Raw genomic sequence first — 71568 nt, forward strand, 5'->3', positions numbered from 1 at the left:
TCTAACAAGCCCCAAGATGCCAGTGCCGAGGTCAGGGGCCAGGCTTGGCGGTCATCTGGCTAAGAGTGGCGTGGCCGTGGTGAGAGGCGTTATCATGATGCAGAGGAGGGTCTACAGCCCTGGGCGCCCCCCGTCACTCTCACACTTCAAGACAGTGTTGCCTAACTCCAGACAATATCTTCTGGGTGTTTGTTAAAAATAATACAAAGCAGAGGCTTGGGCACCAACCGTCTTACCGAGTTAGAAGTTCCAGGGAGAGGCCTGGTCGTCTGTATTGGAGCAGCCTCCAGACCGGGCCTACCGTCAGAGATGCTGGGGAACATTGCAGTGTAACCACTAGTTCCAGATCGCAAAAATTTTAGGCGAAATTGAACGGTCCATGTCTCCTCCAAGGGGGGACGCGGATAACAAGTGGCATCATCTTTTCTGTGTCCTGCAGCCTGGTCCTGAGGACCTCGTGTGGCCCGAGAGCCAGCCCTGGGGGGTCTGGTGGCATCAGGCCATCGTCCGAGAAGAAAGGAGCCCGTGGCGGGCCTCCGTGTGTGCTCCCACCAGCGGCAGGAGGAGGCTTCCGAGGCAGCGTGCGCCTCCACTCTTACCTGGACCACGTCCCCCTCCGGCCCCGAAGGTCCCCTGCCCCCAGGAAACACGAGCACCGCTGGAGGCAGCGGTTCCCAAGCACCTGCACATCAGATTTACCCGGGAAGCTTATAGCCTCCCCTGTGTCTGGCTCAGCGTCTCCTCGGACGAATTAAACCAGACACGACCCGTAGGGGATGGGACCCAGCATTGCCGGGTGTAATGCTCCACGTGGCCACAGGGCACAGCTGGCCTGTGTTAAAGGGAAGGGCATAGCTGGCAACCCTTCGCCATCCGCATGCCTGTCCACAACTGTAGCTACAGGCCTCTGGCACGTTCCATACGAAGACTCTCATTTAAAATGAAACCTCACTGAGTGATGTTTGGATGCCTTTTTAAAATTTTTAAACTCTGCTCAACAGCATTAATCATTAGGGAAATATATGCATAATCCATGGACACAGACTATAGTGTGGTGAAGGCCTGGGGAGGGGGGAGGTCAATGGCGGGGGAAGGGACATCTGTAATACTTTCAACAAAAAGGTAATTTTTTAAAAAGGGAAATATAAATCACAACTGCATAAGAGACTACCTCACATCCATTAAAATGGCCACTATTTTTTTAAAAAGAAAAGAACAAGTTGTGACGGGGATGTGGGGGAATTGGAACCTTCAGTTGGTGCAGGCAATATGGAAACAGTGGGGCACTTCCTCCAAAGTTAAACTGGAACCGCCACGTGACCCAGCAATTCCACTCCTGCCTCAGACCCACAAGGCTGAACGCGGGGTCTGAACAGACGTCTGTACAACCATGTTCACAGCAGTACTACGCACAGAGCCAAAGGCGGAAGCAACCCCAGTGCCCACTGCTAAATGAACGGCTACCTGAAGTGGAACAGTATTCAGCCTCAAAAAGGAAAGAAATTCTGGCACATGGCACAACATGGATGAACCTGGAGGATGTTATGTTCAGTGCCATAAGCCAGTCATAAAAGGACAAATACTGTGGTTCCACTGGTCACATTCATGGAGGTAGAAAGCAGAATGCTGGTGGCCAGGGGCGGAGGGAGGCGGGTGGGGAGTTATGCTTAATGTGCACAGTTTCAGTTTGGAAGATGAAAAGGTCTAAGATGATGGTGGAGATGGTTGCTGACAACATGAATGTACTTAATGCCATGGAATTGTACACTTAAAAACGGTTAAAATGGCACATCTTATGCAATATGTACTTGCCCGCAAATTTTAAAAATTACAATGTTGATAAAGGCTGATATTTGGTGGGAACGCACAGAGTCCCTCCCTGACAAAGCAGATTTTATCGGAACCAACGTAGGAGCCGGTTCGTGCTGAGAGAAGCATGGCCTGCAGGTGTCTGTTTTCAAAACACCTCCCGCGGCGGCGCCAGGGAGCCCAGGGCCGTTCCATGCTCTTTCAAAACCCAGAAATGATGTGCTGGGGGGTGGTAACTGAAGAGAGCTGGTCACGGAAGTTCCTGTGCCCACGCCGGGCACACATTCACGACTGCGTTTCACCCACGACCCCTTCGGGTTCTCACTCACTCCTCTCCTCTCGCTGTACGAGCAGCTGCCAGGCCTGGGGCACGGGCTCCACCTGCTGAGCTCAGGCCCAGCGGGTCCTTCACGGGAGGAGCAGCCGGTGGGCAACGAAGGAAGAGGCCTGGCCGAGAGCCAGAGGGAGGAAGCCGGCTCTCCCCGGTGTTGGGAGCCGTGGAGCGGGCAGGAGGAGAAAGCTCCCTGCGGGGTCGGGTCTGGGCAGGTGCCTCAGGGAGGCTGTGTGTGCCCTGCGCAGCCCCCGCCCTGGCACAGCAGGGACCCAGCAAGTCTGGGCTTGTGACCCGTCAGAGCAGCGCCAATTTTCCGAGACGTACAGACGAACCACCACCTGGGCCTGGGGGTGAGTTCACACAGCAGAGCAAGCTGCCCGCGCCTTTTGCCCGGGGACCCAGGGAGTCGTGGCCCTGACCACGCTGGCTTCTGGGAGACCTGGCTCCTCAGGGCGGGCATTTGCGGGCACAGGCCTCTGCGAGCCCATCTCCTTTCTAAGCCAGCGATGGATTGTTTTCATTTCATTCGGATTGAACAGCGACACTAAACTGGGTCCAATTTTTGATCAGTGTCATTTCTCAGGCTTGCTCAGGGAAGACAGAACCCATTAAACTCCCCCCACTCCCGTGAGGGACACTGAGCTCCCCATGGCATCGAGATGGGGGCTCTTGAGGGTAAAGACTCATTTTATGTGGATCAGTGACTGGCTTATTGTAGGTGCTTAATAAATATTCAATCATAACAGTCTTAATTACTGGATTACATCATGTCTGTCTTGGGCTAGGATATAAATAAATAATGCCATCGTAATAACGAGGCTCTAATGGAGAGCTGCTCGGCTTGAGTCCCCACTGTGCCGGCGGTTTTAATAAATTTGGGTGGATTTCATATTTCACGAAGACATATCTGCTCACAGCAGGTAATGTTTCTATAGATAAGCCTGGTGCCGTATTAATGCCAGCAGAGTGCCTCCTGGTTGATGCCCCTCCAAGGCTCGGCTCAGCTCAACATGGCACCCACTTCTCCAAGTGTCTGAGGGTATCCAATGGCACGGAGGGTGGCGGGGCCCCGGGTTCAGGGTGCAGCCCCCCAACTGGCTAGAGGGAGACATTGAGATGGGTCAGCTTTGTTGTGACCAGCTATGCCTCTTTAGCAGCCTCACCGCCCCGCTTAGAATGAACTGCAAGTCCGAAGTCCGAAGTCCTGGCGCTTACGCACAGAGTGAAATGAGCTGGCGGCAGCAAAGGGTGTGTCCTGTCTGAAGCCACAGCCTCAGCCCTGCTCCTGTCCCCAAGCAGGATGCCACCCCGTGGTACCCCACCTTCTACTAGCGGAGCCAGAAATGCTGCTATTACCACAAAATCTCTTGGTTTTTACGCTGCTACCCAATCCAGATTATTTTAGAACAGGCGTCCTCAAACTACGGCCCGCGGGCCACATGCGGGTGTTTCTGCCGTTTTGTTTTTTTACTTCAAAATAAGGTATGTGCAGTGTGCATAGGAATTTGTTCATAGTTTTTTTTAAACTATAGTCCGGCCCTCCAACGGTCTGAGGGACAGTGAACTGGCCCCCTGTTCAAAAAGTTTGAGGACCCCTGTTTTAGAATAATACCCTCCTGCAGCTTTTTGGCCCCCTCTGGTGTGGGCTGCACTGGGCAAATCCGAGGTCCAGAGCGGAGAGCCAGGGATGTGTAAGCAGAGGCATGTGCTGGTCCCTGCAGGGAGGCCGGGAACCAGCCAGAAAGCCCTGCTCTCATGTTGGGCACCTGGGTGAGGCTGGCACTGGCTCTCTTATGGGCTGTGACTCCGTGAGTCCCCAGGCCCTGCTCCCTCTGCTGGGAAGTGGAGGGCGGCGAGGCTCCGCGCCCTCCTCAGGCTCCATGGAAGGAGTGCCCCCAAGGTGATGATGAGCCCTCTGCCAACCAGACAGCACCCTTCCTGCCGCTGGCACGCGGCTCTCGGGTGCCCAGGGGGCATGTGACCGTCTCGGCTCCCTGAAGTCTGGCCTCCAGAAGCAGAGCTAATCTCGGGGCGTTGGGACTTGGACGTCAGAGAGCAAACCTGGAGAGAAGGTGACTTGCAAGCTGCTCATCGGAGAAGGCGCTGGGTCTGTTCCAGCCTCGGCAGGCACCTGAGCCGGTCGCAGTCCAACCCGCTGGGCGGTCTGTCCCACTCCGAGCCCGGACTCTGGACAAGGAGTGAGACGGGGCCTCCTCTAGGGGCGCCGATGTGCAGGGAGGTGTCTGGAGATCCCGCTTCCCCACGGGAGGCCAGAGCTCTGAGGGGACTGTGGAGGCAGTTAGACAGATGTGAGCAGAGCAAGGACCACGGCAGGTGCAGTCACCAGGGCAGAAAGCCCCGGGCGCCTAGCAACAGGCAAACCTGGGAAACAAGGACCTCGCCCCAGCGTGACCGCTCCGCCCCTAGGATACCGCTGCTCCTGCAGTTCGGACCCCTGACCTTTCATATCACTGGTCATGCCATTCGGACCCCAGCCCCCAAACCTGTCCTCCCTAGAGCTCACTTCTAGGCCTCAGTTGTCTTCAGCTCGAGGCCCATAGAAGCAGCAAAACCAACAAGCAATGCCTGGCTGCGCTCAGGGCCCGCTGCGCTGACTAATCCGACCCCTCAGTGACCGGCACCCTGAAGGGCACCCTGGACGCTGATGAATCTTCCATTGAGGTGCACCCCTGGGACCTCCCTAAACTCCCCACTCTTAAAGGCCCTAGGACTTAGGAGGACCCAGCAAGCTCTCCCTCCCAGGAGCTCCCCTTCCCTCCCCCGCCACCCCCCCTCCCCCCCGCTCCTTCTTCCCCCCACAGATGCGTTTTCCTGGCCTCGCTCGCTCTCCTAAGCGCCCGGCCTCCTTGGGCCTCTGTAGCGTGTTTCCATTTCTGCAGCTGCTCACTTCCATCGCTGTGGCTTTCTAGATCAACTTCTCTCGTAGCTTGAGTCTTGGCTCGGAATTCTTTCCCAGCCAGAACTCAAGTACCGAGGCTGCGGACCCGGGTCTAACTCCTGGTGGGGGTCTCCCCACCGCCCGTAGCATGAAAGGGACGTGCTTGGGCAGCCCATCCATCGCGGTGCGCACCGCCTTCCCTGGGGCCCCGGGGGGCTGGCGCTCCCCGCAGAGACAGTGCCCCTCCAGGGGCCTCGGGGGTGCGGGTTTCCAAGGAGCACTCTGCCCCTGACACAGTCCCCGTGTTGCAGCGCTGGCCACGGGGGCGTGACCCCGGCCCTTGGGAGAAAGTGGACACCTCTCGGTTTTCTGGAGAAGCTCCAGTCCAGCGTGTATTTTTAGCCGACCCCCCCACAGCCATGCCAAGGTGTTAGCGTCACAGCTAAGCCAGCCGCGCACCTGCGCCCAGCCCGGCGGGAGGCAGGGGGAGCACCGCGCTGCTCGGCTCAGGTTTCTGTGCGAGTTGGTCCAACTGTACCCTCCTGAGGGAGAGGAGGGCTCCCTTCACCTGCTACCGGGCACCTCGGTGGGAACGCTTTACCGTTTTCCCCAAAATGGCAAAACCAACACACACGCACACACACGCACACGCACACACGCGCGCACACACTGCTTACAAAACAGTATCTTGGGTTTAGGTGTGTCTTTACCTAATGTTTGGCGATATGTTTAAGGCCTTGTTTTCCCCCACAAAACTGCATTTTACTTTTTTGTCTTTCCGTGAATATATAAACTCCATTTTCACGTGGTTCCTCTGCTGTAGATGTTTTCTTCTGTTCTCATGTTTGTTAAGCATAGCCTCAGTCAACCAACCTCTGAAATCAGACGTTGTTTCTGATGTTTTGTGTTCCTGCCAATATTCATAGGGATGCTGGCCTCCTTGAAACCACTTTATATCAAATAACCCCAAGTGAGGTCACCAGACAGACTGGAGTCTCGGGGACAGGCGGACAGGCCAGATCCCGCCGCTCCCTCACAGCCCCCCCTTCCCCCCTCCCCCCTCCCTCCCCACTGTCCCTCTCCTTCCCTGGGACTCCCAGCCCTCAGTCACTCTCACCCGCTTTTTCTCTCCATCGTGCCCCAAGGAATTTTCTGTTTGTTACAATTATGGAACATTTCTAATCTATGCAAAAGTTCAGAAGATAGTGTAACAAATGCCCAATTTCAGAAATCTTGTTTCGTATACTTCAACCCTTTTCCCCACACACTGCATTCATTACCTAGAAGTAAGTCCCACATATCATGTTATTTCATTCCTAACGAGTGGTGTAGGTCTTTCTAAACAGCCAGCTCCCTTTGTCAGCACACGACTAGCACACCTAAGACCTAAGATCAGGCGTCCTCAAACTACGGCCCGCGGGCCACATGCGGGTATTTTTGCCGTTTTGTTTTTTTTACTTTAAAATAAGGTATATGCAGTGTGCATAGGAATTTGTTCATAGGTTTTTTTTAAACTATAGTCTGGCCCTCCAACGGTCTGAAGGACAGTGAACTGACCCCCTGTTTAAAAAGTTTGAGGACCCCTGCCTACGACCTAAGCAGTGATTCCTAACTATCTCCGCAGGCCCGGGCGGTGTTCACATGCCCCGAGTCATCTTATCACTGTTGGCCAGCGGTGGCTGTTGGCATCAGAATGCAGAGAGTGTATAGTGGCTTGGAGTTGAGGTGCCGCTATAGTGTCTTTGGATGAGGCAGCTCCTCGGCCTCCATTTCAGCGGCTTGTTGGTTAAAGACATTGGTTGCTGGTGCTGCTGAGTTGCCGAGCCTCCCCATGGAGTCATTCCCAGTCCCGTCTTCCCTGCTGCTCCTGAGATCTGGGAGGGAGACCCCAGGCTAGAAGCACATTCTGATTTAGGTTTGCCTTTTGGCAAGAATGTTTCATGGGCAGTGCGTATTTCCACAGGAGGCCCTTCGGCGATCTTCGTCTTGATCTACTATTTTGTCAGACATTTGAAGAAAGATAATATTCTAGTTTTACCCTTTATCCGAGAAACCCTGCCTCCTCCCTCTCTCGGTTCCTGGCACCGTGCGCTACGCAACCTGCGCCTCTTTCCCAGGGAGCTCCTCGTCCTCCGAGCGGGCACGAGGGCTGTCAGCGGTGTGAGTTCCTCCAGCAGCATTATGGGCTCCTGGCGTCACCCTCCAGGGTTTCGTTCCTGCTCATGGACACGCTGCTCCATCGCTCTCTGGCGGGAAACTTCAAGTTGGCTCCTTAGTCCTTTGGTTTCGACGCGGTTCTTCTTAGTCGGCCTCCCTTTGGGTGTGACAAGGGCTTCTCAACTCTCCTCACACAGTTCCTGCTCCAGGTCAGGAAGAGAAATCGTATTTAGAGACAAAATCTAGGGGCGAAGGAGGTTCGTTGCTATTATGTTGGTTGTTGTTGCAAGAACTTCCAGTAGGAAATACTTTTCTTTTTCTAAGATAAAGTATATCTTATACTTGTTTTTTATATTTGATCCTTTTTTATTTGATTTTCTAGAATACCTTTACCTTACATTGATATTAAATATAAGTACATTGTGAAGTTCAGAGAAGTCAAGTCATATAGAACAGGTTTTACTTACCATTTGTATGTTCTATTTGCATCTCTCTAACACTTTCTAGTGAGATCCTCATACTTACCAATTTGCTGTATTTGTATCTATCTATTTCTGAGAGCAGCTTGACCGTTTCCTTTACAGTTAATTGTGTGTTAGGGTAGATGCCCTTATAGATGTTGAGTCAAAATAGTAAGTTTTAAAGTCATTTGAAATAGTCCCCTCTGTGAAATCATGCCACCTACATATTAAGTTCATTTGTTTCATTTTGCTCTTAATTTTCAGGGACCTCTTTTTAAATTGTTTTATTTATTCCGTAGGGCACTTACATGGCTCCACATCAAACTACCACACCAGGACAATGCAGAGAAGCTGGGTTCCCCACTCCTGTGTTCTCCTGTCCCCAGGGGTAACTGCTTCTGGCTTTCGGTTTATTCTTCTACTAGAGGCCCGGTGCACAAAATCAGTGCACGCGTAGGATCCCTAGGCCTGGTCAGTGATCAGGGCCGATCTGTGGGGCAACCGGTGGGTTGATGGGGAGGGGGGGGCTCCCCCCCAGCTGGCACCCGCCTTGGCTGGCCTGGGGCCTCTGGGCTCGGGGCAGCTCCTGCATTCAGCATCTGCCCCCTGGTGGTCAGTGGGCATCATAGCAACTGGTCATTCCACTGGTCCTTCTGCCGTTCAGTCAATTTGCATATTAGGCTTTTATTATATAGGATTATTTCCCTTTAATTTAAGCAAATACACCTAAGTGCACACACGACCCACTGCGAGGATGGAGAAGATCCCTTTCTCAGCTTCAGGCATGCCACCACGAGGAGCAGCCCGGCTTCCGGTCCTCTGCTCGCTGCCTCACCCCACACCCTGGGGTTTCCGTCACTGCCGACCTGCTTTGCCTCCTCCCAGTGCCGAGACAGCCACGGCAACCAGGCTGACAAATAGCTCCGTTGGCCTCCCGTACTGTCTGTGTGGAGCTACCCCTGCTAAGCACCTGCATCATCTCACTTTAGCATCTACAACAGTCACAAGAAGGGACTACCAAACTGAAGTTCAGAGAAATCAAGTCATATGCCGAAGGCTTCGCAGCCTGTGTGTGGTAGGTCTGGGAATGAACACCTTACATCTCTGAGGCCAAAGCCCACAATCTTAGCCGCTCAGCTACACAGACTCTCCCGCTGTGCCTCCTGGTGTTCTGGGCGGCTCCACCAAGCAACACACGATACAAAGTGGAAACGGAGGGCTGGGTCTACCTGGCACCCGTGACCCACATCCGAGGGCTTCTGCTCAGAGACAGAGGGCAGCGTGGGGGCGCTCCTCCTGCCGGGCTGAGTGCCAGTGTCCCAGAATCCAGCCCAGCCTTCCTTTCTCCCAGCTCCTTGACCTTGCCTCAGCCCCTGCCCTATAAACCCACCTCGGAGATGCAGGAAGGATGATGGGAGATGCCTGAGGCGCAGTGAGTGTGCAGGAAATATGTGTTGTATCAACTTGAGGAGGAAGCGGCTCCTGAGCAGCACCTCCCAGTAAATGATCTGTAGCAATAGCGGGAGGATGGAGTCGGCCCGCTGTCTGTTCGCAGCTCTTTCTTCTCTCGGTGCGGTCTTTGTACCAGCAGCATAAGCCCCACCGGGGACCGCGTCAGAAACGCACCGTCTGAGGGCCCAGCGATCTGTCGGCACCAGACCTCCAATGGCTCCAGGACCGCTGCTCTGAGCCAGCCCAACACTCTGAGTCCATGATGGCAGGGAGAGATGCAAGGCAGGAAGGCGCCCCCACCTTCAGGACTCCCCACCACTCACTGGCATACACTAGGTGCAGGGGAGAGCAGGGCAGACAAAGTAGAGCCCTCTTGAGCTTGCATTCGGGGAGCATGCACAGAGAGCACCAACCCATGATCCAAGGAGTGAGAGGGTTCCTGCAGTGTCAGTGGCGGGAGGGATGCAAGCAGGATGGCGTGTTAGACGACGCCTGGGTGGCGGGGTGAGGGTCTTTAGATGGGGTGGTCAGGAAAGGGCTCCCTGAGGAAGTGACACTAGTGCTAATGTTTGAATGGGGTAAAGGGTGCAGCCGGGTAAAGATCAGGGTCGGAGTGCTCCAAGCAGAGGGCCAGCATGTGCAAAGGCCCTGAGGCAGGAGAGGGCTGATACCTGAAAAGGAGCAAGGAGGCCAGTGCAGCTGGAGCCATTGTGAGAGATGCGGTTGTTACCTTGGTGCGTCGCTGAGGTCAAAACAGTCCTGCTACACGTGTGTCAGAGGTGGGTGGGGGGCAATTACGGTAAACGCTAGCCCTCCTCTCCGGCTGCTGCTGGGGTGCGGAGCAGCAAAGGGCACACGTGGGCTCTGCACTCCAGCCCTGCGTCAAGATGCCCTCTCCACACAGCCAGGCTGCTCTGCGTGGTGCCCCCACCCCCACCTCTCTCTGTAGGGAGAAGCAGTTCTCCCAAGAAGGGCCTGTTTCCGTGGGCATCTTAGCGACCATGGCACCACGAAGAAAACTCGGTCTAGGGAGACAGGGACACCTGACTTTGAGAGCAACTCTGCCGCCTGTGACAAGGGGTTTCACCTCTTTGACCTTGTTCTGCAAGGAGGTGAGATAGGAATAGCTCCCTCCCAGGACAGTTGTGAGACTCAAACTCTACACTGTGTGTAAGACAGCTAACCCAGCGTCTAGATGGTGCTTGAAAAATGGTAGCTGTCACCAATTTTATTTCATTAGCAGACAGCGTCATTTCTGAAGGTCCGACATTTTATAGGTAAAGGTAGGAGCAAATAAGAGCGTCGGTGCCCACGGAACACAAGTTCCTGCTTAATATCTGAACTCCGAGCAGCTGGCAGTTCAGGAGCTGAGCCATTTCGCCACGAGCACGTCGGCCTGATCCCAGGGCAGACTGGCCTCCTGGACACGGTGGGAGTGAGGAGGGTCCGGGTCCGGGAGGAGAGCCAGCCTCGTGCTGCCCAGTAGAAACACAGCGAGAGCCACGTGCCATTTTAAATTTGCCAGTAGCCACCTTAAAAAGTAAAAAGAAACATGTGAAAACACTCTTAGTCATATATTTTATTTAAATATCCAAAGTATTATCATGTCAACACAGATTCAATGTAATATTCAGTATGGAATACTGGGAGATGTTTTACCTTCTTTATCTCACGTACTGTCTAAAACCCCTGGGGGGGGGGGGGTGACAGGTACAGCACAGTCCAATCCAGACTAGACCGGTTTCAAGCGCTCACTATCCACATGGCTCGGTGGTGATGGAAGTGGGCAGGGTGGCTGAGAGGTGGGCACACTAGGGCCCCTGAGCCACGTTCGTCCTACCTGCTGTTTTTGTACAGCCTCCTAAGCTAAGAATGGTTTTCACATATTTAAATAGTTGGGGGTAAATCAAATCGGTTCCAGCCGGTTTGGCTCAGTAGATAGAGCTTCGGCTGGTGGACTGAAAGATCCGGGTTCAATTCCGGTCAAGGGCACGTACCTCGGTTGCAGGCTCCTCCCCATCCCAGGCCCTGGTCAGATGCATGCAAGAGGCAACCAATCAATGTGTTTCTCTCACATCGATGTTTCTGTCTTTCCCTCTCTTCCACTGTCACTAAAATCAATGGAAAAATATCCTCAGGTGAGGATTAAATAAATAAATAGTTGGGGGTAAATCAAAATAAGGCTATTTTGTGATATGTGAAAATTATGAAATGCGAATGTGTCCATAACAGAATTTGATTGGAACACAGCCACGCCCATTGGTCATAAATCTTCTGACCACTTTGCATGGCCAAGCTGCTATGCTGTGAAACAGATGGTTTCAACTGCAAAGCTGAAACTGACCCCAGCCTTTTACAGAAAACAGTGCTGGCCTGAGTCTAGAGAGCAGAGCACACCTCCAGCTCCTCCTGACTCGAGGTTCTAGATCAGTGGTTCTCAACCTTTCTAATGCCGCAACCCTTTAATACAGTTCCTCATGTTGTGGTGACCCCCAACCATAAAATTATTTTCGTTGCTACTTCATAACTGTAATTTTGCTACTGTTATGAATCGTAATGTAAATATCTGTGTTTTCCGATGGTAGGCTCTACAGCAGCGGTTCTCAACCTGTGGGTCGCGACCCACAGGTTGAGAACCACTAGCAGGGTTGCCTAAGACCATCGGAAAACACATATTTACATTAAGATTCATAACAGTAGGCATAATTTCTTAAGGTTCAACAAAAATAATTTCATGGTTGGGGGTCACCACAACATGAGGAACTGTATTAAAGGATCGCGGCATTAGAAAGGTTGAGAACCACTGTTCTAGATCCTCCTCCTGACTCAAGGTTCTAGATCCCTCCTCCTGGCTCAGGGTTCTAGATCCCTCCTCCTGGCTCAGGGTTCTAGATCCCTCCTCCTGGCTCAGGGTTCTAGATCCCTCCTCCTGGCTCGGGGTTCTAGATCCCTCCTCCTGGCTCAGGGTTCTAGCTCCTCCTCCTGACTTGGGGTTCTAGATCCCTCCTCCTGACTCGGGGGTTCTAGATCCCTCCTCCTGGCTCGGGGTTCTAGATCCCTCCTCCTGGCTCAGGGTTCTAGATCCCGCCTCCTGGCTCAGGGTTCTAGATCCCGCCTCCTGGCTCGGGGTTCTAGATCCCTCCTCTTGGCTCAGGGTCCTATATCCTCCTCCTGACTCAGGGTTCTAGATCCCTCCCCCTGGTTCAGGGTTCTAGATCGCTTCCTTCTTCAGTGCTGACTTAAGTAGACATTGGACCAGCTGGTGCTCAATCTCCCAGTTGGCCACCTTGATTTTTTTTTTTTTTTGGCCATTTTGATTTTGTTAGTGTTCAGCGGTGTTTTAATAAGCTGGGTTTACTTCCTTTCAGAGCATAGGCTCTGTTTTTTGTTTTTTGGGTTTTTTCTTTCATTTAAATTAAACTTCTAAGCAAAGACTCCTGACAGGAGGCTTTAGGAGAGCCGCTGGTCTCGGTGACCCTCTGTTGACTGGACAGCCGCCTCCTGGCGCCAGGCTGGTCCGGCGGGGCGAGCAGCAGCCTAGGAAAGACGTCTGTTACCTAGGCCAGTGGGCTGTTCTCTAACGTGAGCTGCAAACAGGACCACCTCCTCCCCCCCCCCCCCCCCCCCCGGCAAATCCGGCCCCTCTGAGCTCAGCACTGGACACACATTGCCTGCAGCCGAGGGAGCAGACCACCTGAAGGAGGGGTGCAGTGGCTCAGGGGCCTGAGCTTCAGGCGCACCTGCAGCGAGGCGCCCTCCTGCCGTCAGCCCTGAGGATGGTCTCACTGTGCTAACGCCCGGCTGCAGAAGGGCCCTGGTTCCCATAACAAACCAGTCGCTAAGGAGCTGCCCCGGCCTGACTCTGTTCTCTCGCCAGAGGGAGGCAAAGAGAACAGGTGGGGGCAGGAGGCTGTGTTCCCTGGGCTTGGGCTGGAGAGTGGTTAGCTGGGGGCGGGGTGCAACAGGCAGCCAGGCGAGCCCTGGCCTACACCCTCAGTGCCACTGTTGGCGCCCAGGACCTCCGCCAGCCTCAGTTTCCTCCTCTGTAAAGATGGGGCACCAGCAGCCATCATGCAAGGGCACTGTGAGGGTTTGGTGAATGAAAGCACAGGTGGCGCCGGCACAAAACCGGCGCTCGGCGGCATTGGGCCCCGTCCGGCCGTTCCCTGGCGGCCTGAGGGAGGGATCGTGGGGCCGGAGCGCCATGGCCCAGCGGGAGGGGCAGAGTGCGCGCTGGGAGGCGCATTTACAGCGAAGCTCGGAGCGGGGCGGGCACAGAGCACGGGTTTCCACACCTTCGCTGGCAGCACTATCATGGCGTCGGCATCGTTGCTGAGCTCGGGAAACGCACCAGCCTCCGGCAGAGGTTTAGGGCAAAGACTCTGCCGAAGGCGGAGCACCAGCGAAAAGGCTCTGGGGCCTCCTGGCCAGCAGGCCCGATGACCCCGTCCCCCGTGGGGGATCGGCAGGGGCTTCGGGGCCTGTGCAGGGCCGTAAGCTTCAAACGCCCAGAACCAGGACCTGGCCTTGCCCTCGCTGCCAGCTGTGAGCATTTGTAGGAACTGCAGCTGCAGAACAGAGAACTATGCTGCAGGTGACGCCGGCAGCACCCCGCGTGTCCAGGGCAGACAGGCCACTGTCATCACGCAGCCAGGCAGGCAGCTCCCGCTACGTTCCAGGAGTGGCCCGGGAGAGGGAGCGGGAGCGGGGCAGCGGGGTCACGGCCGGGGGGAAGGCGCCGCACGCCACCTGAGGACAGCTTTATTTATGCTCCTGCAGAATGTACAACGGCCTTGTTTTTCTGGATGTCGGAGCGGCTCACATAGCGTCCGCGGTTCCACATTTAGAATCGTGTCTTCATTCACATTCTTTCCGCGCGGCTCACGGCTCCTGGGCCGGAGACAGCGATTGCTCCGCCGGCCGTCCCCTGGAGAGATGTCAGCTCAGGCCCATGCGCACGCTGCACTCCCGGTCTGGAGCTTGGGCTGAGTTCTCGGGCTTTGCTTTTTGCTGGAGTGGTCAGCACCAGTGCACCCACCACGACCAAACCACGCGTGGGGTCCAGGCCCGGGGCAGGAGGGCGCCCGGGGCAGGAGGGGCCCGCTCCGGGAGGCCCCGGGCTCTGCAGCGGTGAGTGTGGGACGGGCAGGCGGAGCTACGCTCTGAGAACTGCTCCCAGGACAGACTCTGGCCAGGTCCCCTGTGTTCCGCTGCTCTCTGCTGAACTCCTCCTGCATCCCTAACAAAGCTGCTCGGCTCCGGCTCCTGAATGCCCCGGGCCATCCTCGGGGCTTTTTCTGCCCCGCCAGCCACTTCAAGCAAAAGCCATCAGTCCTGCTGCACAGCCGAGCTCGCCGCTCCTAGGATCCCACCCGGACACGAGGCCATGCTCTCCGCGTGCGCAGAACTGAAAGTAAGCTGGGAAGAACCGCGCTGAGGAGTGGGAGGGGACAGCTCATGCTATTTGTGCCCCAGAGCAAACTCCTCCATAAAATGAGATTTAGTAATGCAACATTCCCCAAAGTCTAAACAAAATGACTGGCTCAAATCAGATAGCATATGAGCTGCCGATACATTTGTTTCCACATGCAGTATGGAAAAATTCGAACAGAACATCAAATCCATGGTGTCGCAGGTACTATCGTTTGCCATGAAGCTGTGTTTGTAAAATTTCGTACTTACACAAAATAGTAAGCAAGCATTGGTTCAGATGGTTGAAGATGTGAGAAAAATCATGGGAAAAAAATAGCAAACGACTGACATTTGAGCAGCTTTGTGATATACACGCATGTCAGTGTGCACGAACTCGTGTGCACGTCAACCCTGCACAGCATAAGCAACCTGTCCGTCTTAGAGACGAGCGGCTGAGCTCAGCGCGGTGGAGTGAGGCCGCAGGTGCAGGGGCCAGCGCTCCAAATCCTGCTCTGTTGTGTGTTCCTATGCTGGCTTGTCTCAAGCTGATGCTTTACATCTGCCAGCTCGGCTAGTGTTAGTTTTGACAAAAAGGGGGCTGGGTGAGTGGGTGACATCAGCGGTTTGCATTGGGCGTCCCTCAAACCATCTCTGAGTGCTGATCAGGGAGCAGGTGGTCCTAAGTTCTCAGGGCAAAAGGCAAGTTGTGAGGCTCCCCGGGGGGGGGGGGGGCCGGGGGGATGGGTACTCCTGCTGGTGGGATCTGATACTCCCCCTGCGTGGCAACAAGGAGCTCCTCTTCCGACTCTGTTCTAACTGAAGCGCATAGACCTGGTCCCTGTGACCCTGGCCACTAGCGGGTTCAAGGCTGGGGGTGGTGCCAGGCACCCAGTTGGGGCTTGGACAGGGGTGGCTGGCCATGAGGGGCCCGAGGGGACGGGAAGGGCGGTCACAGGGCCTGGGCGCCTCGCCGTTCCCAGGCCAGGGGACCAGGCAGTGTCAGAAAGGGCTCTTGGAAAGAAAGAAACTGTCACTCTGAATCCTGGCAGTGAGCAGACTTGCACAGGCCAGCGTGGGGAGGGTGAGAAGGGCAGATGGAACACAGGAGCAAAGACATAGGGGCTGAAAGATCTGGGGGCTGCGGGCAGCCTGCGGGCACATGACCCCCGGCCAAGACAAAAATGGCCACGGGCCAGCTCCTCCCGGGGCTGGAGAGGAGGACTCCCCAGGTAGAGGGGCCCTGTCACCCGCACTCGGACCCTGCCAACAGCTGGGCCTGCCAGGGCCAGGCTCACCGGTGGGAGCGGACCTTGCCTCTTTCCTGACTGTACCTCACACTCTTCTGTGACTCTGGCCCTGATACCCAGCCTGGCCTTCCCCAGCCTGCAGCTGGGCATGTTATTTTGCTCCAAAAGCACAACAGAGCGCAGCTCCTAACTCGAGGAATGCAGCCCGCGGCCTCTGAGCGATGATGAAAGGCGCTATTTCTGCCTGGGGCATCAGCAGGCCGGGCGCTGGGTCCCAGGCACAGCTCTGTGTCTTCACTGTTTCCCCACACAATGTTTTCCTTTGCACCTGGGGTATTTTTATTGGGTGCTGGGACTGTTTAGAAATCCTCCTGGATTGGATTTGGCGTCATGGTTAGGGTCCAGCTCAGGGGCAAGCAATTTCTCGCTCCCCAAGTTATCTATTGCCCATGGCTGATCTGGATGTAAAAATAGCTGCTGAGGCTGTTTGTTTAATCTGACTGTTACTTGACACCACGCGGGTGTTGCAGTGCTCACTGTGTGCCTCTTCCCCAGCGAGCACACCATTTGGTTTCCCGGCGGGGCTCTCACCAGGCACGCTTCCGTGCTCCCAGCGTCCGTGCTCTGCTCTCTGATCTTCCTCAGGTGGGAGGCGCGTGAGAAAGAAGAGGCCTGGGTCTGGAACCTCACCTCCTGGCGGCCCAGCTAACAAGGGCAGAAGTTTTGGCTGCTGGGAAAGTCGGGGTTCTCTCCCACTCCCGGGGAGGCCCGAAGAGCAAGCGGCGCCGCGTGGAAGGTAGGACGCAGACACTTGGGTTCCTTAGAGGAGGCGGGGGCGCGGCTCCCGCAGCAGAGCGTTTGGTCTGGGCCAGCGCCATTGGGGATGGAGTTCGGGGCCAGGGTGCCGTGCAGGGCGGTGTGGTGCTGAGGGGCCATTGGGGAGCTGCATTTCTCAGTGTGCGGGGTGTGCCACGGGTGCGTGGCAGCTGTGTGACCCTGAGGCACAGGCCTTACAGAGTACATGGTACCGACTTGTGCGACTGTCCTTGTGTGCATCTGCCCGGGCACTCTGCTTCCACACGGCTCAGGGGGCTCGGGCCTGTGGACGTGCCCAGGCCGCTGTGCTGCCACATGTGGGCGACCCCCCGGTCACAAGCTCCGTGGCAGGAGGACTACCTGTGTCCTCCAGCCCTGAGCCAGGCAGGGTCCCACCAGCTGTAACAAAGAGGACAACTGTCCGTTCAGTCTGGCCCGGGGAGCTGAGAGCATGAGTGCCCTCATCAGGGGGCCCCCGCCAGACTGCATGTCCCCCACCATCTGGGGTCTCTGGCCAGACTCCTGCACAGCAAATCTTGACCAAATCTAAAATCATATCTTTATTCTTTCTTGTGGAGAAGAATTGATTATTGAGAAGAACAATATTGAATATCTGTGGATAGCTAGATCGCCTCAAAAAGATTATTATTTAGGACTTAAAAACACCCCCTGGGTGTTGATAATGGAGGAGGCTATGCAGGTGGGGCAGGGACTAGATGGGAAGGTTTTGTATGTTTTCTGTGAACAAAAAACTGCTCTAGAAAATAAAGGCTATTTTTTAAAAAAACTAAATTATGGAACAATTTTTTAACACATCTATCCCCATTATAATAAATTCTATTTGAAGTATTTTTAAAAACCCCTAAGTATAGCAATCTTAGAGAGTAGATTAAACCAATGTTCATGTTAAATGAGGTTCCATTTTCCAGCATTTGAGTTCCCTTTACAGCAGTGGTTGGTAGACCACAGCTATGGGCTGGGTGCCTGATTTTGTAAATAAAGTTTTATTGGCACACAGCCACAGTCGTTCATTTACATACTGTCTAAGGCTACAATAGCCCAAGCCATATGTCCAGCAAAACCAAAACTATTTACTATTCAGCCCTTTACAGAAAAAGTTTGCTGACCCCTGCTGCACAACAACACTCCCGGAGAGGAGTCAATTTGGTACACACACACACACACACACACACACACACACACACACAGTTCTAGCAGTTAAGACAGCTAGCGCCTTCGGGAGCAGTGGCTGGCTCCAGAGCCCCCTGCCCTCGGGCCAGTTTCCCAGTCTGGCTGGAGAGGAAACGTTCCTTTGCCACTGGCGGGGAGCTTTGCTGTGGAGTGTGGCCCGGGCTAAGCAGGGCGGATTATGCTTATCAGGATGGTTTATAAATAGACGTCTCCAGGTGACCTGAGTCCAGCGAGTGTCTGCCCTGAGTCTGTGGGAGGGGACAATTGTGCCTGCTGTCTGGTGACCAGAGACTCACTGGGGTGTGAGCAACTGTCCTGCGGGGAGGCGAGGGGGCTGGTGGGATGCTGGGTGCTGGGGACAGAGGGCTCAGATTCTGTGAGCACCCAACAGAGGTACGTGGAGGAGGCAGGGGCGGTCAGAGAGGGTCACGGATCCTCACCGGTGTCTTGTTATTTTCCACTTCTTTGTTCCCGATGCTGAGGAAGCCTAGAGACCCTTACAGAAAGGGGAAGCCCCACGTCTAGAAATAGCCCATTCCTCTGCCTGTGCCAGGAATCTCGGCTGGAACCTGCCGGCCGGTGCCTGGGCCGGGCGCCTACCTTGTTGTCTCTTGGGATTTCACTGCACCCATGCAGGGTTCCACAGAGCCGAGGGGGCTTTAGGAGAAGGCTGCCCTCCACAGACCCGCAGTGCTGGCACTTCCCAGCGCTGCAGCGGGTCTTGTTCTTATTTCCACTGGAGGGTTTAAGCCACATTTCACCAAGTCCAGCCGATCCATGGCCCTCCCACTCAGTTTGTATTTCATTTAGTGGGTTGGGGAAGCCAAACACCTCTTAGTTTCTACTAGTTTCCCAGGCCGGGGGACTCGAGCTGGTGGGGTGGATGGAGAGGTGAGGACAAGGAGAGGCACATGGGTCAAGACCCCAGAATGGAGCGTGTGGAGCTCTGCTGAGATGTCACCCCCGTAAGCGGCGGCTTCCCTGTGGAGCATCCCCTGCGGGGGCTGCGTGTGTGAGTAACATGTGGCCTCGCAGCCGCTCAGCTGACCTCGGTCTCAGGTGGACGCCTGCAGGCCGCGTGGTGCAAAGTGCATTCCCTTGGGGGGGTGTCATCGGCCTCCCCGAGCTTGAGAATGGAGTTGGAGTGTGTGGGGATCTGACAGCAACAGCGTCCAAAGAGCCAGCCAGCCAGTAATAACAGCTTCCTCCCCAGCTCAGACAGACAGACCTCCGTGTCTTCGGAGAGAGGAGAAAGGGACCCCTCTGGACCCCAGCACGCGGGAGTGGGAGGAGCCTCCTCATGACCTCCCTCCTGGCCACGGAGGACCTCCAGTCCTGCCGAGATGCTGCCACCGGTGCGGCAGGGGTCCCGGCCTCCCGGGGCCTCTGCACACTGGTCCCGGGTCTAGGGGGCCTTCGGTCCGGGAGGCCCCTTCCAGAGTGGGCCTGAGCCGCCCGGACGGCCAGGCTGAGCGGAGGCCGGGCTTCCATCTCGCCGTCTCCCACCTTGAGGTTCACCGGAAGCTTGAGGAAGGCCAGAGGAGAGGAAACTGCTTTGCTGGAGTGACCAGTGCTCTCCTCACACCCGCGGAGTCTGGAGGCTGGTCCCAGGCCTCCCCTCTGAGCCCCACCTGCTGCCCTCTGACTGGCAGCCTCACCACACACAGCACCACTCGTCCCTCGCCGGGCCCTGTCTGCCCCTCTCTGAGGCAGGTCAGGCCCAAAGGCCACAAAGGTCAAGGGGTCAGAACTCAGCCACTTCTCGCCCTCAGGGTGTCCACCGTTTTCATTAGGGCAGTTGCTGGCCAAGTTAGGCCCTAGGCCAAGCGCTTCCGCGATTGCTTGGTTCTGTCCTCGAGGTCATCCAGCATGGCAGCGCTTAGGTCCCCTCACAGAGAGGGCGCGGGCAGACAGGTGGCCCAGATGCACAGCTACCAAGGGGCTGAGATGTACGTGTGGGGCCTGAGCTCAGAGCTCACATCTTTCCCCAACTGCCCGTGGACCTGGAGCTCACATCAGCATCCCGGAGTCTCCAAAGACCGGTCCACTCCCAGGAGCCAAACCTTCCTTAGAGCAGCCACGGCCCAGGCAGGCCCACCCTGCAGAGCCTGCATCCACGCTGCTCCCAGGAGGGCTTGGAGGTGCTCAGCAGCGTCCTCAGGCCAGCTCTGCCCTTCCCAGCAAGCCCCTGAGCCTCAGCTTCCCGTCTGTGAAATGGGGGCCAGCAGTGTCGCTGCCAACCAAGAATCCCATCTCAAAGGTCCTCTGCGCATGAAATGAGCAAACATGAAAAGCGCCAGGCACGTGACAGAAATGCAAGCGCTATTCTCTCCTCCGCTGTCCTCTTTGTCCATTTCCTCTCCTGCCTGGACTGCAGCTTGGGGCTCTCCTTCCAGAGGTCACCAAAGGTCAATCGCAGTACTCAGGGCTCCGCTGGTCATGTCCCTGCTCTGCAGGAGAGCCCTGGTGTGTACAGGGCTGAGCCATCCTGTGACCACTGCACATTCACACACACCGTCACCTGCCCTCTTGTGCCAGAGAGGCCAGCGGTCTGGGCACCCTTAGCATTTGAGATGGAGGGCCCAGCCCAGAGGGGAAGCGATGCTCCCACTACACGGCCACGTGGCAGTCTGGGCAGCTGAGCGCCCACCCGCATCGGGGGACACCCTGCTCTGCCCCAGCCAGCCCCCCCCCCCCCCGAAAGAGAAAGGCAGTGGAAACTACCTGATTTTGCCTAATTTAGATGGACCTAACCTTCATCTTAAACCTCAAGGGCAAGGGAAGATGGGCGTCTAAATTGTCACAGAGCACGCAAGGCTCCCCCAGGTGGCTTCGGGACCTGCCTCGGAGCTGCGGCCTCTGGTCCAAGGGGGTCGCACAGCACCCATGCTGCTACAGGGCGGCTGCCATCAAGTTCAAGAATGAGACCTGAGTGGTTTGCTAAAGTGGAACCAGCCCAGAGGGCGACATGGGGTGGTTCCTAGGACAGGGCACCCTTTGGGTGCTCTAGTCAGTCATTGCCTCGCTTCTCTCCCCTTGTATCTGGGGAAAGGCAAAGTCACCCTAGTGACCCTGGGGTCCCTGGCCCTGGGGTAAGCAGGTTGCATGGTGGGACAACAGTGACACTCACGGATACTGACCAGGGGCTACCATGTCCCAGGCTGGGATCACGGGTCCTCACGATGGCCCCCAGGCAGGTACTACTCGTAGTTCCTTTTACAGAGGAGGAAACCCAAGCACAAAGCGGTTTGCAGTGTGCCGAGGACCCCTCTTAGCCAGCACCCCGGGGGCCACATTCAGGAAGTCTGGCTTTAGTCCATGCCCATCCCACGATGTTGTACTGCCCGTCGGGGGGGTGAGAGATGGCGCGTGCCAGGGTTTGGTGAGCACCACGCCATGCTTTTCCCGCATGAGCTCGTTTAAAGCACTCGGCGATCAGGAGCACCTGAGTGGCCACGTCTGAATTCTTCTTGCCTCTGTGGCGCATTCCACAAGAGATTCCATGAGGAAGGCGGGATGTGTTCTCAGTCCTGTGACCGTGTCCCTCTGTTAGGGAAGTTCTCTCTCTTTCCTTCCCTGGCACAGCCGGGCTCCCCTCTGCCACGCTGTTGGAGAAAGGACAACTGTCATTGGCCAACCCATCTCCCATCTACTCCCAGCCTCCAGAGGGAAGTGACAGCCGGGTGTGTGTGTGTGTGTGTGTGTGTGTGTGTGTGTGTACGCGCGCGCGCCACACAGGGTCAGGGAAGAGGGTGCCTCCTGGATGCTCCCCACAGGACAGGCAGGTCCAACAAGCGCCTTCTCTGGCCTTACTAAAGCAGAGCTCCCTGCTGGGAAGAGGTGGACCTTGGGAGATGGGAGAGAAGGTGCTAAGAGAAAGGCTGCCACGCTCCCTTCCCTGCAGAGGATGCCACACCCGATGCCCCTCTCTGCCTGGGCTGGATAGGGAGGGCAGAGGCATATAGGACAGAGACCTGGTTCTGAATCCCCACTCTTCTGCTCCCTGCCACCTATTTTTCCCAGAGGTTGTGACCATTGAACGAGATTACGGATGTAATATTGAATGTCAACTATAACTGAAAATCTTTTGAAGGTTTAAAAAAATGAAATGCATGGCAAGTAGCAGGAGCTGGATGGATAGGATGAGTGTGTGGAGGCCCCCACAGGGTTCTGATGCTGGGTGATGGCTCTCTCGGCTCTGCTTCTCTGCTTTTGCCGAGCCCCACGGCGCCCGTTCACGGAGGGGGAAACTGGGTCCACAGACGGTGAGGAGAACTCTGCAGCCCCCTGCCCTCTGGGGGTTCTAGGAGCCCTCCTGGGGCCTCCTTTCTCTGCTCAAGCCTGGGACACTCCAGGGCTGCATCCTCTCCCTCCCCAAGGGCTGGAGAGAGGATGGTTGCTGAGGGACACCCCACCTCCAACACCCCTGAGTGCCTTTCCCTGGAAGCCTCTGCAGGGGCTGCTCTCTGGACAAGGAGACCCTCTCCCTCTCCAGCAGCCTCAGGTCCAAGCCCCACTCCACCAGGCAGTAAACTTCTCTGGACTCCAGGTCCCTCCTCTGTAAAGAACAAGAGTAATTTCTACTTCACAGGTTGTTGCAAGTATCAGTAACATAATCCTCCTATCTAATAAAGAGGGAATATGCAAATTGACCATCACATCATCACAAAGATGGTGGCGCCCATAGCCACAAGATAGAAGCGCCCAATCCCTTCAGCCCTGCTGGAGTCCCCCAGTCCTTACAGCACCCTTGGGGGGGGGGTGGTAGGCATACAGTGCGGCCGGACCCACCCTCAGTCTCCCAGCCACCCAGGGCCGCCCGAGGCTCAGGTAACCAGGGCCGGCTGAGGCTTGTGCTGCCGGCAGTGGCAGCAGCAGAGGTGTGATGGGGGCGTCACCTTCCCCTGATCACCGGGTTGCCTCCTGCCCCTGAGGGCTCCCGGACTGTGAGAGGGGGAAGGCCGGGCTGAGGGACACCCCCTCCAGTGGATGAATTTTCATGCACTGGGCCTCTAGTAATAAATATGAGTAGGTAATATTGGAGTATATAAAATGCCTGTCTTATGCTGGATGCTCAGTAAATGGGAATTTCTCTTATTTATTCATTTGTTTGTTTAATGAATGGCCCTGTGCTAGGCCCAGGCACTGGGCAGGCACTAGGACACAGCACTGAAGCAGAAAGGCAAAGCTTGGCCCGTGGACCCACCGCCCAGATGTCTCCCCTCTCCCATGTGAGTCTGGCCAGACCATGCCAGTCACAGTGCTGGGGCCTCGGGTCTCCATTTTCCATCCAATGAAAACTCAGCATCACTACGAACAGGGCAGCAGCAATTGCGCCTGATCAGGAACAGGTTGTTCTAAAACCCTGCAGATCATATCTCATTATTGGGTACTGAAATCACTAAATTGCAAATATGTTTTTATTTTTGCAAATATATTGTTTAACTTAAAGAATAGAATAGAATAGAATAGAATAGAATAGAATAGAATAGAATAGAATAGAATAGAAATATCAGACAGTACATATAAGCAGGGTAGGTTTTGCTCCATGAATTTTCTATCTATCTATCTATCTATCTATCTATCTATCTATCTATCTATCTTATATAATAAAACCCTAATATGCAAATCGACTGAATGGCAGAAAGACTGGTTGCTATGATGTGCACTGACCACCAGGGTGCAGACGCTCAATGGTGGTCAGTGCGCTCCCACAAGGGGAGTGCCGCTCAGCCAGAAGCCAGGCTTATGGCTGGCTGGCGAGTGCCATGGCAGTGGCGGGAGCCTGGGCGGACATCCCCCGAGGGGTTCTGGACTGAGAGAACGCAGGCTGGGCTGAAGGACTCCTCCCTCCCCAGTGCACGAATTTTGTGCACCGGGTCTCTAATGTATATATATATATATATATATATATATATATATATATATACACATACACACACACATATATATATGCATGTGCTGTGCCGTGATGTAAATATATTTTACACGTGCTGTGCCGTGATGTAAATATATTTTACATGTGCTGTGCCGTGATGTAAATATATTTTACATGTGCTGTGCCGTGATGTAAATATATTTTACATGTGCTGTGCCGTGATGTAAATACATTTCTTACTGTGTGTTCAAGGAAAACTAAGCAAGTGTGAACCCGCTGCTCTGGGGAGATGTGTAGAGAAAGGGCACCCTTTGCTGCCCAGCACTTCAGCGGAAACAGGGCTGCAGGGCCAGGCCTCACTGAGCCTCCTCTGGTACAGGTGCCCCCGGCTGGGGAGCCCCAGGACCCGGCGTGTCAGGTGGCTCTGAGCATCTGGAGCATCGGTTGTCTCCGGGACCAATTGCATGATAATTTCTTTCCTCTCCAGACTGGGGAGCAGTCCACCGAGGGGATGGGGTGGAGCCCAGGTTATTTATTTTTTAAATACATTTTTATTGATTTCAGAGAGGAAGGGAGAAGGAGAGAGAGATAGAAACATCAATGATGAGAGAGAATCATTGGTCGGCTGCCTCCTGCACGCCCCACACTGGGGATCGAGCCCACAGCCTGGACATGTGCCTGACCGGAAATCAAACCATGACCTCCTGGTTCATAGGTTGATGCTCAACCCCGGAGCCACGCCGACCGGGCCAGGTTATTGTTATTGTCCCATTTCATAGGTGCAGGGAGAGGCTCAGCGGCTTGCCCAACATGGCACTGCCTTGGAAGCAGGACTTCAGCAGGTCTCCCGTCTTATTTTAGTCCTACTGTTTCCAGAATCCAAGGCAATGTATTCTGGGAAATGTGGAAGGGATAAAGGAATGAATGAATGAATGAATGAATGAACAAATGAATGATGTTGCAGAGGCTGGGATAAAGCTCTCTCCTTGTTTCTATAGCAACAGTTCTCAGCCAGGGTGATTTTGCCCCAGGGCACTTTGGGCGTGGCCCTGGACTGTGGGTTGGGTCTAACAAGAAGGCCAAGGGGTCAAAGGGCTGAGCAACAAAACCATCCCTGCCAGTCTGTCTCTGTCTTGTTGCCCAGCTTTTTGCCTCTGAGACAATCCCCCTTCGGCCCTCCTGAGCAGTAGATGTGAATGGTACCCACCCAGCTCTGGGGGCCTGAGGGAGGTGAGGGCAAGGCTCCTTAGGGTCGGCTCTTTTCTGCCCCATTTTTACCCTCGATGCCAGTGTAGTTGCTCCTATAGAACTAAATCAGGCACCTTTCAGCCCACAGAAGGACTCAGGGCCCCTTGGCCAAGCAGCATCTAGCCACCGAGGCCCCTGCTAGAGCAAGGCCGAGAAGCGGGGCAGTGCCAGGCCTCAGCTCCTTCTGGTCGAGGGCGTGCCCGGAGAAGGTGCAGGCTGAGTCCATCCACCTGGCCGCCAGAGCTCCAGGGGTGGTCAGAAGCAGCATGAAGATGAGCTGCTGAGAGCCGTGTGCAGTGAGGCCGCTGCCGAATAGCCTTCCGGAGCCCCTACAAGTGCACGGCATGAGGGCCTCTGAGCACCTCACCCCAACTTCGCCCTGACGCCGTCAGTCGCAGCAAATCCACCAGTGCTGCAAAGCAGGGCGTTTGCCCAGAGAGCCAGCCCGCACCCTCAGGTCTCCATGCTGTACTTATCCCCTTCCTCCTGTGACTGGGCGCCCCCCCAGGTGTGAGAGGCCAGGTGCCGGCGCCGTCCTGCCCTGGGGAGCCCTCAAGTGGACCAGGCCCAGTGCTTGCTGTGCAGGCTCCCCGGCCTCTAACCGCAGACACAGCCCATGTCTGGGCAATACTCAGAGGCTCCTGAGGAAACGTCCCCTCCAGACACAGCAGACCAGACCGGGGACCCAGGCCAGACCGGGGACCCAGGCCAGACCGGGGACCCAGGCCAGATGCAGGAGTGAGGCTAGGCTGAGCCCAGAAAGAAGGCTCTAGGCTGCTGAGCTCTCTCCCGAGGCCAGCAGGACGCCCACTGCAGCTGTGACTACCTCTCGCAGCCGGCTCCGTGAGGCCAGCAAGCCCACACAAGCTGGTTTCTTCCGCCACATTCCTGGGGATGCCCTGGATTCCGACGTGCGCCAGGCCTGGAGGCCTCCTGCACAGGTAGCCTCAGTTTCCTTAGCTGTAAGATGGGCAGGGAGGCCCCCCCCTGCTGTTTCAGCGAGGAAGGAGTGAGAACAGGCGCCCACAGCACGGGGCTGAGGCCTGCCGCCCACACACTCCCTCCTTTGAAGGAAGTCGATTTGCCATTTTATTGTAGGTCACAGACAAGGACATGGCCCCTGAAGCAGCAAGCAGAAGGGCTGTGGGCACTTGCACAGAGAGGTCAAGAGCTTGGCCCACGACTGGCCATGAGGGCAGGGCTCCAGGGCAAGCCCGATGTGGGTGGGTGTGGTGGTGGAGGCCGCGCATGGGAGGTCTGCATAGCCACCGGCCGGAACGGGCCATCTGTCACAGCTCACTACCCTGAACCGCTCCTCAAGGCACGCCCGAGTCGATGACTCAAAAACCACCCAGAAAGAGGAGTGAGAGAAATCAATTCCAATTTGTGAGGGCCTCTGGGTGTGATAAAGCCAACCCCTGTCATCTCTGCTGGCTTCCTGCTCTCCCTTTCCTGAGAAGTGGAAACACCATTCAATTAAGGTAATTAAATCCACCCAAAGAGCTTGGGCTCAAAAACCACACCACAGGCAAGTGGTCAAACCAGCAGCAGAGCAAACCCCAGTGGCTTCCTGTGCAGAGACGCAGGCCACGGGGAGAACTGAACCACCTCCTTCAGCGCTCAAGAGCATCCCTCCCGCTCGGCACCCGCCACCGGGGCCTCCCCACAGAAGGGCCTTGGGCTTACTGACCTAATAGAGAAAAACTGAGCTGAGGAAATTGTTGGGACATGAATAGATATAAAGGCCCTCCTTGCCTCCACGTACCCTCACCTATCCTCAATCCTCCCTTGAACTCCGGCCAATCATATTACAAGTCTCGAGCCTTGTGCATCTGAGCCGTGACTGTAGTCAGGGTTGTACCCTGAACAAGGTGCAGGGTGGTCAGGTGAATCGCAGCCCAGTTCTCTCCTTTGATGCTGTGCAACGCTGAGCAATAGTCCACACCACTCTGTACTTTGACTTATCCACCTAGAAAATGGTGACAATAAGGCCTGGTTACCCCCTCATAGGGGTCATGAGAACTAAATAAGAGAATGGGTGCTGAAGTGCGGGGTGCCCTGCAAACAAGTCGTCCCAGTGGGCACTCACTGTATTGCCCACTCCCACTGGGATCCACCTTGAGTCCTAAAAGTTGTGAGGACCTCAGGCTGTCAAATAAAACATAGGACCTTTAGCAAAATTTGAATTTCACATGAACAATAAATGCCTATTGTTAGCTTACGTGTGGGATGATTAATTCTATAGATAACTCTGACTCATGGAAAGTGTAGTCAAACGTTGCATGGGACGCATACTACAAAAGTGTTCATTGGCACGGAACATTCTTCCCCTCTCTGAGGCTCCACCATGTCATCTGGGAAATGAAGCTGACAGTGCACGTCCCCGTGGATGACTATGGGGCTGGAGCTGGGGCCTCCCGAGTCACCCACCAGGACTGGTTCGTGGGCCTGTCACACGTCCTCAGTCATGGGACTGGGCTGAGGCGCCGTATGTGGAGAGCTGGGTCAGGGCTCCTAGGGGGTGTGACACGGACAAGTCCCCTCTCCTGGCCACTTCCTGTCCTCACAGCTGGGGCAGACCAGCAGGGGTGGGCTGTGGGGCCCTGCGGCCTGAGCTGCTGAGGGCCAGGAGCCCCAGGGGCAACACGGAGAACGCGGGCAGCAGAGCGCCTGCCTCCCTCTGCACACTGCGCACTTGCAGCAAGCCTGTCATCACATCCCGGGGCCCGGGAAGGGCACTCAGCAAGGGCAGTGAAAACATTGACCAGTGACCTCCACGCACCAGCATCCTGTCAGTCAAAGACCAACACGGCAGGGACCTCACTCCCAGGAGCTCAAAGCCTTGTTAGCAAGACAGAGTCCCAGGAGACACAGGGGAATAGAGCAATACAGGTGATTTTAAAAGATAATTCTACTCGGAATAGGAGAACTGAGGAGGACGTGGTGAGCAGTTGGTGACCAGGAAACAGAGAGAGACAGAAGGACTACCACCTCCTGGTGCCTGCCGGGACCCACCTGGCCTGTAGCTCTCTCACCCAGTGCACCATAAGCTGGAGAGAGGGGGTGGGGCGACCTCTAGCTCCCTCACCACGTGTTCTTTGAGGGTCATGCAGAGGCATTTGTAAGGGACCAGAGAGAGGAAGCATTGTTTCTGCAAAGCTTCCAGTCCACGATAGTTCAATTGCATCGGCAACATGACGTGGAAAAAAGCATCATGGGAGAAGACATTTGGAAGAGTTAGAATTTAGTAGTGACTGTGCAAAGGATATTTCATTGCTCATCGCGAGAAAACGCTGATTCCGGGGGCCGCTCGCTCAGACTTGGCTTGTTGACATATCCCGATTCAAACAGAGGACCCTGGCAATGAGGAGGAGACAGTGGGAAGGGCTGGTGGAAGCCCTGACGGTCTGCCTTCAGAATGCGTGCGGCGGACTCACTTTAATTAGTTTACACTTCATTCTCCGCACTCTCAAAATTCTCCTGGGCAGCTTTTTGGTTCTTTTAGCTGTCAAAATAGATAGCCAAGCCTCCTGCCAACAATAAATCGAACACTGTGCTACTGCGTGACGAGTGGATTAAAGTTCGGCGGCTCTGATTTCCTTCATTGCAAAACCTGCGTCATTAATTCACGTGGGAGAGAAAGGGGCCTCTGGTTAGGTCCGACGAGCAAAGCAATGCGCAGCTGGGCCAATCATGTTAGAATCCCAGGGGCTTACAGCAGGCTCCTGGGGATTTTTGGACCACAGACAAGTTAATGAACATTGGAAGGAATATAAATTGGTCTCATATTGGTTTTCACCAAAAATGACTATGCTTGGAATTTCGTTGAGTTCAAGTGCAGATTTTTTTTTTTTTTTTAATGAAGACCAAGTGCATGGCTGCTATTTAAAGATATCTTTTGCACTGAACATGTGCTTGGCTCTTTGGTCACTTGGGTTCCACTGAAATTATTTTTCCTCTTTTTTCTAGATGGGCAGTGAGGACAGCAAACATAAGCATGAGAAGAAGTTTTAAAACTACGGATCCCAAAACCCAGCAAGGCAGGCCCCGGCAGTCCTCACTGCTGTGACAGGTATGGAGCCGCCAGCTCAAGAGCCAGCACCTGGAAGCACCTTTAGTTGTTAGCAGGGGGGGGGGGGGCGGGGGGGACGGGGGGAGCAGGAGGGGGGCTGATGAGGCCAACCTAGGGACTAAACCCAGGTGAATCAGATCAGGACTGAAGACATGATCTGAATGAAATTCCCAATGGGGGGTGGGGTCTCCTCCTTCCCGAAGCAGAGGAATGGGGTCATTTTCTGAGTCCTCTAATCAGTGAGCTTCCCTCATTCCTACAACTCAAACCCAAGATCAGCTAGGGTTTGTGGCCGCACACAGCAGAAGCAGACACTGGACAAATTCAGCAGAATGGGTAAGTACTGAACAGAACTGGGAGCCCTTGTAGACTCAAGGCGAAGGTTCAGTTCCGGGCGGGGAAAGGGCAAGCAGGGCTCCGAGGCTGCACAGGACACCCGAGCACATTCCCATCCTGCCGCTCCAGGACCATGCACAGTGGGCGAACCTGGTCTCACACCGGCACGGGCCCAGCGAGGTCTCGGCAGGCACTTTGACGTTCAGCCCCACCAAGACTGAACACGTAGAGGGAGGGATTTCTGACACAGGCTACGGCATGGATGAACCTTGAGGACATTCCGCTGAGTGAAATAAGCCAGTCACAAAAGCACAAATCTTGCATGATTTCACTATATGAGGTACCTAGAGTAACCACATTCATAGAGGCAGAGCGTGGCTGCAGGGGCTGATGGGAAGGGAGAATAGGGAGTTATTGTTGAGTGGGTACAGAGTTAAGTTTTGCAAGTTAAAAAAGTTCTAGAGATGGATGGTGGTAATGTCTGCACAACAATATGAATGTGCTTAACACTACTGAACTGTACACTTAAAAATGGTTAAGATGGTAAATTTTACGTTATAGATATTTCACCACGATTTAAAAATAAAGAAGAGCTGTGGCTGGTATGGTTCCGTTGGTACACCAAAAGGTGGCAGGTTCGATTCCCAGGCGGGGCACATACCCGGGTTGTGGGTTCGATCCCCAGTCGGGGCGAGTACAGAAGGCAATAGCAATGGATATCTCTCTCTCTCTCTCTCTCTCTCTCTCTCTCTCTCTCTCTCTCTCTCTCTCCTTCCTCTCTCTAAAATTAAACAAGAAGAGAATGTTGAAGGGACAGAACTAGGGAGAGCCAGGATGTGGAGTCGCTTAATAAGAGTGAAGCCACCCTCTGCAGCCCCCGGGGGGAGGGCAGCAGGCTCCCCTCTCTGGCACCTCCATTCGCCACACCAAGGGCACAGCAGAGAGTGAGGGAGCCAGATGTCAGCTCTGGAGGACTGGGCCCTCTTGGGTGGCTGTGGGACAAGGTCAATCAGCGAAAAGACAGCTTACTGGCTCCTAAGCTCCATCTTACCTCTAACGATGGAATAGGCAACAAAGAAGTAAATTTAATTTTAGATTGTGCTCCGTACAACCAAGGAAATAAGCCAGCCACCGTGAGAGACAGTGAGAAGGGATACCCCTGGATTGCCAGAGAAGATACCTCTGCAAAAGTGACCCACCTGGACTCCCAGCGCGACATTAGTCCCGGCTCCAGGGGACCAGACCGACAGGATGTGCACCCCCAGTCATGCGCTGCCTAGCAACGGGGTTACGTGCTGAGAAACGTGCCATTAGGCAACTCTGTCATTGTGCGAGCATCACGGAGTGCACTTATACAAACCCAGATGGCACACGCCTGGGCTGCATGGCATAGTCTCTCGCTCTTGGGGTACACGCCTGTTCAGCATGTTACTGTACAAAACAACAGAGATTGAACCAAGCACAGGAGAAAGCGGTGCGCTCAGCTAACACGAGATGTGCGAGGCTGCCGCTGGTGTAGGCCGCATACTTTTTTCCGCAAGCATGTTCTTATTAGTAGAAAGAGCGCACTCTCAGACAATGGTAAAAAGTACAGTGTAGCAAATACAAAGACCAGCAACGTCGTCGTTTATTGGCATCATCAAGTATCCGTGCTGTGCATAACTGTACGTGCTGCACTGTCACACGGCTGGCAGCACGACAGGTGTGTTTGCACAGCATCTCCACACACTCGTGTAACGCGTGGTGCTGAGCACTGGGATGGCCCCTCGGCCACTGAGTGATGGGAATTTCTCAGCTGCATTGTAATCTGTGGGACCAGTATCATATAGGCAATCAATCAGTCATTGGCCAAAGTGTCGTCAGAGAGGTTTAAGGAACTGGCTCATGCCATTGTGGGGGCTGGCCAGCCGACGTCCGCAGCCAGCAGGCTGGCACCCATGGAGCCGATGCTGCAGCCGCCGTCCCAGGACTGGAGGTAGCGTTCCCTCCTCCTCGGGGATCTGTGTGGCTGTGACCCACAGTATGGAGGGCAGTCTGCTTTCCTCAAAGTCTATTGATTTAAATGCTAATTACATCTAAAGAAAATACCTTCAAAGCGACAGCTAAACTGGCATTTGACCCAAAAGTGGGCACCAGAGGCCAGCCAGGCTGACACATAAAATTAACCATGGCAAGCACCACTGCCGCCGGACCGGTATGCGGTCTTGCATGGCCACTAAGTGGGATACCCTGTTCACACCCTGCTCTCCTTCCTTTTGCAGGGAAAGCAGTTGCATCTGATCAACGGGAAGCTAATTTTGTGGGACGAGGGATACCCCTAGCCCTTCCAGAACCATCGCCCAGAGGAGCCCACGGACTGGCCAGGGACAGGCCTCCCAGCTGGCGACGATGCAGGGCAGCAAGAAGGGCACAGACGGCTTCAGCGACACCTCGAGCATCGGCAGCGTGCTGGACGATGCCGACCGGGAGGTGAGCAGCCTCACGGACCGGGCGTTCCGGAGCTTGTGCATCTCAGAAGACACGTCCTTCAGTGACTCCGACCTGGCCCTGTCCCCGGATTCCACCCGCCAGGTGTTCGGGAATTTTCCCCAGGGGACGGTGAGCCACGCCCGCAGGAAGAGTGGCATTTGGAGCCAGTTGCCGTCGCAAGGCACGGAGCACGCCGGCTGGGCAGCCACGTTCCAACAGCTCCCCAAATACGTTCAAGGAGAGGAGGAGTACCCCAAAAGCAGCCCCCCACCAACACCGGCCCAGAGGAGACTGGAGGTGCCCGTTCCTGGCCTGAGGAGCAGCAGCAAGCCTATTTCCAAAGTGTCCTCACTAATTAAATCCTTCGACAGGACCGAGAGCCAGCAATGCGACAGCAGGCCTCCTACCAACAAGCCTCCGGCTATCAAAACCACCCCCAAATTCGCTCCTCTTCCCGAAAGTGGGGTCAACTTCTGCTTTGATTCTGCCTTTCTGACGGTGAGGAGGGTGCCCGCGGAGGTCTCCGGCACGCAGCCCGGCAGGAAGCATGCGGAGCAGGAGTCCCCCAGGAGCCCTGAGGGGGCCTGTCAGGGCTCCAGCAGCCTCCTCCCAACACCCGACAACGGGGCCAACTCATTGGAGCCCCCGTTCTCCTCCCCACCCCACAGACCGGCCCTCGGGGAGCCCGGGAGAAGCCAGGAGTGGGCTCGCAAAGGCACCTTCCTTCACAGCGAAAACAGCGCCTTTGAGTCGTGGAGCAGCCACCAGCCAAGGCTGCTGGAGCGGAGGGAGCCTGCTGAGGCCGCCCCTGGAAACAAACCCCCCAAACATTATGAGGACCCGCCCTCGTTAAGAGAGTCCCAAGCCCCTGAGAGCAAAGTCTCTCCCTGCCACCTCCGGGCCAGCTGTGGGCACGAAGAGAACAGGCTGACAGCGGGCACTCTCTCCACATCTGGACCCTGGAGGTCTAGGGACCCGGGAGCTCAGGTGTTCCCCACGGAGGAAAAGGCCTCCAGCTCGCAGCCTGACCTCCAGGCGAAGTCCAGCCAGGCCCCGTGGAGGAAACCAAAGACTCGAAAGGGAGGCAAAGAAAGTGCGCAGGAGGCTTCGGAAGAGAAGCAGGCCAGCAGGCCCGGCCCGGCCTTGTATACGAAGCACAATCCCCAGGGGCAGTTTCCAGAAAATGATGCTCTGGGCAATGTGGACCCCCGTGACTGCTACAACCCTCCTTTCAACATCAGCAAGCTGCTGACCCCCATCATACCCACCAAGCACGTCCTGGATCTATCCCACAGCCCGCCTGCGGAGGGCACCCCATCACCCCCAGGGCAGCTAAACGGCTACCAAGAGGAGCCCGGCGAGTCCCGGGACAGCTACAAAGCCAGGGCCCCCAGCCTGCTGTTCAACCTCAAGGACGTGCGCAAGCGCGTCAAGAGCACATACAGCCCCTCGCCTCTCTTAAAAGGCCCCGATGAGAAAAGCAGAGGCAAGCACGAGCCCCTGAGCAATGGCACCGTCCTTCCCAACGGGCTGGAGGAAAGCCCCCCACAGGAGCTTTGTAAGGAGAGACCAGCTGACACTCCTCTGTCGCACGTCAGTACCCAGAGCGACCCTAAGGCTGATCCTGGTGCAACCTCCGCAGACAACTACCTGGCCCCCAGCTCACCTCCAGCTGCCGCCACAGCCCCCTTCTGTGTCAACGGGGAGGCTGCCGACAAGAGCAGCTGTGAGGACGCCACCCACGGAGATCCCGATGTGGGTGCCGCCAGGCCCAGCCGGTCCCCAGGCCCCAGGGAGCGCTGCCCCCGGAGGCACCTGTCCCTGAAGCTCTGCAGCGGGGAGCCCGAGGCGGGGCGGGCTGCGCAGCACCTGCGGGCCCCCAGCCTGGAGAGCCGGTTCTCCAGATCCGTTTCTCAAGAGACAGAACCCGAGAGAGAGGCGGGACTTCGGGATCCGAACCTCAACCAGAAAGTCTCCCCGGGGCCCCTTTCTCCCGAGGAGGAAGATGTGTTTTACAGCGACAGCCAGTCTGACTCTGTGCCAGGCCTCAAAGGTAAGGCCAAGTTCAGCACCAGCTCTTCAGATCAGTCGTTTGCCTCGTTCGAGGATCAGCAGAGGATGAGTTTCGCTGAGAGCCCACGGGAAGACGGGAGGAATGGCGGGAGTGCAGGTGACAGAGAGAAGGAGAAGGGGCTGGAGGAGCCGCAGCACCGCGCCTCAGGTGATGGGTCCACGTGCGCGGAGGAGCAGAGCGGGAGGGGAACGTGGCGAGCGGCCGGGGAAAGTGTGTGTGGAGAGAGGCCCAGGAAGGCGTCGAGGGAGGAGGCTGACTTCAGAGGCGCTTGGATCGGGGGGAGCAAGGACACAGCCCTTTCACCATCTTCCACGTCCAACAGGCACAGGCTGTTTGCAATCAAAGACAACACCCTCAGGGCCACGCCCGTGATAAGGCCCATCATGCTGCCCCTGCTAAGGGCCTTGTCCTCAGAGGACCCGCTGGGCAGTGGCCACAAAGAGGAGGATGTGCCAAGGCCAGGCTGGGGCGAGGATGCTGGCCTTTGTGCCCCCAAGAGCCAGGAAATGCCCAGCACCCCAGCACCCACTGGCATGAGGGGCCCACTCTTAAAGCATGTGGCCCACAAAGGAATGGAGGACCAGGGGTGGGCGTCTGATGTGGCCAGGAGGGAGACCCAGGGGAAGGTCTCGTCTCCCCCGCTCGCAGGAGAGGGTGAGGGGCTGGAGCCACCCCCGGACGCCGTGTGGAAGGTTGTGGCCAATGAGGGCAGGAGCTATTCCACAGCCCTGGGGGGGCCAGAGGCTCCAAGGTGCATCCCCACAATTGCTTTGCCCGAAAGTGATTTACAAGGCCAGCCACCCCCACAGCAACTCAGACCCTCCTGGGAAGAGCAGACGCAAGATTTCAAAAGTCACTTTTTGTCTACACCCCGAGTGGGCCCCCCAGGGAGGAGACTGGCTGCTGGCGAGCCCTCGGCTTCCCCCAACAGCAGCTCGCTGGAGGGCAGCAGCGCGCACTCCCCCGCCGCCAGCAGCCTGTGGGACGAGGCTGCTCAGGGCCCCTGTGAGCTGGGCCTGATGCCGGGGGAGCCTTCCCGCCCCAGCCCCTGGGCCACCCCCGGCCCCGGCCCCGCCAGGGTGGCCCGGAGGGAGGACCTGACGCACGCCCTCACGTTGGAGGCCAGTGCCGACCCGCAGCTGGAGCCGTCCGCGGAAGACCTCAGGACCCTCTCTCCAGGAGGCTCGTTGCTGGACGTGGCCTCCGGCTCGGCCGTCCTCCCTGACAAAGCACAGCCTCCTGCTCACCTGGAAAGGGCGGCGGCCAAGCCCCCGGCAGTGCCGCCCAAGACAGAGAAGGCCCTGCGGCGGGCGAAGAAGCTGGCCAGCAAGAGGAGGAAGACTGACCAGACGCAGGACGTGCCCAGCGGCGCCCGGGAGGAAAAGCCGCCCCTGGAGGACGCGGCGCCCAGGCCCTTGTCCCCCGGAGAGAGGCTGCTGCCCAGGTTCCCCGCCGTCCGCGCCCTGCCCCCTCCCGTGCACCGCCACTCGGTGGCCACCTTCTCAGAGCCTGACCGGAGGCGGTCGGGGGGGCCCCAGTCCCTCAGGCCCCTGCTCCCTTACCCTGCCACCCAGAAGGTCCTCCAAGACCCCCAGTCTGGGGAGTACTTTGTCTTCGACCTGCCGCTTCAGGTGAAAATGAAGACCTTCTATGACCCAGAGACAGGCAAATATGTCAAGGTCCCCATCCCATCTTCTGAGGAGGGCTCCCCGGAACCACTCCCGCCCGATGTGTTTGCCACCCCCTACGTGCTGTGCCCTGGCATCCGGCCCCTGCACGCCACGGCCTTGTTGCCACTGCGCTGCTCCTCTCAGCTCTCTGCCCCCACCTTCCTCGGGCAGGGCCCTGGCGCCTCGGAGGCAGCCCGCCCTGCGCCCCCCAACACCTACCCTGCTGACCTACAGCCAGCTCCCCGGCCTCCTGGAGACCCCGCCCAGCGCACTGCAGGTCCGGGCTCCAGGGCGCCCCCGGGGACCCCAGGGGAGGGCACCGTAGACGCTCCAAGCCTGGGTATCATCTCCACCAACGATCTAGAGGACTTTGCCACAGAAGGCATTTCTTGAGAATTACAGCAGACAACACCCCCTCTGCCCCCAATAAACCCAGAAGAGTTTATTTCCCTCCCCCACCCCAGCCCCCACCCCTCACGCACACACACACTCCCTCACTCATCACATACCTAGCCATTTGAGGTCCTTAAGGTCTCAAAGAAAACAGGGATTCTGAAAACACCCCACCTCCAGGGCATCCAGGTCTCTCCCTGGGAGGGCGCTGCTGGCCTGACCTGGCCCCTCTGAGCCCCTCTCCGATGCCAGACCCGCTCCACTTCTTTCCTCTTCCTTCCTTCCTCCGGGTCCTTCTCCCCTGGCCCTGCCACTGGGGACCCACCCTGCTCCTCAAGGCTGTTCTCTCTGCACTGGACCCCCCTCTTTCTCAAGGGCAGACCTAGGCCCACCCCCCTAGGTCAGACAAGGCCCCCAGGGCGACCCCCTGTCACTTGGAGACAGAGCCAATGCCAGCTCAGCTCCGTGGAAATGGCTGAGGGCCCCCAGGAGGCAACCGTGCAGAAATGTCCATTTGCATAGAATGGGTTTTCTTACCTGAGGACTCTTTCCTCTGAAAGCTGTTTTCTGATAAAGAAAAGGCCGCCTTTCACACCACGGAGCAGGTCTGCAGGTGTGGTCCTCTGGGAGCTCCAGTCTCTTCTGTGGGCCTGGGGGTCTCAGCTGGTGAGTGAGGAAAGGGCCACCTGCCCTCCAGGCCTCCCACTGCCGCCTGTGGGCCGCGCAGGTCTTCCCCTGGGGACAGAGCAGCAGTGGGGGAGGGGGGGCAGCGGGGGAGGGGGGCCTGCTGGCCGGTGTTCGTGCCTGCCAGCCACGATCCCCACTCGTGCAGGTGGCAAAGATGAGAACCCAAGGCCGCCATTGTGGGTGGCCTGGCACCTGAGTCAGGTCCGGACTGTCCTGAGTCAGTGACCGGAGCTGAGCTCTGTGCTCTAAAGGGGATGAGCTCTGGGGCCTGGAGGGGAGCAGCTGAATGCACTCAGGGAGCAGAGTGCAGCAACCACCTCAGCTTGGAGAGCGGTGGTCTGTGAGGAGATGCCCACCGGGTGACCTGGCTGCCCAGCAAGTCTGGGGGGGGGGGGGGGCAAGTCCGTCCTCATGGCCCCGCCCCGCTGGGGGCTCCCGCTGAAGCCCTTCATTCTGTGCTGTGGGAAAGATGGGACGAAGGCCGCCCTCCTGGTTGAGGCGGCAGCTGTGGAGGCACCACAGTGCGCTGTCCTTGGGTTTGCGTGGGGATGGGGGTTTTGCACAGGTGCGTTTCCAGGCGTGAAGGTGGGAGGCGCCCAGCTCAGCGAGTCCCTGACACACACACACACACACACACACACACACACACACACCAGGGCGCCCAGCTCAGTGAGCCCCCGACTCCCACACACTCAGGGCGCGAGCATATCCCAGGTCTGTGGTGTGGATTCAGGGCTTTATACCTGTTCTTTTCCCAGCAAGTGCGGCCACACCTTAATTTCACTGTGAAAATACCACATAAATCCCCCCGCCGATGCCCTTGGCTCTGTCTATACCTGTGAGTGGGCTCCATGGTGAGCCGGGAGGGTGGGCAGGCTGTGGTCCCTGAAGCCTGGTTCCCACAAGTCACACGGGGCTGCAAGCGAAGAGAACAGTTAGGATCCGGGCTCCACCACCAAATTACCAAGTGTCCTCTCCACCTGTCTTCGTCTTACTCAAGTAGTAAAAGGAATGTCTCATTTTAAAATTCTCAGGGTCCAAGGAGAGAATTGCCTAATAAAAGAAGTATCCCTCAGTTAAACACAGCCGGAGTTACAATAACCACGTCCCGCACAGAAAAATGCACTTTACTTAAGGGGCTCTGTGTGGAGAGGCAGTATGAGCAGAGCCACTGACAAAGCTGGAAACACAAAGGCCGACATTTGGAGGTCAAGGTCAACTTCCCAGGCCTCTTCGCCCAGTGGATGCAACAGAGGAACCAAGCATCTGGTTCATGTCAGAGAGCAGGGTCACCTGTCTGCCCAGCCTCTGTCCACGTCAGAGAGCAGGGACACCTGGCTGCCCAGCCTCTGTCCACGTCAGAGAGCAGGGACACCTGTCTGCCCAGCCTCTGTCCACGTCAGAGAGCAGGGTCACCTGTCTGCCCAGCCTCTGTCCACGTCAGAGAGCAGGAACACCTGGCTGCCCAGCCTCTGTCCACGTCAGAGAGCAGGGTCACCTGGCTGCCCAGCCTCTGTCCACGTCAGAGAGCAGGGACACCTGGCTGCCCAGCCTCTGTCCACGTCAGAGAGCAGGGACACCTGGCTGCCCAGCCTCTGTCCACGTCAGAGAGCAGGGACACCTGGCTGCCCAGCCTCTGTCCACGTCAGAGAGCAGGAACACCTGGCTGCCCAGCCTCTGTCCACGTCAGAGAGCAGGGTCACCTGGCTGCCCAGCCTCTGTCCACGTCAGAGAGCAGGGACACCTGGCTGCCCAGCCTCTGTCCACGTCAGAGAGCAGGGACACCTGGCTGCCCAGCCTCTGTCCACGTCAGAGAGCAGGGACACCTGGCTGCCCAGCCTCTGTCCACGTCAGAGAGCAGGAACACCTGGCTGCCCAGCCTCTGTCCACGTCAGAGAGCAGGGTCACCTGGCTGCCCAGCCTCTGTCCACGTCAGAGAGCAGGGACACCTGGCTGCCCAGCCTCTGTCCACGTCAGAGAGCAGGGACACCTGGCTGCCCAGCCTCTGTCCACGTCAGAGAGCAGGGACACCTGGCTGCCCAGCCTCTGTCCACGTCAGAGAGGGACACCTGGCTGCCCAGCCTCTGTCCACGTCAGAGAGCAGGGATACCTGGCTGCCCAGCCTCTGTCCACGTCAGAGAGCAGGGACACCTGGCTGCCCAGCCTCTGTCCACGTCAGAGAGGGACACCTGGCTGCCCAGCCTCTGTCCACGTCAGAGAGCAGGGATACCTGGCTGCCCAGCCTCTGTCCACGTCAGAGAGCAGGGACACCTGGCTGCCCAGCCTCTGTCCACATCAGAGAGCAGGGTCACCTGGCTGCCCAGCCTCTGTCCATGTCAGAGAGCAGGGACACCTGGCTGCCCAGCCTCTGTCCACGTCAGAGAGCAGGGTCACCTGGCTGCCCGGCAAGTCTGCTGGAAGGAAATGCCAGAGCTCCCCCTGACCGTGGCCTCTGTCCTCACAAAGACCCTATGGAGGTACTCTCAGCCCTATGAGTCCCAAGGTCAGATAGTCACTGAGTGGGGGCCCAGGAACTCCGGCCTCCCGCACTTTTGGACACTTTAACCTCGACGCGGCTTCTGTCAGTGTGGTCCGTGAACCAGTGGCCTCCACGTCACTAGGGAGCTCATTAGAACCCAGAATCTCACTGCATTTTCACAAGATTCCCCAGTGACTCATTTGCACATCAACTTTGAGAAGCTCTGGGAGCCGCTGGAGAGAAGAACTGGGGGAGACGCATCCCTGCCTCCTGTGTCTGCAGCGCGGCCAGGGGCAAGGGAGAGAGGCGTCCAGTCTGGTCACACCCCTGTGAGGAAGGCATTGCTCATGAGGCAGCTGTCTCTGCGGGAAACTCAGCTCCCCATCACTGGAGAGGCGAAGACAGGCTGAGGACCCCTTTCCTGAGGCAGGGACGGATTCCGACGTCTAAGGGGCCTACCTACCTGAGACCCTAGGCTACAGAGGGCTTGGTATGCCAATGTCATGGACCCAAAGTCTAAAAGGGAGGCCACAGGAGTGAAACATATGAGTAAAGCAGCTGCCTATGAAAGAGGAGCTCTAGGCAAACCTGAACTCTGTGCACGTGGGAAGCCTTTGGGCCCTGACCACACCTGCCATTAGACATTGTCTGTGTGGCCCTCCATGCATTCGCATATAAAGGGGAGCTCGGGACCATGCAGGCAGAGCCTGTCACTGCCGCGTACAAGCTCAGCATCACCCCAGCAGAGCCACCTGCACGGAGGCTTCCTCCCTTGCACGGGACGCTGGGTGGGCCCAGGTCGGGAGCTGACTACGGGGGTGGTTCTCGCCCTCACCTGCCCGCTCCTGACAGGGTGCCAAGCCTGCCTGGCTTTACAGTCACCTGGGCACTCGTTAACAAGATGGTCCCGGCCCCACTTCCCATTCACCTGCTCGGATTCTCCGTGTGGAGAAAGGGTAGCAGCATAGAAAAGCTTCCCGAGACTCTGGTCACCCCGGTTCATAAACACCATCCGGAGCAGCGTGCCTGCACCTGGGCCAACACCTTGGCCAGGCACTGCCCACCCCCAGAGTTCTGCCCAGGGGAGGAGACCTCAGCGCAGGAAGACACAGCTGCGTTTGCCTGTGGACAGGGAGGGCAGAGGAGCCGCCTGCTCCAGGTGGGAAGCTGCGAATGAGCACACACAGCCGGGCTTTAGGACTGTCCAGCGAGGCCACCAGCCCTGCCCAGAGCCAGACCCAGGCGTGCCCCAAAGCCCCAAGGAGGCTGGGGACTGACCTTCCTCACAGGGAGGGGGCGTGGTGCGGAACGAAGGCTCCCTCCGGCCCTCTGACAGGCGAGCTGTGCTGAGACTGCGCAGTAGATGCTGGAGGATTAAGGAGCTGCACCACCGCCATCCCCACGTAGAGCCGACCTCTCTGTGCTCATTGTTTGACCAAATGCAGTTTAATGTTTAAGTCTTCTTACTGCTCCAGCCCTGTTCTCAGGCCCTAGATGATTCTGGGTCCTGCCACCTTAACATCATTTTTCCAGGCCCTTCCATGTCATTGGTCCACCTCTGAGTCCATCTCTCATGTCCATCTTCCCAAGCTCGCAGGCAGGCACTCCTTGCTGCCGTTTGAGCCATCTCATGCCCTCGCAATCATGTCTCTAGGATGGCATTGTTGGTGTCTTCCATGTGAGTCTCTATTTTCCTCTGACTTTAGAAAAATTTAGGCTGATGTGCTCTTTTTTCATTTTTACAAACACTACAGTCATGGTCAGTCTTACTCAATATCCCTGTACTTTCACCAGCCCATTTTCCCTGCTGATCGAAACTGAGTGTCAGCAAGCCAAGTCAGTTAATCAGATGGCCCAGGCCAGTGTTGGTTGGGCATTGTCCTGTGCACCGAAAGGTTGCGGGTTCGATTCCTCATCGGGGCACATGCCTGGGTTGTGGGCACGATCCGTGGAAGGGGGCATGCAGGAGGGAGTCAATCGATGTTTCCCTTTCACATTTATGTTTCTCTCTTTCTCTCTATTTAAAAAAAATTTTTTTAAATTAATTAATCAAATTCAAATGGTATATTAGCAAAGACTCCCAGCCGACGTCGCCATAAGTGGAGTCCCTGTATCTGCCCTTTCTTGCAGTGGTAGCTGTCATATACCTGTGTTAGGAGTATATCCAAGGGCCCTCGATCTGACCAGGTGACCCACTGGGTGGGTGACTTCACTGGCCTCCGCACCTGCCCCGCCCACACTTCTTTACTATGCACCTGCCCCGCCCACACTTGTTTACTGTGCACCTGCCCCGCCCACACTTCTTTACTATGCACCTGCCCCGCCCACACTTCTTTACTATGCACCTGCCACGCCCACAATTGTTTACTATGCACCTGCCCCGCCCACACTTGTTTACTATGTCTCCGCTGCCAAGTCTGCTGCTTTCCCAGCAGGGACGCCTCCTGATGGAAACCTTTCACCAGGTTCAACATCACTGGTCTTTAGAGAAACAAATCAAAACCACAGTGAGTATCACCTCACAGCCATCAGGATGGCTACCATTAAACAAATAGAAAGCAAGTGTCGGCAGGATGTGCAGAACGGGGAATGCTTGTGCACTGATGACGGAATGTAAGATGGTGCAGCTGCTGTCAAAAAAGGCATGGTGGTTACCCAAGAAGTTACACATAGAATTACCATGTGATCCAGAAACTCTACTCCTATGTAGATACACAAAATAACTGAAAACAGGAACTCAAGCAGCTATCTGTACACCCATGTTCATAGCAGCATAGTTCACAATGGCCAAAAGGAGGAAGCAACCCAACTGTCAGTCAACAGAAAAGAGAATAAACAAAATGTGGTCTGTACTTAGGATGGAACGTTCAGCCTTAGAGAGGAAGGAGACTCTGACACAGGGATGAGCCTGGAGGACATTACGCTGAGTGCAATAGGCCTGTCACAAAAGGACAAACACTGTGTGACCCGCTTTTGTGAGAGACCTGAGGAGAAAATTCATAGAGAAAGAAGAGAGAATGCTGTTTGACAGGCTGGGGGAAGGGTGGATGAGGAGTTGAATTTAATGGTACAGAGTTCCAGTTGGGGGAAGAGGGCAGTGACTATACCTAATGTACACTTAGAAATGGTTAAAATGGAGAACTTTATGATGTGTATATTTTGCCACAATTTTAAAAACAGAATCCCAACAAAGCCTTTTGAGCAGCACAAACATCCCATTCACCCCCAGGCCCACCCCCAGGCCCCAGCACAGCGCCGAGGTTTAAAGGGAACTGCCCCTGCGGGAGGAGCAGCCGGCCTCACCTCCCTGGAGAGGGGCGCAGGGGCCGCATAGGCCAGGACCCGGACAGGCCAGGACCCGGACAGGCCAGGACCCGGGGCTGTGGGCCACAGGGCCTGTTCAGCTCCACATTCGCACCATGGCAGCGCAGCTACACTACGCCTGCCTCCACAGAGAAAAATGGAGGAAGAGGAAACTCCAGGGCTGTGCCCCCCAAACCAGATCCTCTCCTTCCTGGCTCCCATGCATCGCAGCCGCCCCCTAGTGGCCCAAGCCACAGTCCTTGGCACCATCCCCACCGCTCCCAGTCCTTTGCCTCCAGTGCAACCAGACCCCAAACCTCCAGGAGCCTCTCCGTGCACCATTCATGGGCACTCCACCTCCCGCCCCACCCAGATCACTGCCTCCACTGTTATATGATCCCCTTCCAAGCCACGGCTCCCCACGGGGCACCCAGGCCCAGAGCAATGCCCCACCCTGCCCCGAAGGGTCCCGTTTCCTGCTCACTTCTTCAAAGAGGAAGGCTCCAGAGGAGGGTGTGCGAGGCTGCCACGTGCTGGGTCCTCAGTCCACAGCTGCCGCGTCACCTTCCTTTCCCTGCAGCGCCCTCGGACTCCAGCTATCCTGGGTGTCTTTGTCGTGACCTAACGGGCCATTTCAGCCCTTTGCAGAGGAGGTGAGGGTCTGTGTCCCTTTGCCCACAGGCCTGTGCCTAACAGAATGGACTCAGGGTCCAATTCTGCTGCCAGGCCAGAAAACGCCGTGCCGCCCCCACCGGTCTCCTCAAGTCCCCAGCCACCTGCTCACTCTGCTGTAGAGGCGCCAACATGGGCTGGTGTGGAGATGGCCTGGACAGGCCCTGAGATTATATGAAAGAGAGGGGGCGACCCCAGCCTCCTGTTTCAGCTCTTGCCAATGGCTGCCTGAGCCAGGACCCCCTCACCAGCCGCTCCCAGAACCCTGACCCCCAGAGCCACGAGAGGGAAGAAAGTGACTGTTTCAAACCATGATGCTTCAGAGTCGTTTATTATACAGCAGCAGATGGCCAGCGCCTCTCCTCCTCCCACCCTCCATTCCCTCTTCACTCTCACCTTCTCCCTCGGCCCTCACCCTCTCTTGTCTAACTTCTATGTCCTGAAGATCACCCCATTAGACTCACATCCTAGGAAGCCATCCCCAACCCCCTAACTCCTGACCAGGTCCCTCACTTCCCAGCTCCACCAGCACATGGGCTTCCCCATCACAGCATATACTGTAACTGTCTGTCTAACTGTTTTTCCACTCAATGGTCGGTCAGGGATGAAGGAATCTTGCCTGTCCACATTATTGCTACACCCCCAGTGGCTAACACAGTGCCAAGGCCAAGATAGGCGATAGGCAGACATCACTGAATTCAGTGGAATTCTCATTTTAAAATAAAGTGTTGAAGCCAATAAAAAGAACCTTTTGGAAGAGCAACCAATGCCAGTTTGCCCTTATTTCTTTACTTTCCCAACTAGCTGTGAGGACACCATGTAGATGAGTCAACCCAGTCCAGGCCAGAGCAGGCACAGCTCTGTGGCCCCACAAATGGGGTCTCGGGAACCCATTGCCCAAGAACAGATGTCCCATGATGTAACCAGTAAGTCAGCATTCGCATTTCACTAATGGTCTTTGATGAGAAACTCATACCTGCCAACAAAAGGAGGCCCGAAAGCTTGCCAGCTCTCACAACAATGTCCAAATCACAAATTGGAATCCACGTATTATTGGGTTTTGTGATGATGGAATGATGAGGACATTAGACAAATTGTATTAAGTGAAAGTGGTGAGTGTACCTGTGTTTCTTGCCATGGGGAGAGCTTGGCATCAGACCACAGTCTTCTGAAATGCTCCCCATGTGTGGCTGCCAGGGGGAAGGCCAGGTTAGTGTAGACAGGGTTTTAACTCCTAAGTCACAAGGAAGAATGAGAGAGCTCTCCTTCAGGACATGGAGGGCAAATGAAGCTGGACACCTCTCTTCTCATTTCCCCTTATTCCAAAGAAACTGTCTCATTTGGGTTTTATAAAGGGAGAAGTAAATATTATTACAGAAAAAAAATGGCTCTGCCTTTGAGCACGTTCTTGAGGCTTCAAAAATGTAGACCTAGTTGACTCCAGTTGAGTGCTTTTGCTAAAGGAACCCTGACCACACTGTGTCCCCAGAGCGCACACGGCATCTTGCTGACCTCGCCAGCCCACCCAGCCCTGGGAGAGGCCTTTCCCCCTGGTACTCTGCATGGCAGTGAGGGAGGGAAGGCCGAGTAGAATACACCAGAAACCAGGAGGAAGGACTGAAGAAGCTATATGCTATCCCCTCCAAAAACTGCTCACAGCATGTTTTCATCTAATCTGAATCCTCCCGGCTATCGGCAGAAGATGGTAAGAAAAAGGGTTCTTCTATGTAAATCTGAGCCCCGTGTTGGTGGCCCTGGAGGTTTGTCAAATGATTCTCAATGTACCTCTTCTCCCTGCCACTCCAGCAAACCAAAGACATGTGTTCCTCCAAGGTGACTTCAGCAGGCCCGTCCAATTTGGCCACTTTTATTTAAATCGGGAGTCTTTAGGGTTTTTAATGAAAACTTGGTGTCAACAGGAATCTGCTTAAGAATAATTTTATCATATTTCATAAATAAGCTTTTACAAAACATTTGAATGATAGCTGACTAAACTACACATGGAGAAAGCTCGCCTCTACTGCCTTCCCTCGGGGATTCTTCTGCATTAAGCAGCAAGTCTTAGCTATTGAACAACTAGCATCAGATTGGGACCCTGAGGAGAAGGGAAGCAGGCAAGGTAAGTCCTGAGATTCACCAGCTATTGTCTGGAGGCAATTTCCAGGCTGCAGTACAGGAAGGAGAACCCAAACAGAGCTCAGCGGCCTGACTTTGTGGATACAGAGGTTAGAGTTTGGAGAAGCCAAGAAAATCAGAATTTTCAGGGCAGAGTAATGGAGTGGAGGGCACTATACAGAAGGAAAGCTCTGGAAATCTGCAAGGGTGGGGGGGGGTCCCCTCAAGTGTTTTGCTTAGTTACACACGTGTTTAAAAGAAGCCCCAATGCCAGGAAAAGAAACACTAGAAATGCATACAGACGGAGCAATTCCGAAAGCTTACACAGAGTTGAAAAGAGTTCATGTCCTAGTAATCAGAATGAAGATACCTCGTAAGACGCAGGGCATTAGGTAGACTCTTCGGAAGGGCATTGCCTTAATTGTGGATCTAAATAAACCTTAAGATAAGGCTCACTAGATCTGCCCTTAAAAAGCTTGAAAACAAGCCTCTGCAGCTGCAGCGTCCAACCTGGCAGCCACCACCCACGCTCGGCTGCCTAAACTGTGCGCTAGCCGTACAGAAGGTGCTCGGAGCCACTCCGAGCACTGGCTGCCATTGTGAACAGCACAGATTACACGGCATTTCAGCATCCAAGTAACTTCCAAAAGATCCAGCTGATTCCCGTAACTGAGCCGATCACCAGACAAAACTCACCTCCATTTCAAGAACACAACAGAGTCCAGCAAACAATATAAAACTCACAATGTCCAATTTGTAATCGAATACTACAATCATGCAAAAAAGTAGAAAAATATGATTCATAACTGGGGGACATTCAATAGAAACAAATGAAAATAAAATGAAATGAAAGAAAAAATGGATTATCAGACAAGGATATTAAAACAGGTATTTTAAGTATATTTTATATATTCCAAAATGTAGAGGAAAACGTGAGTATAATGAGGGAAGAAATTTAAGATATAAAAAAGCTAAGCTAATGGAACATCTAAAGATGAAAAATATAAAAAGTTAAATAAAAAATATACTGAGTTATGTTTTTGTAATGAAATTATATAATTTGATTTTAATAGTGAAATAAAAATATAGCAATAAAAATACAAAATAAGACACATAGAAACTACTTTTAAAAAATTAACTGAGCATCAGCAACTTTTGGAACAATATCAAGATGTTTAATATATACTTAATTGGAATATTTAAAAAGCAAAGAAAGGGGAGAAACTGTATTGAAAAAAATGATTACATTTTCCCAAATATCATAATAAAAATAAACCCAAAGATCCAAGAAATTCCACAAACCCCAAGCAGAATAAACATTTTTAATAAACAAGCCAACCAGTGCCAAAAATGTTTTTTAACAAAAAATAACACATAAAAAAAAAAAAACCAAAATGACATCAGATTAAGTGGAAGCTACGCTGACACTCTCCCAGGACCAAACTGAAATTACAACTGTAGAAAAGCTATCCTGAATAACCAACTGAAGACTAGCGAGAGAGAACCTGTATTACCAAGGACATAAAGTGGAGGCTGGTAGGAAGTGTAGAGGCTCAGAGGGCTGGTCAGGCTCCCACAGGCAGCAGCTGAAGTTCTGGAGAGATATCTCAGCTGTGGGGGGTTCCCACTGATAACTCTGGGGTCTAAACCCCAAACTTGGACCCCCATCTCAGAACACCAGAACTGAGAAAGGTGCCCACATAACTTCTGGTTGTGAAAAGCAGCCGGGTTGCTGTCAGGCAAGGAGAAACAGCTGGAAATGCAGGAACTCTCTTAAAGGGCCAATGCACAAGATTTCATGTGCAGCCACTCACCTTGGGCTCTGGCAGAGGGAGGGCAGAGCTGTGTGAGGAGAATGCAGGGTTGGGGGCTCTGGAGTTAGAGCTCAGAAGGCAGCTGCACAGTTTCTTGTGCTGAGTCATTCCTTCATACTGCAGAGGACATCTTTCTCAGGTAGACCTTTACCATTCAGGTAGCTTTTGTCTGGGTAGCTTTTGTCCACCCTGTTGGAAAATCTCTTGCTCCACCCTGAGGAGTTTCTGAAGCTCATTAAGAGACTGAGAATAACAATCAGCCTGCAGGCAGATGTGGATCTCTGGATGCTTTGAGTCTTTGCCTGATCTCCTTCTGGACCTGGGGCTAGGAAAAGCAGTCCTTGGTGCACATCTTGGTTCTTTCCAAAGGCACCCAGCCCCAGCAGAGGAAGCCAAAAGCTGTGGATTCTTGATAGCTCCAAACAGGGTACTCAGGACCAGTCAAAAATAGCATCTGACTACCAGAGACCCTTCAAAAAGACTGGGATTCATAGCAGATCTACCTAATACAGAAAAACAAACCCAAAAGGCAGCCAAAATGGGGAGATTAAAAAAAATAAGCCCCAAATGAAAGAACAATATAACTCTCCAGGAAAAAAAAAAGTGAAATGAAATAGAGATAAGAAATTTATCAGATATAAAATTCAGAATAAGGATTACAAGGATGCTCAATGGAATGAGGAAAGATATAGACCATTCAGAAATAAAGAAGGACATAACAGTAATAAAGAACACATTGGAAGGAATAAACAGCAGATCCAGGGAAGCCAAGGATCAGATCAGTGAATTAGAAGACAGGGTAAAAAAAAAAAATCACTCAATCAGAGGACCAAAAGAAAAAACAATGAAAAAACAGGAGGACAGCTTAAAGGAGCTGTGGAACAACATAAAACATAACAATATTCACATCATAGGAGTACCAGAAGATGAAGAAAGTGAGCAAGGGATAGAGAACCTGTTTGAGGAAATAATGGCCAAAAACTTCCCTAATTTGATGAAGGAAAAAGTTAAACAAGTTCAGGAGGCACAGAGAGTCCCAAGCAAGAAGAACCCAAACAGGGGCCCACACCCAAACACATTATAATTAAAATGACAAAAATTAAAGACAAAGAGAGAATCTTTAAGGCAGAAAGAAAAGCAATTTGTTACCCACAAAGGAACTCCCATAAGGCTGTCAACTAATTTTTCATCAGAAACTCTACAGGCCAGATGGGAATGTCATGAACTATTCAAGGTAATGAAAAGCAAGGATCTGAAACCAAGACTACCATATCAAGAAAAGCTAACATTCAAAATAGATGGTGAAATAAAGAGCTTCCCAGACCCCCAAAAAAAATGGCTAAAGGAGTTTATCACCACCAAACCATCATTGCAAGAAATGTTCAAGGGACTACTGTGATAATAAGAAGAAATATGTAAGAGAAACATAGACATATAGAATTAAAATGACAATAAATAAGTACCTATCCTATATAATAAAAGCCTAATATGCTAAGTGTCCAGCCATTCAACCAATCAAAGTGTAATATGCTAATGATATGCTAAGGTGCTCAACCGCTTGCTATGATGTGCACTGACCACCAGGGGGCAGACAGTCGACCAGTTGACCAGTTGCTATGACATGCAGTGACCACCAGGGGGCAGATGCTCTGACTGGTAGGTTAGCTTGCTGCTGGTTCCGGCTAATTAGGATTGAGCGAGACAGGCCAGACATGCCCTGGAGCCCTCCCGCGGTCCCTCCCCAGCTGGCCAACCATCTGTGTCTCTCCCTGGCCCCAATCATGCACCGGTGGGGTCCCTCGGCCTGGCCTGCACCCTCTCACAATCTGGGACCCCTCGGGGGATGTCAGAGAGCCAGTTTCAGCCCAATCCTGCACACCAGGCCAAGGGACCCCGCTGATGCATGAATTCGTGCACCAGTCCTCTAGTCCAGTGGTTGGCAAACTGCTGCTCATGAGCCACATGTGGCTCTTTGGCCCCTTGAGTGTGGCTCTTCCACAAGATACCACGTGCGGGCGCGCATGTACAGTGCGATTGAAACTTCATGGCCCATGCGCAGAAGTCGGTTTTCGGCTCTCAAAAGAAATTTCAATTGTTGTACTGTTGATATTTGGCTCTGTTGACTAATGAGTTTGCCGACCACTGCTCTAGTCAATAATAACCTTAAATGTAAATGGATTAAATGTTCCTATCAAAAGACATAGGGTAGCTGAATGGATACAAAAATATGACCTAAATATATGCTATCTACAAGAGATCCACCTCAGAACAAAAGACTCACACAGGATGAGAGTAAATGGATGGATGGAAACAGAAAAAAAGCTGGGGAAGCAATACTCGTATCTGACAAAATAGACTTCAAAATAAAGACCACCACAAGAGACAATAAAGATCAATATGTAATACTAAAGGGGTCGATCGAACAAGAGGATATAACCCTGGTAAACATATACTAGTATGCACCCAATATAGGAGCACCTAAATATATTTAAAAAAAACTTCTGGAGGACTTTAAGGGGGAGATTGACAGCAATACAGTCACAGTAGGGGACTTCAACACCTCACTGCCTTCCCTGGACAGATCTTACAGACAAAAAAAAATCAACAAGGAAACAGTGAGTCTAAATGACACACTAGATTAGATGGATTTAATTGACATTTACAGAATATTTCACCCAAAGCTGCAGAATATACATTCTTCTCAAGTACACGTGGGTCATTCTCAAAGACATACCACATGATAGGATACAAAACAAGTCTCTGCAAGCTCAAGAAGACTGAAACCATATCAAGTATCTTCTCAGATCACAATGGCATGAAATTAGAAATCAAGTAGAGTTAAAAGCATTCAAAAACATTCCAACACATGGAGGCTAAATAGCATGTTATTAAACAATGAATGAGTTATCAATGATATCAAGAAATAAATTTAAAAATTCCTGGAAACAAATGAAAATGAACACAGAATGACCCAAAATCTATGGGACACAATCCTCAGATGGAAGTTCATAGAACTATAGGCCTACCTCAAAAAAACAAGAAAAATTACTAAACTAGCTAACCCTACAACTTAATGAATTAGGAAGAGAACAACAAGAAAAGCCCAAAGTAAATAGGAGGAAGGAAATAATAAAGGTCAGAGCATAAATAAATGACATAGAGTCTACAAAAATACAAAAGATCAATGAAACGAAGAGCTGGTTCTTTGAAAAGATAAACAAGATTAATGAGCCTTTAGCCAGACTCATCAAGAAACAGAGAGAGGACCCAACTAAGTAAAATCAGAAATGAAAGAGGTGAAGCAACAACTGACATCACAGAAATACAAAGGATTGTAAGAAAATACTATGAACAATTATTTGCCAACAAGCTGGACAATGTGGACAAAATGGGCAAATTCCTAGAAAAATACAATCTTCCAAAAATGAATCAGGAAGAATCAAAAACCCTGAATATGCCAATAATAACTGATGAAATTGAAGCAGTAATCAAAAAACTCTCAGCAAACAAAAGCCTTGGTCCAGATGGCTTTATGAGGGAGTTTTACCAAACATTCCAAGAAGGACTGATACCTATCCTCCTCAAAACTATCCCAAAAAATCCAAGAGGGAGGAACATTTCCAATCTCTTTTTATGAAGCCAGCATTATCCTAATTCTAAAACCAAATAAAGACACTACAAAGAAAAAGAATTATAGGCCAATATCTCTGATGAACATAGATGTTCAAATCCTCAACAAAAATTAGCAAATTGGATCCAGCAATACATTAAAAAGATCATAGACCATGACCAAATGTGATATATCCCAGGGATGCAAGGCTGGTACAATAGTCACAAATCAATAAATGTGATACATCATATAAAAAAATTAAAACACAAAAAAACACATGATCATATCAATAGACTCAGAGAAAGCATTCAACAAAATCCAACACCCGTTTTTTATATAAAAACTCAGCAAAGTTGAAATAGAGGGATCATATCTCAACATAATAAAGGTCATATATCAAAAACCTACAGCCAACATCATACTCATTGGGCAAAAACTAAAACCATCTACCCTAAGAACAGGAACAAGACAGGGATGTCCGTTTTCAACACTCTTATTCAACATAGTACTGGAAGTCCTAGCCACAGCAATCAGACAAGAAGAAGACATAAAAGCCATCAAATTGGAAAGGAGTAAGTAAAACGGTCATTATTCACAGTTGACATGATATTGAACATAGAAAACCCTAAGGACTCGAACAAAAAACTATTAGACTTAATAAATGAATTCTGCAACGTAGCAGGATACAAAATTAACACCCAGAAATTGATGACATTTTTATACACCCATAGTGAATTATCAGGAAAAGAAACTAAAAAACAATTCCATTTACCATTCCAACAAAAAAGTTAAGATACTTAGGAATAAACTTAACCCAGGAGGTAAAAGACCTGTACTCGGAAAACTACAGGATATTAAAAAAAGAGATAGCGTGCCCGTCCAGCTTGGCTCAGTAGTTGAGTGTCAACCTATGAACCAGGAGATCACGGTTTGATTCCCAGTCAGGGCACATAACCAGGTTGCTGACTTGATCTCCAGTGTGTGCTGTGCAGGAGGCAGCCAGTCAATGATTCTCTATCATCACTGATGTTTCTACCTCTCTCTCCCTCTCCCTTCCTCTCTGAAATCAATAAAAACATATTTTTTAAAAAGAAAAAAATAGAGAAAGATATAAACAAGTGGAGGTATATACGGTGTTCATGGATTAGTAGAATCAACATCATTAAAATGTCTATACTATCCAAAGCAAACTATAAATTCAATGCAATCCCTATTAAAATACCAATGGCAAATTTCACAGATCTAGAACAAATACTCCAAAAATTTATATGGAATAAAAAAAGATCCTAAATAATTGCATCAATCTTGAGAAAGAAGAACAAAGTTGGGGGGATCATAATACCAGATATCAAGTTATACTACAAAGCCACTCTACTCAAAACAGCCTGTTACTGCACAAGAACAGGCATATAAACCAATGGAACAAAACAGAGAAACCAGAAATCGACCCAAGCCATTAAGCTCAATTAATATTTGACAAAGGAGGCAAAAGCATACAATGGAGTCAAGACAGTCTCTTCAATAAATGGTTTTGGGAAAATTGGACAGATACATGCAAAAAAATGAAACTAGACCACCAACTTACACCATACACAAGAATAAACTCAAAATGGATAAAAGACTTAAAAGTCTCAAAACCATAAAAATCTTAGAAGAAAACATAGGCAGCAAAATCTTAGACACCTCTCGTAGCAATATGTTTGCTGATACATCTCCTAGGGCAAGGGAAACTAAGGAGAAAATAAACAAACGGGACTACATCAAAATAAAAAGCTTCTGCACAGCAAAAGAAACCATCAACAAAAGGAAGACAAACAATCTAATTTAAAAAATGGGCAATGGACCAAAATACTAGTAGACACTTCTCCGAAGTGGACACACAGATGACCAAAATACATATGAAAAAATACTCAAAGTCACTAATCAGAAAAATGAAAATTAAAACAATGAAGTATCACCTCACACCTGTCAGAATGGCTACTATCAATAAATTAACAAACAACAAGTGCTGGTGAGGATGCGGAGAAAAGGGAACCCTTGTGCACTGCTGGTGGGAATGCAGACTGGTGCAGCCACTGTGGAGAACAGTATGGAGTTTCTCAAAAAAGTAAATATGGAACTCCCATTTGACCCAGTAATCCCACTTCTAGAATATATCCTAAGAAACCCAAAACACCAATCAGAAAGAATGTATGCACCCCTATGTTCATAGCAGCACAACTTACAATAGCTGAGATCTGGAAACAGCCCAAGTGCCCATCAGTAGATGAGTGGATAAAAAAGCTGTGGTACATTTACACCATGGAATGCTATGCAGCAGTAAAAAAGAAGGATCTCTTACCCTTTAAGACAGCATGGAGGGACCTGGAGAGTATTATGCTAAGCAAAATAAGCCAGTCAGAGAAAGACAAGTATCACATGATCTCACTCATATGTGGAATCTAAAGAACAAAATAAACGGGTGAACAAAACAAATCCAGAGGCATAGAAACATGGAACAGACTGATGAATCTCAGAGGGACGGTGGGGGTTGGTGGGTGTGTGGGAAGAGATTAACCAAAGAACTTGTGTGCATATATGCATAACCCATGGACACAGACATTACTCTGGTGAAGGCCTGCGGCAGGAGGCAGGGTGGGCTTGAAGGGGTAATGGGGATAAAAGGAGACATCTATAATACTTCAACAATAAAGATAAAATTTTTAAAGATGATACTTTATATTCAAAAGAGCAAAGACTTTTTTAAATATTTTTTCCAACTACAGTTTACATTCAACATTGTTTTGAATTAGTTTCAGATGTACAACATAGTCATTTATATAACTTACAAAGTGATTACCCTGATAAGTTACCCATCTGACTCCATTCAGTTATATAATGGACTATATTCCCTATGCTGTACTTTACATCCAGTGACTATGTTAGAACTACTAATTTATATTTCTTAATCCCTTCACCACTTTTGCCTGGCCCTCTAACCCACCTCCCCTTGGGCAACCATCAGTCTGTTCTCTGTATCTGGGAGTCTGTTTCTGTTTTGTTTGCTTATTTTGTTCTTTAGATTCCACATATAAGTGAAATCATACGGTATTTGTCTTTCTCTGTCTGACTTATTTCACTTAGCATAATAATCTCCAAGTCCATCCCTGCTGTCACAAATGGTAAAATTTCATTATTTTTTATGGTAATACTTCATTGTATATATGTACCACTACTTTTTAAAAATATATGTTATTGATTTCAGAGAGAAGAGGGGAGAAGGAAAGAAAGAAACTTCAATAATGAGACAGAATCATTGATTGGCTGCCTCCTGCAAGCTCTCTACTGGGGATCAAGCCTGTACCCTACCTGGGAATTGAACCATGACCTCCTGATTCATAGATCAGTACTCAACCACTGTGCCATACTGGCTGGGCCCACCACATTTTTTTTAATATATTTTATTAATTTTTTACAGAGAGGAAGGGATAAGGATAGAGAGTTAGAAACATCGATGAGAGAGAAACATCAATCAGCTGCCTTCTGCACACCTCTTACTGGGGATGTGCCCATAACCAAGGTACATGTCCTTGACCGAAATCGAACTTGGAACCTTTCAGTTCGCAGGCTGATGCTCTAGCCACTGAGCCAAACTGGTTAGGGCTGGGCCCACCACTTTTTTATTCACTGTCTATTGGTGGGCATTTAGGTTGCTTCTATATCTTGGTTATTGTAAATAACACTGCACTAAACAGAGGGGTGCATATGTCCTTTTGAATTAGTGTTTTGGGTTTCTTCAGATATAAAACCAGAAGTGGAATTAATGGTTCATAAGGCAGTTCATAGGGCAGTTCCATTTTTAATTTTTTGAGGAAACTCCATACTGTTTTCCACAGTAGCTGCACCAATCTGCCTTCCCATCAATAGTGCACAATGGTTCCTCTTCCTCCACATCCTCTTCAGCACTTGTTGTTTGTTGATTTATTGATGGTAGCCATTCTGACAGGTGTGAGGTGATAACTCATTGTGGTTTTAAATTGCATTTCTCTGATGATTAGTGACATTGAGCATCTTTTCATGTCCATTGGCCTTCTGTATGCCCTCTTTGGAGAAGTGTCTATGCGGGTCCTCTGCCCACTTTTTAATTGGATTGTTTGTGTTTTGGGTGCTGAGTTGTCTGAGTTCTTCATAAACTTTGGATATTAACCTCTTGTCAGATGTATCATTGGCTAACGTGTTCTCCCATACAGTGGGTTGTCTCTTTGTTTTGTTGATGGTTTCCTTTGCTGGGCAGGAAATTTTTAGTTGATGTAGTCCCATTTGTTTATTTTTTTCTTCTGTTCCCCTTGCCCAAGGAGATGTCAGAAAAAAATAATGCCAAGAGAAATGTCTGAGATTTTGCTGCCTATGTTTTCTTCTAGGAGTTTAATGGTTGGGAATCAGGATAATGCTGGCCTCGTAAATAACTTGGGAGTCTTCCCTCCTTTTAATATTTTAAAATATATTTTTATTGATTTCAGAGAGGAAGGGAGAGGGAGAGAGAGATAGAAACATCAACGATAACAGAGAACCATTGATCGGCTGCCTCCTGTAATCCCCCCACCTCCAACTGGGGACCAAGCCTGCAACCTGGCATGAGTTCTTGACTGAATTCGAACCCGGGATCCTTCAGGCCAATGCTCTATCCACTGAGCAAAACCAGCTAGGGCCCTCCTTCTAAATTTTTTAAAATAATTTGAGAAGAATAAATGTTAGTTAATTGAATGTTGAGAAAATTTACCTGTGAGGCCATCAGGTCCAGGAGTTTGTTTGTTTGTTTGTTTGTTTGTTTTTTACTGCTTCAGTTTTGTTGGTTGTAAATGGTCTGTTCAGATTTTCTGTTTCTTCTTGATTCAGTCTTGGAAGATTATGTTTCTACGAATTTATCCATGTTTTCCAGGTTGTCCAATTTGTTAGCATATAATTATTCATAGTATTTTCTTGTAAACCTTTGTATTTCTGTGGTGTCAGTTGTCACTTCTCCTTTTTTATTTCTGATTTTATTTACAGGGGTGGGCCTCTTTGGTTCAACCTTTGGAATTCTTTGCACTTCCTGGGCTTATGTGTCTTTTTCCTTCACCAGGTTAGAAAAGTTTCCAGTCATTATATATTCAAATAGCTTCTCAATTTCTTGCTTTCTTTTATCCTTCTGGTACCTTTATGTTGTAGTATTGTAACAATTGTTGTTGTCCCAGTGGTCCCTTAAACACTCCTCGTGTTTTTAACTTTTTCCTTTTTACGGTTAAAAGCAAAGACTTTTGATGGCAGATTTATCACCAGAAACTATGAAAGCAAGAAGACGATGGAGCAACATCTTTAAATTATTGAAATACTAAAAAAAGACTCTGTTAACTAGAAATCTTTGCAAAGCAATAAAAAAAACTTTTAAAAATGGAGGTCTAATAAAGACTTTTAGACAAAAAGCTGAGTGAACTCATTTCCATAAGATCTGTACCTCAAGCAAATTCCTTAGGCAGAATAACAATGTTCCCAGTTGAAAATCTGGGAATCTGTGTTTAATCTAATGAATTATAACCCCTAAAAATTATAAATATGTGAGTAAGCTTAAAAGACTTTTAAAATATTTAATATATTTGAAATATAAGTGTGTGTGTTTTTTTTTATCTTTATTGTTGAAAGTATTACATATGTCCCCTTTTATCCCTCATTGACCCCTTCTAGTCAGCCCCTGCCCTTGGCCTTCACCACACTATTGTCTGTATCCATGGTTTGTGCATATATGCATACAAGTGCTTTTGTTAATCTCTTCCCACCCACCCACCCCCACCTTTCCTTTGAGATTTGACAGAAAATATAATTGTTTAAAACAAAAATAATGGCAATGTGGTGTGGAATTTATCACATAAACACAAGTAAACTATATGTTGACAATAGCACAAAGGATGAAAGAAGATAAAGGAAAGGTTGCTATTGCAAGGTTCTTATGTTATAAAAGAAACCAGAGGCCCGGGACACTAATTAATGCACAGGCGTGGGGGATCCCCCTCAGCCCAGCCTGCACCGTCTCACAATCCAGGACCTTTCGGGGGATGGCCAATTGCCAGTTTAGGCCCGATCCACAGGGATCGGGCCTAAACTGGTAGTCGGACATCCCTCTTGCAATCTGGGACCACTGGCTCCTAGCTGCTCACCTGCCTGTCTGATCACCCCTAACCACCTCTGACTGCCTGCCTCATCTCCCCTACCCACTTGCCTGCCTGCCTGATCACCCCAAACCACCTCTGACTGCCTGCCTGATCACCCCTAACCATTCTCCTGCCTGCCTGATCACCCCTAACCACTTGCCTGCCTGATCACCCCTAACTGCTTGCCTGCCTGCCTCATCGCCCCTAACCGCTTGCTGGGGGGCAGGGCCATTCTGGTCTCTGGTCATTCTGGTTGTTCCGCCATTTCAGTTGATGGGCTTTTATTGTATAGGATAAGATGATGTTATGTTAAGTTAAAGATTAAATTATAAACCTTAGAGCAACTAGTAAAAAAACATGATATACAGTTAATAAGATAATATGGAATAAAATTATGTTATAGAAAATAATTCATCCAAAAGAAGGAAGGGATGGACAAAAAAGAAAGGAGAACAAAGAGGGGATAAGACAAATAGCAAAATAGTGGATTTAAACTCAAAATAGATAACTATACTAATTAGAAATAGCCTAAACCTCCCAATTAAGAGAGAGATGGTCAGATTGGATTTAAAAAGAAAAGCAGACCCGATTATAATTGTCAATAGACATTCACTTTAAATATAAAATCACAGGTTTAAAAAAAAGTGCCCACTGGCACTGGCTCAGTGGTTGAGTGTCAACCTATGAACCAAGAGGTCACAGTTCAATGCCCAGTCAGGGCACATGACCAGGTTGTGGGCTCATGCAGGAGGCAGCCAATCAATGATTATCTGTCATCATTGATGTTTCTATCTCTCTCTCATTTTCTCTCTGAAATCAATAAAAATATGGTTTTTTTTAAACATGTAAGAGCATAGAAAAAGATATATCATGTTAATGCTAATCAAAATAAAGCTAGCATATTACATTAATATCAAAAAGAGCAGAAATAAATATTGGTAAGAATAAAAATTGATTATATATCGTGATTAAGAGACCTAATAAAAAATAGAGCTTCAAGAGCCCTAGCTGGGTAGCTCAGTTGGTTATTGTCTTGACATGCCAAGGTAGCGGGTTCAATTCCCAGTCAGGACACATACAAGAATCAACCAATGAATGCATAAATAAGTGGAACAAATTGATATCTCTCTCTCTCTCTCTCTCTCTCTCTCTCTCTCTCTCTCCTCTCTCTCTCTCTCTCTCTCTCTCTCTCTCTCTCTCTCATCCTCTTTCTCTAAAATCCTATCTAATAATAGACAAATATGCAAATTGACCATACCTCTGACACCCACAAGCCACGCCCACCACCCAATCAGAGCGAGTATGCAAATTAACCCAAACCAAGATGGCTACAGCCACAGAGAGCAATGTTTCCTAGGTAACAGAGGAAGCCAAGCTTTCTGCCTGCCCTTGCCAGGCCTAAGCCTCCACTCAAGCTACAAAGTTTCAATTATAGAAGGTAAACAAATTCAAACAAATGGCGGCAGAATGGAGCTTGAGAGAGCAGGCCAGGGTTGCCGCCGGCAACAGGGGAAGCAAAGCTTTCCGCACACCCTGGCCGGGCCCACCCGCTTAAGGCTACAAAGTTTCAATTATAACCCCAACACAAATGGCTGCGGGCCTCGGAGGGAGCCCCAGGCTTGGCTCTGCTCCAGGCTACAAAGTTTCAATTGTAGAAGGAAAATAAATTCCAGATACCGGGGCCTCTGCTTGGGTTGCCAGGGGGCGTGGCCGGCCTGCAAACCACCACAGGCCCCTCGCTCAGGCCGCCCCACACCCCAGGGGAACCCCCACCTGATCCGGGATGCCCTTCAGGGCAAACCAGCTGGCCCCCACCCCTGTACCAAGCCTCTATCCTATCTAATAAAAGAGTAATATGCAGATTGATCATCACTGCAACACACAATATAGCTGCCCCCATGTGGTCAAAGATCCTGCCCCCATGTGGACACAAGATGGCCACCACAAGATGGCCAGCAGGAGAGGGCAGTTGGGAGGCACCCAGCCTGCAAGGGAGGGCAGTTGAGAGGGACCAAGCCTGCAAGGGAGGGCAGTTGGAGGTGATCAACCCTGCAGGAGAGGGCAGTTAGGGGTGACCAGGTCGGCAGTGGAGGGAAGTTGGGGGCAAAAAGGCTGGCAGCAGAGTGGTTAGGGGGTGATCAGGCTGGCAGGCAGAAGCAGTTAGGGGCAACCAGGAAGGCAGGCAAGCAAGCAGTTGGGAGCCAGCAGTCCTGGATTGTGAGAGGGATGTCCGACTGCCCGTTTAGGGATCCAACTGCTCACCGGGATCGGGCCTAAACGGGCAGTCAGACATCCCTCGAGGGGTCCCATATTGGAGAGGGTACAGGCTGGGCTGAGGGACAATCCCCCTCCGTGCACGAATTTCGTGCACCGGGCCTCTAGTTAATAATAAATTTTAAAATAAGTTTTTAAAAAGCATTAGCTGAAGAACATATATGCATAGTCATGGACACAGATAATAGTGTGGTGAGGGCCAAGGGACCAGGGGCTGGGTGGAGGTGGGCAAAGGGGAGGAAATGGGGGCATCTTTAATAGTGTCAACAATAACAAATTTAAATTTAAAAAGTGAAATAAAACAAAATAAAAATAGTTTCAAAATACATAAATCAAAAACTGATAAAATTATGAGAAATTTATAAAACATCTCTAATAAAATGGTAATATGCAAATTAACCATCACTCTGCTACATAAGCCACGCCCACCAGCCAAGCCACGCTCACCAGCCAATCAGGGCGAGTATGCAAATTAACCCAAACCAAGATGGCTACAGCCACAGAGAGCAAGGTTTCCCAGGTAACAGAGGAAGCCAAGCTTTCCATAGCCATTGCAGGCCTAAGCCTCCACTCAAGCTACAAAGTTTCAATTATAGAAGGTAAACAAATTCAAACAAATGGCGGCAGAATGGAGCTTGAGAGAGCAGGCCAGGGTTGCCGCCAGCAACAGGGGAAGCAAAGCTTTCCGCACACCCTGGCCGGGCCCACCCGCTTAAGGCTACAAAGTTTCAATTGTAGAAGGTGAATTAACTGCCACAGAAATGGCTGCCGCCCTGGAGGGAACAGCAGGCTTGGCTCCACTCCAGGCTACAAAGTTTCAATTGTAGAAGGAAAATAAATCCCAGATACCAGGGCCTCCTCTTGGGTCGCCAGGGGGCGTGGCTGGCCTGCAAACCACCACAGGCCCCTCGCTCAGGCCGCCCCACGCCCCAAGGGAACCCCACCCTGATCAGGGACACCCTTCAGGGCAAACCAGCTGGCCCCCACCCCTGTACCAGGCCTCTATCCTATCTAATAAAAGAGTAATATACAGATTGATCATCACTGCAACACACAATATAGCTGCCCCCATGTGGTCAAAGATCCTGCCCCCATGTGGACACAAGATGGCCACTACAAGATGGCCAGCAGGAGAGGGCAGTTGGGAGGCACCCGGCCTGCAAGGGAGGGCAGTTGTGAGGGACCAGGCCTGCAAGGGAGGGCAGTTGAGAGGGACCAGGTTTGCAAGGGAGGGCAGTTGGGGGTGATCAACCCTGCAGGAGAGGGCAGTTAGGGGTGACCAGGCTGGCAGAGGAGGGAAGTTGGGGGCAAACAGGCTGGCAGGGAAGCAGTTAAGCATCAATCAGGCTGGCAGGGGAGTGGTTAGGGGGTGATCAGACTGGCAGGCAGAAGCGGTTAGGGGCAATCAGGAAGGCAGGCAGGCAAGCAGTTGGGAGCCAGCAGTCCTGGATTGTGAGAGGGATGTCCGACTGCCCGTTTAGGCCCGATCCCACCAGGATCGGGCCTAAACGGGCAGTCGGACATCCCTCCAGGAGTCCCAGATTGGAGAGGGTACAGGCTGGGCTGAGGGACAACCCCCTGCCGTGCACGAATTTCGTGCACTGGGCTTCTAGTTAATTATAATTAAAGATTTCAATATTTGTCTCTTAATAATTCATACAATTAAACAGAAAACTGGTAATGATAAAAAGACTCAAAAGACAATATGAACCAAATTGACCTAATTGACACTTATATAGCACTTCATAGGCCTAAACATATAATCTAAAATCATAAAACTTCTATAAGAAAACATAGAAGAGAATGTATGTGGATCAGGCCTAAACCTGCCTGATCACCCTTAACCACCTCTGCCTGCCTGCCTGATCACCCCTAACCATTCTCCTGCCTGCCTGATCACCCCTAACCACCCGAAGATCTTGGGGAAAGCAAATATGTCTTAGATTCCACAATAAATGCACATTCAAGAGAAAGAGTTGATAAATTGGACAGCATCAAATGACATGATTAAAAGAACAAAACCAGAGGCCACAGAAGGAAAGAAAATATTTGCCAAGTACGTATTTTTTTTATTGTTTAAAGTATTACAAATAGTAGAACATATGTCTCCTTTTTTTTCCAATTGACCTTCCCCCAGCCTCTCCTTACCCCCAGCACATGCCCTCACCCCCCTCTCAATACCAAGTACATATTTAACAAATGACTTATACCCACAATTTCTCAAAAAAATGAGAAAACAAACAATCCAATTTTAAAAGTGGGCAAAGAATTTAAACAGAAGTGACATGGATGGCAAATAAGCAAATGATCAACTGGATTAGTCATTAGAAAAATGCAAATTAAGACAACAATTAGAAAGACTAGAATAAAAACTAAAATAAAAATGGCGAGGATGCAGAACAGCTGGAGCCCTTGACATCACTGCTGTTGAGTGCAAACAGTAAGATCACTTCGGGAAATGGGCTCAACGTTCCTTATAAACACACACCATTTGAAGGAGCAATCCCACCTCTGGGTATTTACCCAAGAGAAATGAAAACTTACGTTCACACAGAACCTGTACCTGACGCTTACAGCAGCTTTATTCACCCCCAAACAGCCCAAACGTCCTTCTACTGATGAGCAGATAACAAAGTTGGCACCTCCACACAATGGAACAGTACTCAGTGTCAAAGAGGAATGGACACCATTCATGAACTTCAAATGTACTTTTGCCAAGAGAAAAAGCCAATGGCAACAGACTTCAAAATGGAATATTGCATGATTCTATTTATATAACTTTCTAGAAAAGCCAAAAGTATAGGAACAGAGAGCAGATCAGTGATTGCCAAAAACTGGTGTTTAAATAGAGTTTGACTATAATGGCCACAGGAGAATTAGGGGGAGTAATTGAAATGTTCTATATTTTAACTGTGGTACTGGCTACATAACCATACATTGTTAAAACTTGTAGAAGTGTACAATAAAAAGGGTGATTTTTTTTTTTTTTTTTTTTTTTTTTTTTTTTTTTTTTTTTTTTTTTTTACTGTAAGTTAATTAATCCCTAAAAAACCTGACCAAAAATGAAAAAGATAGCTGCCCTGGCCAGGTGGCTCAGTTGGTTGGAGCATCACCTGTGCACCAAAAGGCTTCAGGTTCAATTACTAGACAGGGCACATACCCAGGTTGTGGGTTCGATCCCTGGTCTGGGCACATACAGGAGGCAACCAATCCATGTTTCTCTCACATCGATCTCTCTCTCTCTCTCTCTCTCTCTCTCTCTCTCTCTCTCTTCTTACCTCTCTAAAAATCAATAAAACATACCCTTGGGTGAGGATTAAAAGAAAAAAAGATAGCTAAAATTTCAAAACTGCCAATGCCAAACATTGGCAAAGAGAACTTTTTTTTTTTTAATCCTCACCCAAGGATATTTTCCCATTGATTTTTTAGAGAAAGTGGAAGGGAAAGAGAGAGACAGAGAGAGAGACATTGATTGTTTGCCTCCCACACTGGCCCCGACCAGAGCCAGGGATCAAGCCTGCAACCGAGGTATATGCCCTTGACTGGAATCAAACCTGGGACCCTTCAGTCTGTGGTCCGAAGCTCTATCCACTGAGCCAAACCAGGTAGGGTGGCAAAGGAAACTTTTATGCACTGATGGTAAAAGTGGAAATTTGTACAGACACTTTCAACAACCATTTGACATTATCTACTAGAGTTAATCACATGTTTACCTAAGATCCAGTCATTCTGGATCTTAGGTACATACTAACAGAACTGTGCACGTATGTTCACCAGGAGGCAGATGAAAGACTATTCCTAGCAGCACCCTTTAGTTAACCCCAAACTCATAAGAATGCAAATGACATTTATTAGTGGAATGGATAAATGTGAAATATTCATTCACTGGACACCTACAAAGCAATGAAATCCTAGGAACTACAGCTACAATCAATGCAATGGAAGAACTTCACCGACCACAATGAGTGAAAAAAGCCAGACTTAAAAGAAAACGTGTGATTCCATTTCTATAACCTTCAAAATCAGCTTACAGTGTGACCAGCTAGGACAGTGGAAGGAGGGGCATATTGAGAGGGAGCCAGAAGAAGGAATCTGATGGTGGTAGTGCAATTTTATTTTCCACTAGAAGCCCGGTGCACGAAATTCGTGCACGGCGGGGGGTTGTCCCTCAGCCCAGCCTGTACCCTCTCCACTCTGGAACTCCTGGAGGGATTTCCGACTGCCCGTTTAGGCCCGATCCTGGTGGGATCCGGCCTAAACGGGCAGTCGGACATTCCTCTCACAATCCAGGACTGCTGGCTCCCAATTGCTTGCCTGCCTGTCTTCCTGATTGCCCCTAACCGATTCTGCCTGCCAGCCTGATCACCCCCTAACCACTCCGCTGCCAGCCTGGTTGATGCTTAACTGCTCCTCTGCCAGCCTGTTTGCCCCCAACTTCCCTCCTCTGCCAGCCTGGTCACCCCTAACTGCCCTCTCCTGCAGGGTTGATCACCTCCAACTACCCTCCCTTGCAAGCCTGGTCCCTCTCAACTGCCCTCCCTTGCAGGCCTGGTCCCTCACAACTGCCCTCCCTTGCAGGCCGGGTGCCTCCCAACTGCCCTCTCCTGCTGGCCATCTTGTAGTGGCCATCTTGTGTCCACATGGGGGCAGGATCTTTGACCACATGGGGGCAGCTATATTGTGTGTTGCAGTGATGATCAATCTGTATATTACTCTTTTATTAGATAGGATAGAGGCCTGGTGCACGGGTGGGGGCCAGCTGGTTTGCCCTGAAGGGTGTCCCGGATCAGGGTGGGGTTCCCTTGAGGCATGGGGCAGCCTGAGCGAGGGGCCTGTGGTGGTTTGCAGGCCGGCCACGCCCCCTGGCAACCCAAGGGGAGGCCCTGGTATCTGGAATTTATTTTCCTTCTACAATTGAAACTTTGTAGCCTGGGGCGGCAGCCATTTCTGTGGCAGTTAATTCACCTTCTACAATTGAAACTTTGTAGCCTTAAGCAGGTGAGCCCGGGCAGGGTGTGGGGAAAGCTTTGCTTCCCCTGTTGCCGCCGGCAACCCTGGCCTGCTCTCTCAAGCTCCATTCTGCTGCCATTTCTTTGAATTTGTTTACCTTCTATAATTGAAACTTTGTAGCTTGAGTGGAGGCTTAGGCCTGCAACAGCTATGGAAAGCTTGGCTTACTCTGTTACCTGGGAAACCTTGCTCTCTGTGGCTGTAGCCATCTTGGATTGGGGTTAATTTGCATACTCGCCCTGATTGGCTGGTGGGCGTGGCTTATGTAGCAGAGTGATGGTTAATTTGCATATTACCATTTTATTAGAGAGGATGGTTGGGCAGTGATTACAAAGATGTGTCCATTTGAGGTAACTCATTGAACATCACCTTTCTGCATCATGCATTTTTGCTGTTCATGTTTTACATTTTTTGTTTGTTTTGTCTTGTGTTTCTTTGTGTTTTTTGTTTTGTTTTCTAATTTATCGTTGTTGTTGAAAATATTACAGATGTCCCCCTTCCCCCTCCCATTGCTCCCCACCTCCCTGCTCCCAACCCCTTCCCCAGGCCTTCTTTGCACTATTGTCTGTGTCCATGGCTTATGCATATCTATATTATAAAAACCCAGTGGCCCTAACGCCGTAATGACCAAAGACCAGCGTGGGTAGGCGGGGTTGCGAGCACGGTGGGCAGGGCGCACGAGGGTGGGTGGGGCTTCGAGTAGAGCAAGGCCACGCAGGTGGGTGGGGCCACCCAATTTCACATGCTGGGCTTCTAGTGTGCATATAAGTTCCTTGGCTAATCTCTTCCCACCTCCCCAAACCTTCCCTCTAAGATTCATCAGCCTGTTGCATGCTTCCATGTCTCTAGATCTTTGGATTGTTAAAGAGCCTTACCAACCATAAGGAAATCATGCTCATCACTTTAGTAAAATATCTAGATATCAAGGTAGGTAGGTAGGTAGGATAGATAGATACATAGATACATAGATAGATGATAGATAGATAGATACATAGATACATAGATACATACATAGATACATACACAGATACATAGATACATAGATACATAGAACTGAAAATGCCTTGTTTAGAGAACATATGGGTAAAGAAGAGATTTTGACACCCTTGATAGAGCTTTCAATTGACACAATTAATTTGGGAAGCAATTGAGGCTTTCTAGTAAATTTGAGATGTTAGCAGCTACACAACAAATCTAATTGTTAGGGAAATATCTGATTAAACCCCTTTATTCAATGAGTGCCTCCAGACCACGTGTGCCCATTAAAAATGGCTGATATGTGCCCGGCTATTCACTACAGAGATGGCCCCCAGCATATCCACATCCACTATTCTGTACTGGTTGGGTCTCTCATTTGAACATTTACTATTCAAAAAATTAAATTAATAAATAGCCATAGAAATAATCCTATGCTTAAAACTTGTTCTGTTAGTACAAAAGTATTTTTCAAAAGTTGGCTGTAATTACAATAATAACAAAGTTATAAATCAACAAAGGAATAGAAATATGGGATATTCTTACCATTGAGTATCATATGGCAAAAAAACATGAATAAACTTAAACTACACATAGAAACACTGATGATTTACAGGTTTAATGTTCACAGGGATAAAATCAAGTAGCAAAAGAATAAAAGAACTTTAAAAGAAAGACAACTGGAGCAGCCATATTAATGTCAATCAAAGTAAATTTTAGAACAATGAATAAGTAGGGACATTTTATAATGATAAAGAGGCCAATTAATCAAGAGGACCTAACAATCCCAAATGTGTGAGCACTGAATAGCAGAGCTCTAAAGTGCTCTGACCTTAATTCGCTCTTGAAGCAAATTGAAGCCACAGTAAGTAGTATTACCTACCCATCAGATTGGCAAAACTGTCAAATCTAACAATGCCAAGTGTTGACAAGGATACAGAGCTATAGACATTCTCATACACTGCTTGTGAGGATATAAATTAGTATGAACACTGAATTAGAATCTATTCATGTGTAACAAAATGCCACAAGACTTAGTGGCTTAAAACCACAAACCTTTTTTTTTTTTTTTCACAATATCATGGGTCAGGAATGCTGGAATGGCTTAGCTGCATATCTCTTATGAAACTGAGTCAAGATGTCTGTTGGGGATGCATTCATCTGGCCTTCTTCTGTCAAGGAGTCTGAGGGAGGTAGAGGCTGCTCCTTCACCCTCTGCCCCAGGGGAGCCCTGAAGACCTCTAACCAAAGCACAGCAGGGTGGCAAAACACCACGCCCCACCTCACAGAGGCACCGCACTGGCATTACTGAGAAGAGCCCTCCTGTAAGAGCTAAGGCCCAGGCCTGGAATCAGGCTGCCTGGATTTACATCCCCACTGGACCACTGAGTCAGTGATGCGCAGGCCACTCTGACCTTCAGCATCTTCATCTGTAAAAGGGAGACCATTCTAATCCTGGCCTCATCTTATATAATAAAAGGCTAATATGCAAATGGGCCGAATGGTGGAACTGAACAACCATTCGCTATGACGTGCGCTGACCACCAGAGGGTGCGCCCGGAACATGGTGGGCGTCAGCCATGGCAGGATGGTGGAACAGGTGAGCAGGGGCGCCAGACCAAGGCGGGGTGCTGGTCGCTGTTATCAGGGCGAGCCTCTGGTGGTTACTGAAAATTCTTTGTTCCTGCACGCCGCGGTCCCGCCTGGCGCTCGCACCCACTGCTGGCACCCAGCACCGGCCCTGATCTCTCAGCACCATAAGTGGGTGCGAGCAGGTCGGTGCCGTCAGCAGGTGGGAGTGGCAGCGGTGGGAGCGGGGCTGCCGGCAGACAGGGGACCAGATGCCGCGGCAGGAGGGGCCGGGCGGGGAGCGAAGGATGGGCCAAGACCCCCTGTGCCCACCCCAGACTCACGGCCCACAGTTCCTTTCAAGGTGCACGAATTTGTGCACTGGGCCCCTAGGATGATGACAATGAGGACTAGGTGAGTTAGTGCATGTAAAGCACTCAGCCCATTGCTCAGCTCATCACTAATAACTCATCATCTGGTTCCCTTGGCCACCGCCCCTCACTGCTTATCAGAGGCCCCACACTCTGGGGGTGGCCTGGCTGCAGATGACCCCAGTAAGCCAGGCTGGGCCCTCCAGGCTGGGCCAGGGGTACCCACAGCTCCCATTCCTGAATGCTGAAGAGGTCACTGGTCACTGGCTTCCTCCCAGCAAGCAGGCCTGAAATAGCTGCAAGAGGGAAACTCTCCCATCCTCCCTTCCCGCTCCCCCCCCCCCCCCCGCCCAAAGCAGCACCGGACTGGGGGTGGGGTGGGGGCTCCAGATTCCCCTGCTGCTGCAGTTTGAGCCTGGCACACGAGGGAAGGCCCGAGTTTAATAAAGGATAATTCCTAGGCTGAGGGACTAAAGGGTAATTGGATTCAGATGACAAAGCGAATGCATCTTAATTGGAAAAAGTTACTCCCTCCTTCCCTGTGCCTATTCCAAGACCAGAATCTGAGAAGCAAGCATCTAAGAGTGGCCACAGCCTCCCAGAGCAGCCTCGCTCATGGCACAGACTGCCCTCTCTGTGGCCCGGCCAGAGCCCTGCCCCTGGACCAGTGTTCGAGGCTCAAGTCCAAGCCCGGGCCCTGGGCAGAGAGCCTCCTGAGCTCTCCCTCCGTGACAAGTGCTCACTCAGGGGTGGATGCTAATGCTCTGCCCAAAGCTCCCGGCAGGCCCTGGACTTCCCAGGGTCTGGTGAGAGAAAAGCTAGGGCCAGAGGGAGTCTGGCCCCCACCAGGCCCCTCTCCCCACATGAAGGCTCCCCAGCCCTCTCTGTCACTCTATGACTGTCTCTAGTCATACCAGCCACACTGTTCCTCTAATGCTGTGGCCTCAGGACCTCTGCATTGCAATGGCGGTTTCCTTTGCTAAGAATGTTCTTCCCCAGACATTCCCCCAGTTCCTTCACTGCCCTCCTCAAGGCTTCACCCTGACTGCACCTTCTGACTACTCTGGCTACCCTCCTTTCCACCGAAGCCTGCCTACTGCCCACCCCACACCAAGCCCCCTTCCCTGTTCCTCACTGTGACTCTCCACAGTGCTTATCACCTGCTAGCATCCCATGTGATTAGGGTTAGATCACGTCTCTTATCATATCCCTTTCACCTCTGTGATTATATAATCCACAGAGCAGGGACCTTTATTTTGTTCTCTGCTTTATCCACAGCACCTAGAACACAGTAACTGCTCAGTGAATATTTGTTGAACAGAAAAGGGAGGGAAGGAAGGCAGGGAGGGAAAGGAGGAAAGGAAGAAGGAAGAAAGGAGAAGGGAAGGGGAGGGGAGGGGAGGGGAGGGGAGGGGAGGGGAGGGGAGGGGAGGGGAGGGGAGGGGAGGGGAGGGGAGGGGAGGGGAGGGGAGGGGAGGGGAGGGGAGGGGAGGGGAGGGGAAGGAAAGAAGAAAGGAAGTTACCAGGAGGCAGCTTGACAGGCCAGCAGCAGCCCCACCCACCTAGGCCCTAGGCAAAGTGGAAAGGTCATGGTCAGAGCCAGGTGGAAGGGGGAGGCTGTGGACCTCACAGAGGAACTGTCAGAAGGACGGAGGAATAGGAGCTTTGTTCCCTGCTTGTGCTTGAAAGGTTACTCCCTCATTCCCTGTGCCGACTTCAAGACCAGAATCTGAGAAGCAAGCAGCTGAGTGGCCACAGCCTCCCAGAGGACCAGCGCCCTCTGCAGGCCCCAGGCTGGAGCTGTGTGCCCTGCTGGACCAGCACTGTGGTCAGATCAGGACCTCTGACGCAGAGGGGCTTTCCTGCTGTCCATCATGGGGAAAGAGGCAGGTCCTCAGACAGGAAGTGAATCTTGAAAGGAAGGCCTGCCTGGCTCTCAGACCTCCTTGGGCCTCGACCTCCTGAAGACATGGACTGCCTCCATGCGATGATGAGCTGCTGCCTGTGGGGGAGGGCCTGGGCAGGACGGGGGGAGAGGCGATCATGGTGGCCTCCAAGCTCAAGACGGTGCGACTCCCTGTGCTCTGAGGCCCCGGGTCCCAGGCCTCTTCGCAGTCCATTTCCCTGTACCATAAATGTGACAGATTGTATTTGCCCAAAATGTTGCAAAAGTATTTCCCATCCCACAGGCTCTCCTGAAAGCTTGCCAATCCCCCATTAAGAGGTGCATCTGTGTCCCCTCCCCTTGCCTTGGGTCAACCACTGCCACCGGCCCCACTCATAGAGCACGTGTAGGTGACCCTACGCTGCCTCAGAGCCTGGGCCCCTGAAGGAGGTACCGGCTCTGAGGTACCTCGCTCTCGCTGGGTGTTTTGGAGCCCAGGGCTGCCAAGTGAGGAGCCTGAGGGCCACCACGTGGTGAGGAAGCCCAACCAGCTCACAGAGCAGACCACGTGGGGGGCCACATGAGGACAGGGCTGCCCAGCCAACTCCAAGCCACCCCAGCCCTTGACCAGCCAGCTCCAGCCACTGCCTGTCCCAGGGCAACCACCTGAGAGACCCAGAGCCACAGCCACAGCCACGATGGTCCTGAGTCCCGGCCCCACTGAACCCTGAGATCCAATGTCAGTGTCTTGAGCCACTAATTTTGACCAATAGACACCAAAACAATGACTTATTCCAGCTGGTCTTTGCTCTGTTCCTCTGTGCTGTGGAGAAGAGGGAAAGATAACGTGTCTGTGCTCGAGTTAAAAGGGAAGCGCCCCTTGGAGCAAGTATGGAGGAGGCAAGTGACCATAAGAGAGCAACAGTGAAGCTCCGGGCAGGAGCTAAGGCCTTGAGAGCAGTGAATACAGGCTGAAGAGAAAAGGGGGGAAGACAGGCAGGGACGGCTGGGCTCACTGATGGGAGGTGGCGCGCTCCTCACCGATGAGCTGTTATCATCTTCACTGCTGAGGAGCCGGGGTCCCACAGTTCCGTGCACGCACGGAGGAGCCGGCATCTGAACCCCAGGTCTGTCCAAGTGCAAAGCCCGAGCTGCTTCCCCAACACCGTGGGTCCTCGAGGAAGAGCCCAGCCAGGAGGGGCAGCCCGGGCATGGAGGCCCAGCCAGGAGGGGCAGCCCGGGCATGGAGGCCCAGCCAGGAGGGGCAGCCCGGGCGGAGGCACCAGGGGCTGGGCTGCCGGGGGAGCGAGCAGCCGGGGGAGAGCCTCCTGCCCCACCAGCCCGCCCACTGCAGGTTCATCCCACTCGTAAGCAGAGATGAATCTTCCCCATAAAGAGGGACTCCGACTGATGCCATTACTAATCACCGGCAATAAAACTACTAAATAAAGAACAGAGAGAATGATAAATCTACGGGAGGGATGCCCGACTGAACAATTAGACTCGGGAGATGAGCATTTGTTCAGACATCACCACCCGGCATGCATTATTAATAAAATAGACATTGAGTTCGGTTGGTAATAAAAGGACCCCGGCCTCTTCCACCCCAATAGCCGTCCACCTTCCCTAACCTTGGCATTGAGCTGTAGCGGATATCAGCTCAGACTGGTGAGGCTGTCAGAGGGGCCCCGCCCGGGAGGCGCCCCTCCCTGTCTCCCACCCCTGGAGAGGCCGGCAGGACTCCCGGGGTTCCTGCTGCCAGCTGCACCGGGCCCAGCTCCCCCTTCCCCTGGCTCGGTGTCTCCCCTCCTCTGTTGCATAATAAATTACCCCAAAACGCAGGAGCACAGGACAACTATGGTTAACCCGCAGTTCCTGGGTCAGGAATTGGGCGTGGCTTGGCTGGGGTCTGCTCCAGTGTCTCCTGAGGTTGCGCCAAGCTGTCCCTCCTTGTCCTTAGGCGTCACCCTCTGGCCCCGCATAGGGCTCGCCGGAGCAGTGGTCGCTCTTCCTGAACCCTGGGCGGAAGGAGCTCAGAAGGAAACAGGCCTTGGGTCCAGGACCAGCCCTGGGAGCCAGCTCTGAAGACATCTAGAGAAAGGGGGACGGACATTAATGAAAGCAAGGAAGCAGACGGCCATTTGTTTTCCTGAGTAATTGCTGACCACTCAGCCACGAGGGGAGGCAGAGCACAGCCAAGCGCTGAGGCTAACAGGGCCAGGGCGGCAGGCAGCCTCAGTGTGCCCCAAAGATGGGACACGGGAGCCCCAAAGACCCTCATAAATCTGCTCAGGACTTCCCCAAAACCCCATGCTTTCTGCCACATTTGTCCCCATTTTGCCACCTACCCCCAAACCTGCAAGGATGCTGGGGGAGGCCGACTGGGTCGGGTTCTCCTTGCCATGTTGGAGTGGCAGAGGGCCAGCCAAGACCGGCCAAGGCTGACACGCACACCCATCCCCAGGCCCCAGAGGGAGGGCTCGGTGCCTGGCTCCCAGGTGACCTCCCACATCCCTGCCCATGTCCTCCAGCCACTCTGTTCCCAGGCTCCCTGCCCTCTGGCTTCTGTCAGGGCAAGACTGGCAGGGAGAGCAGGAGGAAAGTGGGCAGGACCGTTTTACCCTCTGCTCCCGCATGGAGACTGGGGCTGCAGTGCTGATTCTATACCAGGACTGCCTCCTGTCCAGCAGACCCCCCCCCCTCCAGTTCCCTCCCAGCAGGC

General features: G+C 52.0%; 1 protein-coding gene across 1 annotated transcript; it reads left to right on the forward strand.

The window, feature by feature from the left end:
- Window positions 1-31700: 31700 nt before the first annotated feature.
- Window positions 31701-35918, forward strand: LOC307112353 (cardiac-enriched FHL2-interacting protein; the record flags this gene model as incomplete). The annotated part of the gene is made up of 1 exon (XM_079792978.1): window positions 31701-35918. One exon carries the CDS (start codon window positions 31701-31703, stop codon window positions 35916-35918), a length of 4218 nt encoding a protein of 1405 aa, XP_079649104.1.
- Window positions 35919-71568: the final 35650 nt, after the last annotated feature.

Source organism: Cnephaeus nilssonii (assembly GCF_951640355.1).
Source record: "Cnephaeus nilssonii genome assembly, chromosome: 16".
Classification (NCBI taxonomy): domain Eukaryota; kingdom Metazoa; phylum Chordata; class Mammalia; order Chiroptera; family Vespertilionidae; genus Cnephaeus; species Cnephaeus nilssonii.